Consider the following 60,948-nt stretch of genomic DNA (forward strand, 5'->3'; position numbering starts at 1 on the left):
TTAAACTTTGTTCCATCATTACCATTCTTCTTGTCGCAACCACTAGTGAGTATCTCTTTTCTTTATCTACATGTATATATGTACACATTTTTTTCTATGCTTGGCATTGGATATGTGTTTTTAATGTTATATCAGATATAATTTTATTTTGATAATTATAATGATGAATGATTCAGTTAATGTATCGTGGTTCTCGAAGATACAAGTCATAGCTGCTCTAGATGTCATGATTTCTCAGGACTCGAAAGGAGACTACTTTCACAACTCCCAACTTGTTGGAGAAGTTGTACTTCCCACGGTGATTGTAGTGAATGTTTGGCTTGCTGTACTTGTTTTATGAAAGATGCACCTTTTAAAAATACTTGTGTAATTGGATCATAAAAAAAGTGGATGTCTTTGTGTTCAGTTGCAACAAAATCCATAACTTCCTATTATGCATATTTGATTCCTTGTATAATTTCAGTATTTTCGTTGTATTATCTCGTTTTCTTGTCTTTCAGACTTTCATATTTTATACGAATAATGATAAAATTCAGGTGAATGGCTTATTAATTCAGAAATAAAAACGGATTCCATTCCGAAGACCACAACTTTAATGTAATTGCTAAATAATCAGTCAATGCTAGATGTAAAAAGTGACATTATCTAGACTTTAGTTCTGTTTGTTCCTAAAATCTCTGGGAAATGAAATAATTAAATTTTCTTGAGTCAAACTTCTTCTAGCTAGTGTACCGGAAAGATTCGAATCCCTTCGGTCTTGATTAGAGATCTCGAGTTCCAGCTCTCGAAATATAGAAATTCTTGAAGAGAGTCCGTACCTCCGCATAGTAGGTTTACCCGATGCAAATGCGAACTAATCGAATAGTGGGCTTCAGATATCGGAGGATTTAAAAAAGCAAAAGAAATTCTACAACTACACAATAGACATATTGGGCTGATCCTGCATAATTAATCTGTTCATTTTTTATCAGGACTTTGAAAAATAGCACGGAATTTCAAATTCTACAGGTGAAATGCCATAATAATATTTTGTAGTTTCATTTGTGAAATTAATACTCCTAACTATTTTTTAATTACAAGAACTGAAAAGTGGTTATTTGTGAACTGATATGAAGTACTTCTCCTTTAATCTATATATAATATAAATCTAGGCATAAACAATCCTATGTGGCACCTCTCTATGTCCTCCATTGGCATTTATCTTTTTTCTCCTTTTTTTTTTGACATTTTCCTATTTTCTTATTTATCTTCTTTGTAAAAACACCCATTTAACTCTCTTAATTATGTTAAATGTGCTCAAGTTTTTTTCTTTCAAAGTCAATTTTAATGTTGCAACAATTAATGAAAATAATAATGGACAATTGAAAGCCTTCTTGAATTGTTCGTGGCTAATGAAAAGTTCACAAGGATCTACACTAATAATTGTGGAAAATCGTGCATAATTCTCCATTTATTTGATATTAAGATTTTAAGAGTCCATATTAATGAAACAACTGTTTCTTCCATTATGAAGCACCCAACTCAGACTACCGTTTTCTTCCCAAAGGCTCACCAATTTTTATAGTGAGCTAGAATTCTAAAGTTTTTATGTAAAAGAAATCCAAAGGTCAACTGTTAAAGAAATGCTCCTTCCTTGAGAAAGTATAAATAATGAAAGAAACGGGGAAAGTGAATGAATTTTCTTTGGACTAGAAAGCTCTTATTTTTTAGTAGAATACTTTTTTTTACATGAAATTTCACTTGATGAATGTCGGATCTCGCACGAGGTAGGTTGATTTAATTTAATATACTTCATTTTCTTTTCTAATTTCAATTTATACCGTGAAAATATTGAAGTAGATGTTGCAAAAGTACATTTGATGGATGGCAAAGGGCTTCGAAGATTTCGGACTTCAGTTAATTTGTTTAAGTCAAACGGGATTCCAATAAGGTATTTGACATTTAAACTACAGTCCATTTTATTATCCGAGATGGTTCAACTTGAAGTTATAGGTTCGTGTGCCTATTTAATTTCTCAGATATCAAATCATATGGAGATTTTATAGTATAAATTTTGCTATTAAATACACACCATTTAGAGATATGAAAATTGTTTGTAGTAGATGAACTACCTATAATTTAAGACTTAAAAGTTGCTTCGGTTGAATACTAAGACTCAAAGTTGCTTCTACAAATGTGTCTTTTGTTGAAAAAATGGTGATACAACATAGTTGTTCAGCAAAATAATTTTTTGGTGATACAGGACTGTAGTTCTCCTTCGTTAGAGAAAAGTATAAAAATATTTTTGTTATATATTGTGCTCAAAGAACATAATAAGTAACAAATGAGCACTTATAAAAGAATGATAAAGGTTTTATGCCATTAAAATCCAAAAATGATTCTTTTAATATCTAATAAGAACTAATAGCTATAGTGGAAGAGGAAAAGCTCAATAGTTATATTTAGATTCTTGGGTTTTTTAAAATAAGGTAGATACAAAAAATATATTGTCCATAAATAATAGAAATATTTATAATTATTAACGGTAAATAATATATCTATATAATAAATAACTATAGTGGAAGAGAAAAAGTTAAGTAGGTATATATATTACAACGGAAAGGAAAAGTTAAATAGATGCATTTAGCGTAATTATTATAGTGAAAGATGATGTGACACATCTCTTTAGCCCAGAATCCTATTTATCTTTTTTTTTCTTCTTTAATTTTTGACTTTTTCCCTACTATTTTTAGTTTTTTTATTGTTCAAGAATAAATGTATCAATTGTTACTCATCCATTTATTCCTATTCTTTATTGTAAAAACTTGAATGTTTCAGAATTTACTACTCCACTTATTCTTATTTTCTATTGTAAATAAACTGAAAAGTCTCAATATTTACTACTCCAACCTTTCATTTCCTCCATGCAGAATTAAAATGGAGTAGTCCTTTAAATATCATTTCAAGTAGCATTTGGGGGGGTTCAAGCAAAGAGTTTTTGGTACAAACACGCAACTCAAAAAGTTAAACTTGCTTCCTAAAAGTATTACAAAGATCGTTGGATTATCTTGTCCCTATAATTGCAGCAATTTCAATATGTGAGTTTTACATATTCTTAGATTATTTATCTCTGTGTATGCACACCACTGCTAATTCCATTCAATTTTATGCTCAATTTCATGATTATTTTGTTTATTGTTTACCTAATTTTCATTCACAAATATGTGCTTTCATAAATATGCATATATAATGTCATGCTCTCTTTCTTCTTCTTCGTCCATCTTTTTTTGATTTTGAGTTTGAATCTTACCCTCTAATAATTAGCACAACTGAAAAGTGGAGAGAAAATCACATAACTGCTTTAATTTTAAAAAAATATCTTATGCAATTTTCCTTTTTTTTCCTTTTTATTATTTGGACAATTATCTTGATCTTGTGGATAACGTGAAGTTGTTCTCTTCTTTGTTCTGCGCCTTTAAAGAGTGTTTTTCTCAAATACAAATAGTTATGGGCTTATGGCAATGTTTATCATACAGAAAATCAACAACATAACACGTTGCAAGGAGAAATTTTTGTTCACTAACATCATATAAGAAATTTTCTGTGCAAAACTTTATGAGTATGTTGATTTTAATTAATGTTTTAATTTGTGTTTTAACAATTCATACAGTACTCTCTTCTAATAACGTGTATCAAAGAGAGTTTGGAGCCACGAAAAATCTAAGGATTTTTTTTTGCAAATGGCATGACATAGGACTAGCAATAAAAGATTTACTGTTTTTGATTTCCATCTTTAAATCATTTTTCACCGTTATGTATGCTAAAAGGTCTGTTTTTCTTCCTCATATATGGTTTACCTTATTTTAAAATATTTTTTAATAATAATTAATATAGTTAATAACATTTAATAGGAATAGAAGGTTAAAGGTCTTATGTTAGACCAAAGGTCTGTAATTATGAATAAGAACTATACCTCTAAATGCAATTACTTATAATTTATTATTTTTAATAATTAATATATTTATTAACACCTTTTAATTAGAAAGGATATACGAGACTTACATTTCCATGCATTTTTTAAAGTTAATTTCTTTTTCCGAATTGAGAGAATGTCTCGAGAACTCTTCATTGTAGACCTCTTTTTTTTTCATTATACAACTTAAAAACTGTAGGTTCTGTTTCTATTTAGATTTGATTTTCTATTGTATTTTTTTCATGTCTTTTTCCTTCTACATTGATTTTAATTTTCTTTTATTTTTGATATTATAAGAATATTTTTTTTTCTTCACATCAACCAAATCTTTTAAGAAAAAATATACTTAACTGCGCGAAGCGCGGACAAGTTGACTAGTAATGTTATAAGGTTATGTTGTACAGATTCTGTTTAAATCGAACAAATACGTACCAACTATCGAATAGTACAGACCAAAATTAATAAAGTTAACATCAACAATACTCCAATCAGAGCAATGTTGTAATCAGAGGATAAGTTTTGATTACTCTTAACTACTGTCATTTTTTTTTTCCTTAAACAGCATATTGGGATCTATTTTGGTTATTATTGGCTTGTATATTCTTCTATGGGGTAAAAGTAAATAAGCAGAAATTTACAAGGATCCTCCAGCGACATAGAAGAATGGACTTACGGCCAGTCCACTGAAGGGCACAAATAAATTCCTATATGAAGCACATGAATCTCTGGGGAATGAATGAAATAATTGAATTTTCTTTAGTCAATCATATTCATTGTACCAACTGCCAAGTGGCCCAATGGACGGTTGAAAGTTGGTACTTCTTCACGCCCCAATTTCATTACAATTGTAAATTGATGAAGATTATTAATAACCGCAATTAGCTATGCACCTCCGTATCCTCGTCTGACTACTACAATTACAAGCCAGCATAAAGCACAAGGGACGGCTTTAATTATCAACATTACTAATTGTATTTCTACTAACACTTTTTGTAATATGGCACCACCCGTTAATGCCACTACGTATAAATAGACAATTTAATGTAGGGCCGGTAAAGCGCAATACTCCTTCGTAGTGTTTATTTTGAAGTAACGGAATGCATAATCTTTCATGACAATAAAAAAAGCTATGGACCTCCATAGTTAAACAAAAAAGTAATAAACCATGGTGTGCTTACGAGTGAAAAAGAGGAAAGAACAATTGATGAATCAGCCATTCAACTTGAACTGTATGAGCATTTTCGAGCTAAACCGAACGAAAATGAAAAAGAAAAAAATCGACTATCAAAATTAAAAGTATAATTAAGTTACTCCATATTCATTAACTTTACTTTTGATATAGAACTTTTTATATGCTCCAATGTATATTCGATATAAAGCATTAAATACTTCCCCAAGACATAAGCAATTTGTTACCAGACGACCAAAGATATCCCAAGCAACATATAGAACCAAGCATGATGTTTCATGTATGATCCCTTGTGATTGAAGAAAATTTGATTCTTGTATTCCCTTGCCTAATAAACTGCACTAGCAGAAAAAGGAAAAGACTTAGAAACTTGACCACTACTGGAATAATTTCCTTCTGGTAAATTAACTACATTGATTTGTGATAGACTAGGATTCCTAAAAACAGTAGGTTCGAGGACATAGAGACCCTCTCTTACTTCACCAAAAGCTTGTACCTTCCTCATTAAATGGTCCTGCATGACACAGTGAGTGATATCAAATTTGAGAGAACAAAGAAATTGTCTACAGAATCTATTGACAGATAAAAGGTTATGTCTGAAAGAAGGAACAAAAAGCACGTTTTGTAAAATAATTTTAGGGAGAACTTGAACACTTCCTATATGTGTGACTTGAATCTTATAAGAGTTGGGTAGATTGATATTTAAAGGAGCAGGAAGGGGAGTGAGATTAAGAAAAGAGTTAGAGCTAAAACACATATGCTCGGATGCCCCTGAGTCAACTATCCATGACTTAGTGTTGTAAACTGAGAAACAAGAACCAGAGTATCTAGTAATAGTACCAGCAACAGTGTTGGCATTAATTTCTGTTGTGTTGCTGCTTGAGGCACCATTCTGACTTTGCTTGAAGATCTGTATGATTTGTGAAACTTGATCCTTTCTTAGTTGACTCAGTCCAGTTATATCATTGTCATCATTTCTCATGCTCATATTTCCAAACTCCTCATCTGTGATTGCTGCATTTCCTTTGACATTGACCTGCTCTTTGTTGTTTGTGAATTGAAAATCATCTGGATATCCTATGAGCCTATAGCAATCATCCATGACATGTCCAGTTTTCAAACAGTTAGTACAGGTTACATTTGGATTGTACTTCTTCTTCCTCCCTTTTCCTCCCTTTTGGTTTGGATTAAACCTCTGATTTCTATTTTGAAACCTTTGTGTTTGAAACTGGTTTCCATACCTTTGTTGTGATTGTGTTTGATTTCCAAATTTTTGTTGTCCTTTGGTCTGATTTCCTGTCATGAAAGATGATCCATTAGATGGATAATGAGGATTCATGTAAACCTCCCTCTGATTCTCATCCTGAAGCAAAAGGGAGTATGCATAGTTGATGCTTGGTAAGGGGTTTATCATGAGAATGTTCCCCCTTGCTTCAGCATACCCATCATTGAGCCCTATCAGGAATTAAATCAACCTTTGGTCTTCCACAGACTTGATCATTTTGTGTTTTCCATCACAGATACACACACAGTTGCACACAATATATGTGTTAATAGAATCCAACTCATCCCATAATCTTTTCAGCTTTGTAAAGTAGCTTGCAACATCATTAGACCCTTGAGCTGATCCTGTTATTTCTTTTTGCAGATGATATAACTTTGCACCATTTGATTGTCCAAACCTTTGTTCCAAATCTTTCCATAGATCCTTTGCTGTTCTTGAATATATCACAGAATGAGCTATATCTTTGGACAAAGAGTTAAGGAGCCAAGATGTAACCATATCATTACATCTGCTCCACTGAGAGAAGTCTTTGGCTGTTGCCTCGGGTTCATCACATTTTCCATTGATAAACCCCAGCTTATTTTTAGCTGAGAGTGCAATGAGCACAGATCTCCTCCAGCCTTGGTATCCTCTTCCATCAAAAGAGTTGATAACCAAGGTCATTCCTGGAGCATCAGAAGCATGAAGAAAAAGAGGACTGTTGGAGTCAAAACCGGTTCCATTCCCAGCTTGAACAACATCAGCTTGTTGAATGACTGTTTCCTGAGTGTCTCCCATAGTTCACAATGAGTGTGATTGAAAAGAAGTGAATGAAGAGCAATTTGTATGATCTATTGCTCTGATACCATGAAGAAATGTAAAAAAAATGTGGAGAAATTTCTATCTCTTCATTAAATCAAAACCTGATTCTTATAATAGTTACATAGGCAAAGAAATGCAATAAACTAAACTTTGTAACTATCTATGAGCTGTACAATTGTACAATTCTGATATTTGTATTTTGTACACCTATACATTTTCTAGAATGGTCTAAGATAGAATCCTATACTATGTTGTATACGTGTCCCAGCTGTATATTGTGTATGTACAAATGTATATCTTCAGCTTTATTGAGGATGGATAGATTCTGGCCCAAAACACACTTGGAACTCAAATTTGGTTAAGCCCAAGTCTGGCTAAATGAGGCCCAAGTGTGGTTTAAGTCCAAAACTTCCAAAACTTGTTTTCCTCCTTCTTTGACTTCAAAACTTTACTCTCCTCTTCTTTACTCTTTCTCAGGATTTCACCTTTCTTCTTCACTTTACTTTTCTCAATCAAACCAGTGATTCCTCCATTAGAGACCATCATTGAAAAGCTGATTTTCATTCTCAACAGGACATTAATCATAAGTTTCGGGTTCGACAAATTAACCATGGGTAAACGGATAAATTATGAAGCTAAAAAATAAAATTCATCACTAATTCGATTTAGTTCACATTAGAGACAGATTGTTAAAAAAATCTATTTCTTTTTGTAATGGGAAATGTTACACCTCGTACCTCCGTACCTCGGAGAAGCACTGGTTAAATTTGGATGTAAATATGTCGAGTTACGACTAGGTAAAACAACTTTGGAGTATGAGGAATGAGGCATTATTAAGTATATTGTTTAAATAAAGGATGATTACTATCTCGTAAGCCGTAATCGGGAAAGAGTATTTTGAAACACGAGAACATGGTCATTATTAGTATAATAAGTGATAAATATCATGTATGGAGAGTTTCGGAATATTTCGAGATCGAGCGAATTGAAGAAAATAAGTTCGACGAAAATTTGAGAAATGCTGGAAAGATTTTTAGTCAACTTTGGAGGGGTATATCTCCATGTATATTTGGAGTTTTAAGGCGTTTCAAAAGCTTAAAATGAAGTTCATCGAGTTTAGTTTGTAATGCAACAAACCGCTAGATGATAGGACCTCGGAGTAGAGAATTATAGACGTTACAAACTGAACTGTCGCGCAGAAACAGCACTGCTACAGTACAACTACAGTACTGTAGCTACAGTATGCCGACTTTTGCCAATTATAAAAAGGGTTAAAACCCCCATTTTTCAGCATAAAAATGGTCCAAAATGTTCCAAAACCTTCCAGAAAAATCAGCCATCAAAAAGGGCTTAAATCCCACATAAAAGTGAGGATTTTGAGTGAAATTTCAAGCTACGGAAAATCAATCGAGGTCCGGGCAACGCGTAGACGCGATTATGATTTCATTTTGGAGTTGGAGGAGCTTGGGAGCAAGTGAAATGTTGAAGATTTGGCTACCTTCATAAAAATAAGGTATGAATCATTAAATCTCTTTCTTTATCAAGTTTGATTAAGGAATATTTGCAAGAAATAAAAGTTTTAGTTGTTGTGTTGATGTTTTTGATTTATGGATTGAGGGTTGAAGAGGAATTTTGATGGAAATACCTATATTTATCTTGTAGGATGTTGGGGATGTTGTTATTGATGTTCTTAGTATTAATTTAAACTTCCTTACGAAAGTAAAGATTATTGAATAGTCGTATCAGAAGTGGGTTAGTTGAGAAATTTAGGAAACATCGTGTGGGATGTTTATATTGATATGGAAATGATTGTATTAATGTTAGTATTGTCATTGTTGTGTTGGTTGTTGAATTGAGAATTTCAGGCTAGGCATATAAACAGGGGAGATGCTGTCCGAATTTCGATAGAATAAAAAAGGATTTTAATTAAAGTTTCAAGACGAGCGTATGATGATTGTTGACACCCAATTTTGTCACGCATCTCCTCCGAAATACCTATTTATACTTCTGGTATTTCGAGAAATTAAAAAATATGCATTTAAGTTTTACTATAATTATTAGTCTTTTATTAACGCCCACGTTTTATTTATTCTTCTGCAGTTTATTATCATCATTATTATTGTTATTGTTATTATTATTATTATTATTATTCTTAAATTATCATTTTTATTATTAATTGTCATTAATTATTATTTCTTGTTATTTCCATTATCATTATCATTATCATTATTATTATTAATTACTAATCATTATTATCAGCGTTATTTGTTATCAATTATTAATCATCATTATCATCGTTATTTTTATTATTAATTATTATCATTATTTTATCAATAATTGTTATTTATTATTATTATTATTATCATAATTATTATTTCTTATTATTATTATCATTATTATTTTATTATTACCCCATTATTGTTATTATTATTAATTTATTATCATTTTTTAATTATCAATGTTTGTTATTTACCATTATTATTATATTTATTATCACCATTATCATCAACATTATCATTATTACCATTATCATTGTTATTTAGCAGTATTACTACCGCTATTTATTTGCTACTATTATTTAGTATTATTGAAACTTGCATTTCTCGACATTTCTACTAACTTCCTCACACACATCGCATTTATTTAGCACATTTAAATGATAGCGTTTGTTATTAAATATTATTGCACGGTCATTTGCAACATCATATAATTTTTTACCCGGGTATTTTTATAATTACATATTTCTGTATTAGGTGATATTCTGGCACCCTTAATACATCGTTAATCAAAATGTGTCTCTTATTCAAATTTAGAAGCCAAACTATTTCTTGCACTCAGTCCGTATTTTGACTTACTGGACCCCAAATCAAAGTCCGATTAATTCCTAATATTTTTGGAATAGACCATATTTTTTATCTCAATTTTTAGATCAGTCCATATTTAGTTTACCAATCCATTCTTTTAAATACCCAGTCTAAAATTTGACCCGGTCCACAAATGGACCGGGTCCAATTCATTTTTTTCAGCAAAATGAGGAAGGGTTTCCCCTTCATCTCCTCATTCTTTCCGCCTCTTTCTCTTCTTTTCCTCTTTCCCTTTCCCTCTTTCCCTCATCGCCGCCGCTCCTCCTCGCCGCCGCTCCCACTCACCCCCCTTTCCCTCCTTCTTCTCCGCTCCCCACTCACCCTTGTCCCCCACTTTTCTCTCCCTTTTCTCCGCCTCATCTCCCTCGTCTCACTCACCCCACCACCGCCGCTCATCCTCCCTTTTTCCGACCACGCCGTGCCCTTTCCCCGATTCACTTCCTTCATCATTCCTTACCTCACACCGCTCCTCTCTCTCCCCATTCTATAAAAAAACAGGGGAGTTGAATCGTTTAAGAGGGGGATCGGCAAGAAACCCGAATCAACAAAGTTTTGGAACCTGAAAATCCCCCTACAAAAACACAAGTTCTAATCGCCTCAAATTTGGCAGAAATCTTTAGGTTTTACGACTTTCACTCGTTCGATTATCGGTCTAACTTTAAGATCGTTAAACATTCAATCTGTCTCGGTCAACTTTAACCACGACAGGGATTTTCGGATCTTAGTGGGGTCGAGTCCTAATCTATTCATAACGAGAGAGTAGATTCGACGCCGTCGACACCCACTTCACTGCGACCACAAGAGGTAAATTTCCTATCTGTTTATTGTTTTATTGGATTTCTAGTTATGCTTTGTTAAGTTCAGTATCAGTTTAAGCTTAATGTGTTTAATTATATTTATCAAGTTGATTTGATTGGGTTTGAGCTGAGTAATTAGTTAAGTGGTAATTTTGTTTAGTCGACGATGTTTGTTAAGTTATTTGCTGGCTATGTTAGTTAAATGATGTTTATGTGTTGATGTTCTGATTTATGGTAGTCAAGGGTTGTGTTCATTGGGTCTGAATATTGTTGTTATACTGCCAGCTTTAAACCTCTTGTGTATGACTTGATCTCGGTTGTTTATCTCATATGACTTTGTATGTTGACACCATGAGTAACATATAAATTGACGTGTATTCCCTGAAACATTGTCTGTGTTTGTCTAATGCATAATTTTGGTAATCTGTCTAGGTATCTTGATCCCTTTGGGTTTAGTTCTGGGTTTCTCAGATATGTGTGTGGTCTGATACATATTCATACTTAGAACAATTGGTGATTACTTTTCTCTATGTTTGTCCATGTCTACATAGTGGTTAGTTAAATCTGTTGTTTGGTTGCCCATGGATGTGTTGTGAATGTTCTATCAACATATCAATCACAGTTTACAACACAAGCATGTTTTAAGATTAGTGTTAAGATCACATATGTTCTAAAGGGTTGTGAGATGAAAGTAGCTTGGATCAACATGATGTCCTATAAGAGACCTATTGTATGGCTACTAGATTGATAAAGTCCAACCAATCGCATAGATGTGAAAGTATTGTAAACCTTCATATAGGGATCAGATTTGAATATTTGCCTATTTGTCTTTTCAAACAAATGAATGACAGAACTTGACTTGGGGGCATGTCTTTTGCTTGTGTGGTATTATGAACTGTATCTCGGACTGCTATTCTGTTTGCCTTTCTGCTATTCTGTTTGATCCAGCCCTTTCAACAATTGATGGTTGGTTCAGACTACGTATGCTTGTCATTTGCAAACATCTTAACAAAAAAACTAAATTTTGCACTCATTCGTTGATATACTTAAGATCTAATTTGCTGCAGAGTCATTATAGTACCATAGGTCATTCTTTTGGTGTTGTCTTCTTAAATCTTGCTATGACCTATCATTCATTCACCTCCTGACCATTCTGATGAGTTGTGGCTGAATCAGTCACAATTATACTTGCCTTGTTTGGCCCTTATCTCTAAGTATATTTTCCTATACCCTTAGTTGTTCCCTCTATGTCTCTAGTGCATGGAAACACTCCACCTAGCTCTACATCAATATTCTGAATTGATTTGCCTTTGTTGGTCCTCAGCAACCTGCTCTCTGTCCTTTTTTTAATTTGAGTCATTATTGTTGAATGAATCAATCCGATATTAGCCTGGCATTTATGGTCTTATAAACTGCTGAAACCTTCTTTAAATTCATCTTTCGAGATTTAAAAGACTGAGTATCATCCTGTCCACTTTTCCTCGAATCATTTTCCTGATGTATGTTTTCCTATACAGCTACATATGTTAATTGTGATAAGTACCATTGGCTGAAAACACTGCCCTTTTAGTTTAACTTGACTGCTGCAAATTTGCAGCAAATGTTTGCTATATTTGGCTGGATTGATTCTCTATTTTGGTGCCTATTTGGAGGAGATATTACTGTTATTGCTTACTCTACTGTTTTACTATGACATTGGGCTGCTGTGTTCTATATGTGATTCAATGCTTGTTTTCTTTTTATACGTTCATGATAAATGAGAAACTGATTGTAAAAATAGAACTAAGAGGTGTTGATATTTTAATTCTGGCCTTGTAAGCCACTGGTAGTGATGATATTTTTCTATAGATCTTAGTGTTATGCCTTGTCAATATGAAGAACATGAACTGAAAATCGACCTGAGTACTATGATATCCCTCTTGAACTTAATAGGTGTCCTGTATGTCTCAAATCTGCCATGTTTAGACTCGGGTGTGTATTATGTTTGACATTTGAAGAACATGTTACGTCCAAGTCATTCTTGATAATCAGTTTTCCCCTTTAGCACACTGAGATTCATTATTTATTTTTTCATAAAAAATGCTTAGTTTGGACTTCCAGCATGTTTGTTTTGCCTTTCCAGTGTTTTGTTATCTAGCTTTTGCTAATTTTCCCGAATGAATACTAATTCTTTTCGTTCGTTTTAATGCATGACTATCGAGTGCGAGTCCAAGGGACTCGTCATCTTCCGCATCCGGTGTTGGGCTAAAGGCCCAACGTAACATTCCTCGAGTCAGCCCCCCATATAGTAGCAGCCAATTCGCAGCCAAACAAGGGAATAAAAATCTGGGCCGAAGCCCAATAGGCGTGACAACAGCAGCAACAAATAAAAATTGTTACTGGGCCGAAGCCCAGCTGCAAACGGATCACAGCAATCCAAATGGGCCAAGCCCATTTACATTATATCTATCCCTCCATTTTTATTTCTGTGTGCATTTAACATGTTTGTATGACTAACATTTATCCTTGTTAATTAAGATAAACTTTAGTAACATTAAGGTTTTTTTAGTTTAGTAATGGATAGTTAAATCCACAAATTACATTCACTTCTATTTTCTAAACCATTTATAGTACCTATAACATTTATTCGAGTAATTGATTTTCAAATAATATGATTATATATATTTTTTGTTAAATGAATCATCTTTTTTATTCTTACTATCTCATGAATTTCAAAACATCGTTAAATAGGAATTCAATCATATTTTATAAACATTTTCAAGATTTGTCTAATTATACATATTTTTAGCCGAAATTGTTTTAAATAAAGAGTGATAAAAAATAGAAAGAAACTTATGGACTTTTCATCATATTTAAGAACATAAGTCTAGGCATTTCTATACCACCATATTCATATAACATCATTTTTATCTAAAGATAACATTTGACAATTCATCTTTTAAAAGGCTATTATTCATAGGTAAATTACCCTATTTTCTACAAAATCTTATTTTTCGAATAACATTACTATATTTTCATTTAAGGTCTTAGCAATATTTTGAGTCTCATTTAACATTTAGAATCTTCTTTTACGCAAATTATTACATTTTCTATAAGTATTATTTTAAACAACACTATTACACTTTCGTTTTAAAACCTTGACGACATTTATAAGCCGTGTTTACAAAAAATAACATTAGAAATATTCTTTTATACAAATTATTATTTTTTATACAAGTTCTATTTTAAATAGCATTCTCACATGGTTATCTACAACTTTGCAAAGCTATTTCCTCTCCTATAATAATATATTTACACTTAGCCTAACTAATCATAAGTCCGGTCGGTTAACCATTGTTAATGGGTCTTAAAGGGTGCCTAATACCTTCCCTTTAGACTAATTGAACCCTTACCTAGAATCTTAAGTTTCGCAGACCTTAAACAGAGCTAACTTTAGAAAATAACTTTAATAAACTTTAGGTGTCCTAATTCACCATAAATAATTAGGTGGCGACTCCTTAAAACAAATAAACAAAAACAGGAATCTCCAATACGTCATACTTCTAACTTTAACTCTAACCTCCGGGTTAAAATGGGGTGTGACAATGATGATTCTAATGATATTATGAATGGTTATATATGTAGATTACGAGGCTACGAATAATTCTTAAAAGAGGTGCAAGACGGGAAGTAAGTTAGAAGTCGAGAACTTTCTTCCAGGTATGTTAAGGCTAGTCCCCTTCTTTCTAAAGGCATGATCCATTCGTTATAAATCTTTGTGTCGTACTCATAATATCATTGGTTCCGCAAATGCTAGAAGTCCACGAATTTCGTGATTCTTATAATCTTATTGGTCTTCTAAAGGCATGATTCCGATACTATGACTTCATAAATGTTTCCATACCTTCCTCGTTTTCAAAAGTTAAATGTTTACGACTCCAAGGCATAATTCCCTTCCTAATAATTCATAGTTGTTTTCCCAGAATGCTGTATTTTCCAAACCAGAGAATTATGATTTTGTGAGCTCTTACGATAACAGCAATGAGCATGTTTTTTTGATGATAATGATGATGTAAAAAATGAGGATATTTTTATGATGATTATGGTGATGATGATTTTATGGCTAAAAGTCTCAAGTTATGAGATCAATGCTTTTATGAGATGATTTTATTCATAGAGATTTCCATGTACATGAACTTTACATTATTATGATGACTATGATGAGAACGATTTTATGTTCAAAGGTTCCAAGTTTATGATTTCAATGACGATATGATAATAATGAGCTATCGTTTGACCTTTCTTAATTTTATTCATTGTTGTTGGTCTCACCTTATAATAATTTTTCCTTCAAGGTGAGACAAAGCGACGATGATTATTCCATAGTATATAATCGGAGGTTCCCGACCTTACGTCACTCCGATGTACTCATAGCTTTTATTTAGCTCTCATGCATGCTTTATATATATATATATATATATATATATATATATATGTATGTATTTTCTCACACCGCGCCGCGCTATAGTCGGTCGGGCAGACACGTAGATGTGCACACCACTGCAGTGGGCATGTTATGATATTGCCCCGGACGCGGGAGGCCTGGACGCAGGCTAATGATGATAACACTGAGCCTTGATGGCCGGGCATGATATTATATACGACACCGCGCCTTAACGGCCGGGCATGTTACTGTATATATGTACATAAATGTTTTTTTAAAAAGGTTAAGCATGCATGACATCCGCCCTACGAGGCACTCAGATGTACATGTTACCTCTCTTATTCCTTGTTACTTTCATGTTTATGTTATGTTGTTATTCATGCCTTATATACTCAGTACATTATTCGTACTGACGCCCCTTCTTGTGGGCGCTGCGTTTCATGCCACGCAGGTGCATACAGATGAGTAGAAGACATTGTTAGAAGATGTTCCAGTGGAATTGGCGAGCTCCATTTCTTTCCGGAGTGTTGCCGAGTCAGAGTATCCATGTCATGGTATAATGATTTATGTTAGAGACTTTGCAGACAGAGTCACGTATTTAGCCTGCCAGTCTTGTATGCGGCTATATAAGCCGATGTATTCATTATGCATCACTTTACAGATTTATATGATTACAAATTTTATTTGATTCGAGAAAGGTAAAAAGAATGTTTTTGTTAAGAGCTTTCCCTATGCATTTCAGTTCATGACTTAAGGATTATGAGTACAATGAGATCCAGCGGGTTCGCTCGGCTCTAAGTAAGGGTCGGGTGCCCGTCACGCCCTATCAGGATTGGGGTGTGACAGGAAATTTCTTGATAAGGAGCGATTTATGTATCTCATAATAGGCCTATCTTGAAAATTCAAATTAATCAAACCAGTAAATTTCAGATATTAAATGATTTTTAAACAAAAAGATTCCAAGATACCAAATGATTAAAAAACAAAAAAGACTCCACAACTGCATAATTGACGTATTGTCCTGATCCTAAATAACCAAAATTAATTCCTTGGTTAAAGAGTTGTAGAGTATGACAACTACCATTGCTCATGGTAAATCTTAATTAAGGAAGTGTCCTTGCAATGACATCACCTCTATTCCTTTTGAATATATTTATTTTAGTAAATTTCAAAGCACTAATACTAATTAAGTTCTCCCTCTTCCATAATCAGATTTTATAATTTTACTTTTAATGATATAATTTTATAGTCACTGACATTCTTTCTTTCTTAAATCTCGAGTACTTAATCAAAACCTGTTACATTAATTGAGATGAACGGAGTAACTACTATCAATACATCTGATAAGGAAGACTAGCGAGGAGATGAAAGTTTTTGTATATACTCTGCATGTGGGTTCCAATCATAAAGTTTTTGTATGACCGTTTTCGATGATCTTAATTTATATACTTTGATTGGTGTTGACGGTTGACCAACGGAAAGCAAACAATGTTTAGTGCACAACAAACTATTCCCTATTCCTTTTTTTTTTTTTTTTGGTACACAAATTAATCCCTATTATGCTTTAAGTGCAAATTCCATCTAGGTTTGCTTTTAAGTACTTGTATCATTCATTACTTATTTTAACCCTTCCAACTCTCTTATAAGGCACTTCCTCCGCCTCCACCTTTGTCGCCACTTCCACCGCCCTTACCGCCGCCACCTCCTCCGCCCTTACCGCCACCACCACCTCCTCCTTTACCACCTGGTATATATGTTAACGTTCACTATAGTCTATAGAGTAACTCTTACAAATTATAGTAAACACTTTATCAATGCAGACTATTATATAGAGAAATATATGTTATATATTTTTTTTGGATAAGGTCGAATTAAATTACCCATTTTCAGTTCATGCTTATCAGAATTTCTTGAGAATCAAAAGGTGACCCTCATTTTGCATGGCATGCATGCGTGTGAATGCTCAGGGAAATCACGTGGATAGATGTGGATATAAATTCATGTTGATCAAAACTTCTTGAAAACCAAAAATAACACTCATTTTGCATGCACATAAGCCAACGATTTGGTTTCCAATGTAACAGCTAACAACACGACTAGAGACCGATTCAGTATTTAAATTTTATGTATTTAACGTGAGGTTACTGAACTTTTTGACTGTTGATTTATTGAATTTGAAGTTTAATATTTATATATATGTAGTAATTAATTTTCTTAACACACACTTCTTTATCCTAATTTACGTGACATTTTTCGTTTATTAAAATTAAAATTTTAAATTTTGACCTTAAATTTGAACATAAATTCTTTAAATTTTTTGCATCTATGAAAACTATGTCAAAAAAGTACTGAATATCAAATGATTAAACACAAAATTCCTAGTAGGAGGCGCTTCCCCTTTAATGGGGTATACGCTGCACGAATTCAGATTGGTACTGAATATCGAATGATTAAGCTAAAAATGAGAATGAGTAAAGCTAACAGCCTTTCCTGTACTCGAATCAAAGTAGTTTTATACTCGGAGTGGTTAGTATTTTTCATCCTTGACTAGTGCTTTCATGTCTGAGCTCTGGGTTGCTTAAACTTTGTTCGATCATTGCCATTCTTCTCGTGGCAACCTCTAGTGAGTATCTATTTTTTCTATGCTTGGCATTGAAATGTGTGTTTTAATGTTATATCAGATACAATTTGATTTTATTAATTATAATGGTGAAATGATTCAGTTAATGTATTGTGATACTCAAAGACACAAGTCATAGCTGCCCTGGATGTTGATCATGATTTTTCAAGACTCGAGCGGAGACTACTTCCACAACTTTCAACTTGTTGGAGAAGTTGTACTTCCAACAGTGATTGTAGTGATTGTTGGGTTTGCTGTAGTTGTCTTCTCAAAGATGCACCTTTTAAAAACAATTGAGTAATCGGATCACAAAAAAGGTGGAGGTCTTTGTGTTCAGTTGCCACAAAATCCATAAATTCCTATTATGCATATTTGATTCCCTGTAAATTCAATAATGTCGTTGTATTATCTCGTTTTCTTGTCTTTCATATTTTTATACGAATAATAATGAAATACATGTGAAATGACTTTTTTTTTTAATCGATTACCCAGATAAGCACTGAGTTGTGTTGTATTAGCAAAAAGGAGCAGAGGTTGGGGGGGGGGGGGGGATAGACCTGACCTCAATACAATACACAACCACAGGTGATACTATCACCACACAGGGCTTACAAATTATTACAGTGCCTTCTGGTATATCCAAACAGTAAATCATACTAGCTAACAAAAAAGTTGGCCTTATCTTATTTTCACCTAAGGCTAGGCATTTGCCATTTGTCTAACTGAATATGGCCTCTAGCCTGTCTAGGTAGATGGAGAAGTGACCGAGTAAGAAGATTTTGAGTGGAAGAAGTTGCTAATTTGGATAAGCAGTCTGCAGCTTGATCTTCTCTAAAGCAATGGCTCACTTGAATCCCAAGTGAGCCATTGCTTTAGAGAAGGGAATCAAGCTGCAGACTGCTTAGCCAAATTAGCATCTTCTTCCACTCAAAATCTTCTTACTCGGTGAAATGGCTGTCTATTCAGAAATACAATTGGATTCCAGCCCCAAAACCACATGTTTAATAATTGTTGAATAATTAATCAATGTTATAATGCAAGAAGTGATATTGTCTAAACGCTCAATCCTGTTCTGAAATCGCCGGGAAATGAAATAATTGAATTTCATCGAGTCAAACATTTTCTAGCTAGTGTACCGAAAGGATTCTATTATTGGGATCCCTTCGGCTTTAATTAGAGATCTCGAGTTTGAGTTCTCGGAACACAGAAATTCTTAAAGATAGTCTTTACCTCCCCGTAGTAGGTTTATCCGATGCAAATCCGAACTACTCGACTAGTGGGCTTTAGGTATCGGATAGTTTAAAAAAGAAAAAGAATTTCTACAACTGCACAATATATAGACGTACTAGGCTAATCCTACATTACCTAAATTAATTCATTTGTTCATTTTTCAATCTTGCAAAAGCCTTTGGGCTGATGGTGGCCAATTCGAGTTTTCCGAAGAAGGAGGAGCACTTGGTAACCTTTCGTAGTTTGGTGGCTAAGTCGCAGATAGACTTTTTACTCCTTAGGAAGGACGATAAAGGTCTTTGTAAAGACTGCAAGGTGATCCCGAGTGAGAATCTAACGACCCAGCATAAGCTCTTGGTGATGGATTTAAAAATCAAGATGAGGAAGAGAAAGAGGGTCATGGACGACAGGCCTAGGATAAAATGGGGGAGTTTGACCATGACGGGTGCCCTGGAGATGGGGGAGAAACTGAGATCTATGGGATCCTGGGAGAGTAGTGGGGAGGCGACCAATACGTGGGATAGGACGGCCAGTTGCATTAGGGAAGTAGCTAGAGAGGTGCTGAGGGTCTCGAAGGGTAGCCGTGGTCGGCACTGAGGGGACTGGTGGTAGAATGGAGGAGTTCAAGAGAAGGTGGAAGCAAAAAAGGTGGCATATGCAAAGTTGGTAGACAGTAAGGATGACGAAGAGAGGCGAACGAATAGGGAATTGTACAAGATGGCGAGGAAGGAGGCAAAGCTAGCGGTTACGGCGGCAAAGACAGCAGCTTTTGAACGCCTGTATGCAGAACTAGAGGACAAAGACGGGGATAAGAAGTTGTACAGACTAGCCAAGGTGAGGGAGAGGAAGCGCGTGACTTGGATCAGGTGAAGTGCATCAAAGACGAGGATGGTAGGGTACTAGTGGAGGACGCTCTCATTAGACGGAGATGGCAGTCGTACTTCCACAAACTCTTGAACGATGGAGGGGACAGAGATATTGTGTTGGGAGATTTGGAGTACTCCGAGAGGTGTCGTGGTTTTGGATATTGTAGGAATATAAAGGTTGAAGAAGTTAAGGGTGTTGTTCATAAGATGAGTAGGGGAAGAGCGACCGGGCCCGATGAGATTCCGGGGGAATTTTGGAAGACTGCAGGCAGGGCAGGTTTAGAATGGTTGACTCGACTCTTTAATGTCATCTTTAAGACGACTAAGATGCCCGAAGAATGGCGATGCAGTACAATGATTCCATTGTACAAGAGCAAGGGCGACATTCAAAGTTGCAACAACTACAGAGGGATCAAGCTGCTAAGCCACACTATGAAAGTGTGGGAAAGGGTGGTGGAGATGAGGGTGAGGAGAGGCGTGTCTATCTCAGAGAACCAGTTCGGATTCATGCCGGGGCGCTCAACTATAGAAGCTATTCATCTTGTACGGAGACTGGTGGAGCAATACAGGGAGAGGAAGAGGGACTTGCACATGGTATTCATTGACCTAGAAAAAGCATACGACAAAGTGCCGAGAGAGGTTCTATGGAGATGCTTGGAGGCTAGAGGTGTACCTGTGGCGTCCATTAGGGTGATCAAGGACATGTATGATGGGGCCAAGACCAGGGTAAGGACTTTGGGAGAAGACTCAGAGCACTTCCCAGTGGTGATGGGGCTGCATCAGGGATCAGCTCTTAGCCCATTTTTATTCTCCTTGGTGATCGATGGATTGACGCGGCAAATTCAAGGTGAGGTGCTATGGTGTATGTTATTTGCAGATGACATAGTCCTGATTGACGAGTCTCGCAGCGGGGTTAACGCTAAGCTGGAGGTTTAGAGACAAACTCTGGAGTCTAAAGGGTTCAAGTTGAGTAGGACCAAGACAGAGTACTTGGAGTGCAAGTTCAGTGATATAGTACATGGGGCTGATGTGGAAGTGAAGCTTGGCACCCAGGTCATACAGAAGAAAGATAGTTTCAAGTATCTTGGGTCTATTATACAAGGAAATGGGGAGATTGATGATGACGTCACACATCGTATTGGTGCAGAATGGATGAAATGGAGGCTTGCCTCCGGAGTGTTGTGTGACAAGAAGGTGCCACCGAAACTTAAAGGCAAGTTCTACAAAGTGGTGGTTAGACCAGCTATGTTGTATGGGGCGGAGTGTTGGCCAGTCAAGAAATCTCATGTTCAGAAGATGAAAGTGGCGGAAATGAGAATGCTGCGATGGATGTGTGGGCACACTAGGAGTGATAGGATTAGGAATGAAGTCATCCGAGACAAGGTTGGAATAGCCTCAGTGGAAGACAAGATGCGGGAAGTGAGGCTGAGATGGTTTGGGCATGTGATGCGGAGAGATGAAAATGCCCCAGTGCGGAGGTGCGAGAGGTTGGCCAGTGACGGCTTCAGAAGAGGTAGAGGTAGGCCGAAGAAGTATTGGGGGGAAGTGATTAGACAGGACATGGCGCATTTCCTTCTTACGGAGGACATGACCTTAGATAGGAGGGTATGGAAGACTCATATTAGGGTAGAAGGATAGTAGGTAGTTGCGTTTATCCTCCCTTGAGAGTAGTTATGTTGTTGTATAGTTTCCTGTCTCTTGATTTCTGCGAGTTTCTGCGAGTATCTGTTGGTTTATAATGACTTATTTACCTTCATTGTTTTCATTTTCATAGTTATTTATTGCAGTTAATTCTCCTTTTACCATGACTTTCTTGCTTTGTTATTCCTTTCTTTCATATTGTTTTCGATACGCTTGATCATATCAAACCTTTTGTCTTGTCTTGTCTTTCTTTCTCTCCTCTCTTGAGCCGAGGGTCTTTCGGAAACAGCCGCCCTACCTTTCAAGGTGGGGGTTAGGTCTGCGTACACTCTACCCTCCCCAGACCCCACATAGTGGGATTATACTGTTGTTGTTGTTGTTGTTGGTGTTGTTGTTGTTCATTTTTCAATCAGGTCTTTGAAAAATAGTAACGTTCCTGAAATTTCAAATCCTACTGGTGAAGTTCCATGATAATGTGGTTTCATTTGTGAAATTAGAACTCCTTCTTATATTCCAATTGTAAGGATTGAAAAGTGGCTATTATTTGGAATACTCTTTTTTTTTAATATACGTTGTGTTGTGCAAATTTAAATTAATCGAACAAATAATAACCTTTCAGTCCTTGCATAAACCTCTATCACAATTCTTAAGAAGCAGGTAATCTATTTGGGTCCTAACCAGCGCACTACGGTAGGTGACCAAGTGCTCCTCCCTCTTCTGGAAGCTCGAGTTAACTATGATCAACTCAAAAGCTTTCACGAAGTCTAAAAGCAAAAATCCTCTTTCATTTCTCTCCCCAAAGCCGAAACCACCATGTACATCATAATATCCTCTTCAAGTGGTCCCTATGTGACCATTAAAGCCATTTCCCACAAATGTCTTCTGCGTATGCGGGATACCTCTCACAACCTTGTTCAACTCCTCCAGAAACGCCTTTTGTCATCTTCATCCAAACCTGCTTGCAACGCATATGCAATAATTATGTTAAAAGTTAGCCCTCCCAAAACTAGCTTAATGATCATCATCCTATCATTCTGCTTCGTCGCCTGACCACTTACTCCCTGAGCTCTGCGTTCTTTATTTTCTTTTACTTTATTTTCTTCATAATAGAAGAAGCTATCTGTTTAAGACTTTAATTTGCAAGTACAGTGATCTGTCGCCTTCTTAAAATAAAAAACTTCTTGATTCTACCACCTTTACAGGGGCAAAGGCCCAAAAGCCATCATTTAGTTTAAATTTTGGGAAAAGGACATAAATGGCCATCCAGAAACGATTGACAACCAGATGGCTCAAGAAGCGTAAAAGAGATTTTTTAGCCTTTGTAAAAAAATTATATTTCTTAGCCTTTTTTCAACTAATTTCAGCATATGTATACAAACTATATCACTGTTGTATAGAAAATGGATCGTACGTACATAGAAGCTGTATCATTGTCGTATAGAATATGTATCTAGAAAATATATCATTGTTGTATAATTTATGTTTAATAAATGTATAATCAACGTATACTTACTAATTATGCATATATTATACATGTTTTGAGATATTTTTGAAGGTTCAATCAATGTGTACTTTCTAATTATACACATATTATATATGTTTCAGGATATTTTTTGGTAGGCTCAATATGAATTTTTTTCGTCGATCTTTAGTGGCGACTTTTTGATCCTTTGAGGCGACTTTTTGTCGCCACAAAAAAGTCTAATCTTTTTGTAGTGAATGGGCCGCTGGGCTAGCAATTAGCAATAGGTTGGGCCGTACGGCAAACTCGCGGCATTAAGGCCAAACAAATTTCTGATGGCCATGTAGTGTCCTTTGTCCTTTTAAAAGTAGTTTGTACATATGTCGGAGTCCCACATGGATGGCCACAAGCCATTGTGTTGGCTATATAAAGTTAAGCCAATTAATAGCCTGTTTGGCCAAGCTTATTTTTTCCTCAAAGGTACTTATTTTTTCAATAAGTGCTTATTTTTTTAAAAAGTGAGGTGTTTGGCCGAGCTTTTGGGAGAAAATAAGTGCTTTTGGGGAGTAGCAGAAGCAGTTTTTCAGAAGCTAAAAAAATAGCTTTGCTCAAAAGCACTTTTTTGAAAAGTACTTTTGAGAAAAATACATATAGAAGCACTTTTTAAAAATTTGGTCAAATACTAATTGCTGCTCAAAAGTACTTTTTAAATTAATTAGCCAACCACAAACTGCTTTTAGCCAAAAGTATTTTTTTTGAAAAGTACTATTGAAAAAAGTATTTTTTAAAATAAGTTGTTTTTAGAAACTTGGCCAAACAGGCTATAAGTCTAATAAAATGAACAATGACATATTTATTAGATATGTGCATTTATATATATATTTAATTATATATCTAAATGCCTTGCACTTGGACTTGGGCGCGAGCTGGGTCGGATATTTAAATAAAGGTCTCCGAATTTATTTTGAACAGTTTTTTATTTATTTAAAATTTTAATTTTAATTAAAATAGAACATTGCGTCTGTTCAGAAAAGGAGCGTTTCTTCAGAAACAGTCTCCTTCTAAACTTCTATAAATATGGATTCATCCTTGAAGAAGCAATACAATTTGCACGTATGATTGCTTTATTGCATCTTGATAGAAAATTGCATGTAATCCCCAAGCAATATACAAGTAATAGCTCTTGAAAGATAGTGATCTTTCAAGCCTGAAAGCCTTAATTTCTTGTTATTCTTCGCTTATTTCTAACATCCTTTTTCCTTAAATTTTCTGGTCAGCACCTCTATTGGTTCATTTATTGAGATACGCCTTAACCATGCGCTAAATTATTTATTAACTGTAGTAGTACAGAAGTACTTGAGAAGCTGCCTAAAAAACATGACAGGAAAGACACTTTTATCTTTAGCCTAGTCCTTTTCCAAACAATGGTAATCGACTTACATCTATCAGCAAAAGGAGACATTAGAAGTAAAGAGAATAAGTTACAACTGAAAAATCTAAAACCAAAGAACTAAACCTTTGAAAGACCCAAGATCAAGCAATTTTTTGTTTCGAACTCAGAATACACTATACAGAGAACTAAATAAGTTACAACGAAAAATTATAGAGCCAAAAAAACAAACAGAGCAACCTTTAAAAGGCCCAAGATCAAGCAAATTTTCTTTGTGAACTCTGAAAACACTGAATGAAAATATTATGCAAACATGACTGAACAATATCGACCAAGAAATTTACTTTTACACGAGTAAGACAAAATATACTTACCCTGATGTCATCCATAAGACTTGAAGGACTTGCTCATCTGAACCACATAATGATGTTGAAAATATAATTAACGCAGGAAGTCCATTCTATTTGACATAGTACAACTAAAAAACTTAATTTGTCGTAGAAAAAAGTGGAAAGGAAGGATATGGGAACGAGGAAGAGACAAGATGGTGAGACTGACGAGTTAATTCTGGCGTTTAATCACTGAGCTTAAAAGAAATTAATCTGCACAGGAATGCCCTGTCGTATTATTTCCCTGCAATTCATAGTTTCCCAACCAAATGTGAAGAATTTCTACTTGCTAACTAGAGAACCAAATGTATTTGAGATTAGAACCAAATGTATTTGAAATAGAAAACCTGAAGATATAGAAGAATTCATGAGTTGACAAGGTAGTCTTATCTCTCAATAAGTTCATCGGCACTGAAAATTAATTGAAGATAGGAAAAAGCATATTCGGGAAAATGATAGGGTTAAGATCAACTATATTGTATGACAGTGGATTATAGGCCTTTAAAGTCCACATATCCACAAGATTAGTGTAGCAGAAATGCGTATGTTTAGATAAATGAGTCGTCATACAAGATTAGACAAGATTAAAAATAACAACACTCGGTAGGAGGCGAAAGTAGCACACAGAGGATAAAATGAGAGAAGGTCGTTTGATATGTTTTGGTAATTTTATGCATAAATTTATCTACTATTGTCTCCATGTAATACAGAATTTCTCCAATAAATATACTCATTGGCTCTTTGCTATATATACTTGAGGGTACTTCTGAATAAATGTGATTTACTTTTTAAAACTTTACATTTATCCTTTTTTGTCCACCACATAAGATAAAGTAACAAAAACTTTTAAGATGAAGAATAGTTCTTTGATGTGGTCTGTAAAGTTTTTTTTTAGCATTTTAATATTACAATGCCCACAAAATTTGACCATACATTTCACATGGTAGCAGCCAATGTTTTTCACGTTGGTAGCAGCCACAAAACAACAAATTTGGTAAATCCTTTGACCATACATTTCACATGGTAGCAGCCAATGTTTTTCACATTGGTAGCAGCTACAAAACAACAAATTTGGTAAATGTTTCTCACGGTTTTGAGGTAAAAAAAAAAGTGACTACTATACCTTTTCATCCACTATAAAAGGATGAATTATTATTCTCCACAACACACATTCAAATACATAGAAAAAATCATTAACTTGTGAGAGTAGAGAGGAAAATATATATCCTTTGGAGAATTCATAAAAAGTGAGGAAAGTAAAAATAAAAGAGTTTATTAGTTGAAGGAAGGTGTTCTTCTTTGGTGGAGCTTTGGACTCAACATCTTGTCCAAAGTTTGTTGAGTTATACGACGTATTCAGGTTGTTGTATCCTGGAGGGGACAAGTCAGAAAGACTTACTGCTGGACCGGTAAATTTGCTGCAGTGGGCTTGAATCTCCTTAAAATTGTTGGTGATATTGCAATGAAATTACAATTACAATTGAAAAATAAAAATGAAGAAATAAAATTTCTTCAGCTGAGGCGCATGAATCTTCATCGTACTGTTCAGTTTTTTCTTGAAGAGAAATAAGTTCTTCATCATTCATGGAAGTGTTGTCTATTTTACTTAATTGTCTATCAGATAATTTTTATGATTATTATGATAGAACTTACTCTACTGCAAAGAAAATTTGGAAAGCGTTGCAGAGTAAATATGATACCGAGGAAGCTGGAGCGAAAAAAATATGCTGCTAGTAGATTTTTTCGTTTCCAAATGGTGGACAACAAATCAGTGGTAGACCAAGCCCAAGATTTTATAATGATCGTTGGAGAGCTCAGGTCCGAGGAAATAAAAATTGGAGATAACCTTATTGTTTGTGGCATAATAGATAAACTTCCACCTTCATGGAAGGAATTTCAAAAAACTATGCGCCACAAACAAAAGGAAACCTCTCTTGAGACGTTGATTATGCGAATCCGCATGGAGGAAGAAGCAAGGGGCCAAGATGCACTTTTGCAAATGGAAGAGAGCAACTTACAACCCGTCACAAATAAGATAAATTTAATTACTTCAAATAATGCTGCTCCTAATGCTAACAAAAATACCTCAATGAAGCCTAAGAAGAAAATATTTAAGAAAAATAATGGTAGATCTCCCAAGAAAAATAATTGTGGTAACAACCAAGCACAACATCAACAAGCACAAAATAGAGGACCATGCTTTGTCTGTGGCAAGAGTGGGCATATTGCTCGATTTTGCAAGTTTCGGAAACGTGGTCCTACACCTCAGGCGAACGTTACCGAAGAGCCACTTGTGGCGGTGATAACAGACATAAATATGGTTGAATATGTTGATGGATGGTGGGCTGATTCTGGTGCAAACCGTCATGTCTGCTATGACAAAGATTGGTTCAAAGTGTATACTCCATTTGAGGAGCCCAAAACCATCATGCTTGGTGATTCTCACACTACTCAAGTGCTTGGAAAGGGAGATGTCGAGTTGAGCTTTACCTCAGGAAGGGTGTTATCTCTAAAAGATGTACTTTTTACTCCTTCCATGAGAAAAAATTTGATGTCTAGTTTTCTTCTTAACAAAGCAGGCTTCAAACAAATTATTGAATCTGATCAATATGTAATAGTGAAAAAAGGTATTTTTGTGGGAAAGGGGTATGCTTGTGATGGGATGTTCAAGTTGAATGTTGAGATGAATAAAGTTACTAATTACATGCTTTCTTCCACTAATTTTTGGCATGCTTGTTTGTGTCATATTAATAATCGTTATGTGGGAATCATGAGTAGTTTAGGATTAATCCCAATGATTAAAAAGGATTTTGAAAAATGTGAGGCTTGTAGTAAAGCCAAAATCACAAAAAGGCCTCATTTCCAAGTTGAAAGAAAAACTTAATTATTAGAGTTAATTCATACTGATATTTGTGAACTTGGAGGAATTTTAATTCGTGGAGGAAATAGATATTTTATTACTTTTATTGATGATTTTTCCAAGTATACATATGTTTTCTTGATGAAAAATAAAAGTGATGTTTTTGAAAATCTTAAAATTTATCTCCATGAAGTTGAAAACCAGTTTGGTAGAAAAATAAAAAGAATTAGAAGTGATAGAGGCCGTGAATATGAGTCTAACGAGTTTAATTCTTTTGTTAGATCGTTGGGAATAATTCATGAAACTACTCCACCTTACTCTCCTGCATCTAATGGTGTAGCAGAGAGAAAAAATAGAACTTTGGTTGAGTTGACAAATGCCATGCTTATTGAGTCTAGTGCACCTTTAAATTTTTGGGGTGAAGCTATTTTAACTGCTTGTTATGTGTTGAATCGTGTGCCTCATAAAAAGACTAAATTAACACCATTTGAGTTGTGGAAAGGTCACAAGCCAAATTTGGGATATCTAAGAGTTTGGGGTTGTCTAGCTTATGTAAGGCTAATGGATCCCAAAATAAGTAAATTGGGTAAAAAAGTTACTACTTGTGTTTTTCTTGGTTATGCTTCAAATAGTACAGCCTATAGATTTTTTAGTCTTGAAGATAATATAATAATAGAATCAGGAGATGCTATTTTTCATGAAAATAAATTTCCATTTGATTCTAAAAATAGTGGGGGTCATAGGACTAACGAAAATATTTTGTCACTACCTAGCTCTTCTACTCCTGTTTTGAAAAATAAAGAAAGTGATGATTTTGAGTTAAGAAGAAGTAAAAGAGCTAGAGTAGAAAAAGATTTTGGTCCTGATTTTTATGTTTTTAATGTTGGAGATGACCCTCTCAATTTACAAGAAGTTTTATCTTCACATGATGCTATTTTTTGGAAAGAGGCTGTAAATGATGAAATGGAGTCACTTATTTCCAATAAAACTTGGAAGTTAGTTGATTTACCACCGGGTTGTAAAACAATTGGGTGTAAATGGGTCCTTATAAAAAAGTTAAAACTGGATGGCTCTGTTGATAAATATAAGGCTAGACTAGTTGCTAAAGGTTTTAAACAACTAGAAGGCCTAGAATTTTTTGATACTTTTTCTCCGGTAACTAGAATTACATCCATAAGACTTTTAATTGCTATTGCTGCAATTTTTGATTTGCACATTCACCAAATGGATGTAAAAACTGTTTTTTTAAATGGGGACCTAAATGAGGAAATTTATATGGAACAACCCGAAGGTTTTATTGAAGCAGGCCAAGAGAGCAAAGTGTGTAAACTTACTAAATCCCTATGTGGCTTGAAACAGGCACCAAAGCAATGGCATGAGAAATTTGATTCCTGCATGATTGAAAATGGTTTTAAAACAAACGAATGTGATAAGTGCATCTATCATAAGTCTTGGAATAATTCACATGTTATTGTTTGCCTCTATGTTGATGATTTATTGATCTTTGGCTCTAACATGAATGTTATTGATGAAACTAAAAAATATTCTTAGAAGCCATTTTGACATGAAAGATCTTGGTGAGGCAAATTTAATTCTTGGAATAAAAATTACTAAAACATGTGATGGAATATTCCTTGACCAGTCACATTATGTTGAGAAAATATTGAAAAAATATAACTTTCTTGATTGCAAGCATGTTATAACTCCTTTTGATTCAAGTGTTCACTTGTTTCCCGTTCAAAGTGACAATGATGTGATAAATCAAAAGGAATATGCTAGCTTAATTGGAAGTTTGAGATATGTGACTGATTGCACTAGGCCTGATATTGCGTATGCAGTTGGAGTACTTAGCAGGTTTACAAGCAAGCCAGGTAGTGAACATTGGCATGCCATAACGAGAGTTATGAAATATTTAGTTGGTACAAAAACCTATGGCTTGTTTTATAAAAAATATCCTGCTGTACTTGAAGGCTTTACTGATGCAGATTGGAACACTTTATCTGGTGATTCCTGTTCTACCACTGGTTATATCTTTACGTTGGCAGGTGGTGCTATTTGTTGGAAATCAAAAAAGCAAACTATTATTGCTAACTCTACCAGAGCTGAACTAATTGCTTTAGCTTCAGCTACTGAAGAAGCGAATTGGTTAAGAGATTTATTATTTCAAATTCCTTATTTTGAAAAACCAATTCCTCCTATTTTAATTCATTATGATAGCACCGCTGCAATTGGTAGAGTTCAAAACCGTTATTATAACGGTAAATCCAGATCTATAAGGAGAAAACACAGTACTGTGAGATCATATTTGACAAGTGGTACCATTAACGTTGATTATGTTAAATCTTGTGATAATCTTGCAGATCCACTAACCAAGGCCTTGGCAAGAGAAAAGGTCTGGAGCACATCGAGGGGGATGGGATTGAAGCCCATAAATTCATGAGTCATATATGAGGAAACCCAACCTGGGGACTAGAGATCCTATAACCAGGTTCAATGGGAAAAACGAATCATATGATGACTTGTTGAGAAAAATGCACTATTTTATTTATTCCCTCCTTATGATGTAAGTGCATTATTCTATAACAATTTGTGGAGGTTGAGTTTATAAACTCTTAATGAAACTCTGTAGCTCGTATGAGTGGGGTGTTAAGTTACAGAAGCACTCTTGACAGATTTCACCTATGTGAGTGTGGAAGTAGGCCGCTTTCTGTGAGAATTGGGCTCGTTCTCAAAAGCACTCATGAAAACCGGGATAGCACAAGACCGTAATGTGCTGGCTATTAAAGCTCATGTCAACACCTTGATTATTATGTGTAAGCGGTAATTCTTTATTTCCCTAAAGCAGTCATAGTTCAAGTCTGAGACCACTACGGCTCTGGAGTAAAGATTATTGTTTTACTAAGTGGAGGTTCAATGCAGAGCACACCTTCATTATGCATATTAATCTACCTTCAACTGATAAACTCTCTTATGTTAATATTAAAATGAGTGGGGGATTGTAAGGTTTTTTTTTAGCATTTTAATATTACAATGCCCACAAAATTTGACCATACATTTCACATGGTAGCAGCCAATGTTTTTCACATTGGTAGCAGCCACAAAACAACAAATTTGGTAAATCCTTTGACCATACATTTCACATGGTAGCAGCCAATGTTTTTCACATTGGTAGCAGCCACAAAACAACAAATTTGGTAAATGTTTCTCACGGTTTTGAGGTAAAAAAAAAGTGACTACTATACCTTTTCATCCACTATAAAAGGATGAATTATTATTCTCCACAACACACATTCAAATACATAGAAAAATTCATTAACTTGTGAGAGTAGAGAGGAAAATATATATCCTTTGGAGAATTCATAAAAAGTGAGGAAAGTAAAAATAAAAGAGTTTATTAGTTGAAGGAAGGTGTTCTTCTTTGGTGGAGCTTTGGACTCAACATCTTGTCCAGAGTTTGTTGAGTTATACGACGTGTTTGGGCTGTTGTATCCTGGAGGGGACAAGTCAGAAAGACTTACTGCTGGACCGGTAAATTTGCTGCAGTGGGCTTGAATCTCCTTAAAGAGAGCGAGATATCCGCGCCTCAGCCGAAGAAATTTTATTTCTTCATTTTTATTTTTCAATTGTAATTGTAATTTCATTGCAATATCACCAACATGGTCTACAGAGGTCCATATCAATGAAAACCTGCTAACATGAGATGGAAAGACGTGGTCTATACATGGATTTTCATGTAAATAGTAGTAAAGGAAACAAAAGTGACCAAATTTCTTGAATGCTCATCAAACTTCCCACCAGTCAAGCAATATGCATACGGCAGCTGTGTTCTTTCATCTTCATCTTTAATAGCTTCATGCGATACTGAATGCTTGTCAAGTTTCTTTAGCTCGTTATGCTGACATGAGATGAGATCATCTCTGTTACTATTCGCATCATATTATTAGTGCATTTCTTTGTTTTCAAGGTTGAGATATTTAAGGCTTTATTCTTAGAATTTGATTGTATGCAGATTTTATTGTATTTCTTTTAAGATTCTTTGTTGTAAAGAAGGAAACTGTAAATTTGGAGCAACATTATTGAATCTTGAGCTAAATGATAGGGTCAATATAGTGCGTATATACTCTTATATACAGATTCTGTGAGATCATCAATGAAAAAAGAACCTTCTTTCTTCTTATTTAACTTTATTCTTCTCCGGCGATTAGAAGGTAGCTAATATCAAAATTTTGTATAGCATGCAATTTGGACAAAAAGAAAGGAGTAGGAATTAGGAGAAATAAATATTACTATCAACTATTACCCAAAGAGAACTAATACATGTAAATCCAACAAAAAGAAAGCTAGGAAATAAAGACAAATTAACAAGTAGCTCCTAAAGGCAACACACTTATTAGCAAAGTACTTATTCTGGAACTCCTAAAATCAAAACTAAACAGAGAAAGGAGTGTTGAAGATCCATACAGGTGGACTGAATCTGTGGTAGGATTCCCCGGTATAGTGAGGCTCAATGGTATCCTCAAACAAGTTGTATATGCCCATGTCCTTGCCACCTCCTTTTTCACTAGAATAGTAGGCCTCAGAACAATCATCAGTAAAATATATATGGTTCGCTTTGCATCCATATTGTTCGACAACCAAAGAGGCACTAAACCCGAGGAAGAGTGCCCTGTTCTCCAAATCATCAACCTCCTCATAACTCTCATTATCCACATCAACCTTGCTAACAATAAATTCTTCAACACCATATGAATTTGTTTCGGGGTGGTTACAAACTCCATCTCGAGTGATCACAAATAGGTCACCTAAAGAATGCACAATGTAGAGCCGCATTCCACAAATAAACTCAGAAGGCACTCCTTTAACTACCCTTCCAATGGTTGGTTCTAACCCTCCTCTAAAGTCCAAGATTACAACGTTTCCCCCATAATCAACTCCATAAAACTGGCCATCATGCCATGTTACATCAGAATAGGCCCGTTCGGGCAGTCCTGGTGTAATAAACCCCTTCTTTCCAGGTTTCCAGTAAGCTAATGAACGAGGTACTCCTTGAATAATCATCAAAATATAGTCGTCGGTTGTATGAGGATCCGAAGAGAGCAGTGCTTTTTCAACATAATACTCGCAGTAACCGCGTACATGATCTGCATCAAAACCCTTGAGTGTGTCCATGTGAGGCAATTCTATAAGAGAACGAGAATTGAGATGGAACAAATTCATATTCCCTTTGCCATCTGCTGTGAAAATCCATCCTGGAATTCCAACACCCAAACAGCGTTTTCCCACAAGTTCTGGGAAACTCATAGTGTAGGTGACACCCTTTATTAAGTCAAAAAACTCACGTTTTTCTTCATTCCCTTCCTTCTCGGCCAGCATCAACATTGGAACTGGAACTGCAACTTCAGCAACCATCTTGTTTGTGATATTCTTTCTTTCTTTCTAATGAGGAGTACCAAACTTTCTTCTTTTTTTTTTTTTTTGGATGAATAAACGAAACCGAGCAGCCTCCTTTTTTTATAAGAGCAATCCAATCCCAATTTGGTGTTAATTAGGTTTTACTTCTTCCGTCTCAAATTATTTGTTACTAAAAATAGTTGTCTCAAATTATTTATCGTGATTACTAAAAATAATTAAATTTATTTGTCGTTTTAGAAATTCTAAGGCATAATTAATTATGTTTTTCTATTTTACCTTAGTAGAATTTTATCATTAATATAATAAACATTTAATGATAAGAGACTATAACTTAAACATAAATTAGAGTAAAATTAGTCAAATATCATTCCTAATTAATGTTTCACAAGAGGCGCATAAAACAAAAAATAACAAATAATTTGAGACCGAGAAAGTACAAGGTTGTCGGCCGACCCGAATCCCAATTTGATGTTACCTACTTTGGCTTTCCTTCCTTTTTCCGATTCAAGGGAAATTAGCTGTTGAAGTCCTTGGGTTATTTGCATTATTCCAATTTTGGTCCTTGTCTTATTCGGTGAAAGCACATTTTGACGTTAAATTAAAAGAAGAGCGCAATTCTAATCCTTGATGTTAACTTTATTGCTCTCAATTAAGGTTTGTCTTATACTATGTACTGCAATTGAAGAAGCGAGAGTACAAAAGGGTGATCGACATAAAAAGGACATACACATGGGTGGAAAAGTTAACGTCAATTAGTTTAAGGACCAAAATGGCACTTTATTTTTAATTGATGGTTTAATATGCTTTGTGAAATAGTAACATAAAGACTAATAATGGAATAACACGTTAACTGAAGGACCAACGTTGTCATTTTCCCCTGATTCAATCATAGAGTAGTGGAGTATTATTTTACCTTTCCTGTTTTTGCTTGAAATAGAGGTGTATTCCGTTATACTATTGAAAAAGGCTTAAAACTGTCCACAGTTATATTAATAATGTCTAGGTACATGGTTTATATTGGTGGTGATGATATATAGGGATAAAGGTGTCGGTGATTTTGGATTGTGACGGAAGAAAAAAGGTTGATTTGGTGAGTTAGCATGTTATTTCGGCTTAACAGAGAAATGACAAACTTGAGTCACTTTTATAACGTTAATGGCATTATAAAAATTGATAGTATAATGGAGGGTAATATTAATCCCTTTTCAATTGTAAGGGGGGGGGGGGGGGGGGGGGACAAAAGATATTTGTCTAGTAAAAAAACTTGGATTACGCCGTTCCGAAAAGTAAAAAAAAAATTACACATTCCAACTTTCTTGTTTAGAAGGTAATAGTTGATACCACAATCTTGTATAACTAGGTGAGACTGGTCTGTGCCAGTACGGGCCCAATATTTTACAAATTGAACAATAAATATATCTTTATCAAAATAACTTCATAGGCTATTATTGTTCTAAATTCTAAACTCTAAATTTAGATCCAGTAATATAGCAAGCAGTGGGCAAAGATGTTTTTTAACCTTACAGTTGATTACCTCCCGGGAGTACAGGCCCACGCCCACATTTAAAAAGTTGAATTTATTACCTTTTTCATTTTCTATGATATAAATTTTTTAGATTTAAAAAAATCACTATTTATATTTAAAGATAATTTAACTTTAAAGATCTTATTTTATCAAGATCTTGTACATTGAAAACCATTTTTATGGACTCGAAATTGTTAATATGAGACATTTTTTTCCAAGTGAAATTTCTTAGTATATGAAAGAGAGAAATGGTGTATGTCAATATTTAGTCAAATTACATCATACGTTTAAATGAAAGAAGTAAATCTTCTTGTGCTCTTGTTCTTTCTTTTCGTAACATCATTTTATTTATAAGACAATAATTTGATATATTTTAAATTGAAAAACTTCTTGTTGATCCTATAAAAATATTTGAAAGCTGAATAAAATAAATTTTTCTTTTTTTACTATGTCAATATTTAGTCAAATTACATCATAAGTTTAAATGAAAGAAGTAAATCTTCTTGTGCTCTTGTTCTTTCTTTTCGTAAATAAAACAATAATTTTTGTGCTCTTGTTCTTTCTTTTCGTAAATAAAACAATAATTTGATATATTTTAAATTGAAAAACTTCTTATTGATCCTATAAAAATATTTGAAAGCTGAATAAAATAAATTTTTCTTTTTTTTACTTCCAAGAAAAATGCTATAAGTTCTTATCCTTTTTTATGTTAATAAATTTTATTTAGAATATAAACTTTGATAAGCTCATGAAACTCAAAGTTGAGATTTATGTATGTAATATCAACAACTCATAAGAGCATTAGTTAGACTTAATAAAACATTGGGTGGTTTGTTTTGCGTATAAAAGAATAGTGAATTGTTACACGTTATTTAATAGCGAATTATGTTTACCCCCAACAAAGGTAAAAACTTATTCCTATTCAATGTTTACCCTCGGTTTTTTTATTTGGTTATGTTGCCTTGATACTCCCTTAAGAAAATATTTATTAGGTGTTTATTTTACTAAATTAAACTTATTAATTATGCTTTGAAATCTAAATTTGACTATTGATAGTTGTCACACCCCAATTCCACTAGGGTGTGATGGGCACCCGGCCCCATATCCGGAGCCGAGCGAACCCACAGACTTTCGGGACACACAAAATCTTAGTAGACTTTTTAAATCAGATAAAAATAAAATATATAATAAACTCTCAAAATATGCTTGTTCGATGCTTTCCGAATCAAACAGAATCTATAATCATACAGAATTTAACACATAATACAGAATGACATATCGGCTGATGAAGCCGCATACACAACTGACATACTATACCCACGACTCTGTCTGCAAAGCCTCTAACATCAATCCAGAAAAACATACGTATAAACTCTGACTCGGCAGCACTCCAGGAGCAAATGGAACTTGCCAACTCTGCCTGAACATCCTCTATAATAACTTCATGTCATTTGGGTGTACCTGCGCGGCATGAAACGCAGCCCCCGAAGAAAGGGGGTCAGTACGGAATGTGTACTGAGTATGTAAAGCATGAAGTATAATAAACAGAATCATAACCGGAACAGGAAGTACAAAAAATGAGTGCAATAATCAGAATATCAGAAATGCTTACTCATATAACATAGATAGTGCATGTCAAAACATATGCCATATCCGGCCCCATTATGGGACTCGGTGAACAGAACGTGGTCACCACCCCGTCACTGGCGCCACAACACAGCATAACTCCAGAGTAAGGAATATCTCTGTAACATATCATAACATATCAGATGGCCATATCATATCAAACGTCAGAATGTGCACATATCATATCATATCATCGGATGTCAGAACATATGTACATGGCACAGCATAACTCCAGAACCCATGTACGTGTCATACCTGCCCCCTCACATCGAGGCACGGCGAACAATGCAGTGGAATACGCGTGATAACATATCCTGGCCCGGGCTCAGTGGAGGAAGCATTGAGGCATCCACGAATGAAGTAGTGAGAAACTAATGCAGTACAAAGTGTAACACATTTACGGAGACTCAATAGAATAACTCAGATGACAAATCATATAAAAGAAATTGAGCAGTAATCATAATATGCCTTTCGGGTGTCACAATGGTTTATGTCAAAATAAGCTTTCTGAAATCGTTCCCATGTTTCAAAATACATTATGGGACTTAACAAAATAATTCAAACAACTGTCATATAGTAGTTAGAAGGGTAGCCAAGAGTTTCCTTTGGATTCTACTTCAAATAAGTCAAACGGAACAATAAGGAAAAAATCCGGGAATAGTGGGCCCACCTCGGGTCAAATGAGGTGGCGTACACAATTTACGTATGTTACATTTCATGACGTCACTTGTGAGAGTTTTAAGGTAGTCGGGTCCTATTTGTACAAGTTCTAGGTGTTTAGGCAATTTTTCCAACTATTCATAACATATTTAATTCTATTCTACTGAATGAAAAAAGGGCAAATTTAGGCGCGGATTCCTAAGAGTAGAGTCGCCCCCAAGGCTCGTATCCAAGCCTATCACATCTAAGACATGCCAAGAGAAGGAAAGGTAAAACTTTACATACCTTATTTGCCTTTACGCTTATCCAAATTCGAATCTCATTTCCTCCAAAATCTACAATTGGTCACATTTACCAAATATAAATCATAAAACTTTAAGAATTCAATCTTAACCAATACTTGTCTACAAAAATTTGGGCAGCATCTCCCCTATACATACAACATCCCCGAGATTCTAACTCGGCCAAAATATCAACAACCATACCAACAACAATACCAATAGCATCAACAATCGCTACAAAACACATTCTAGCATCAATAGTCTTCTTTCCAACATAGTGCGACAACTTCCAATCTAACTTCGCACTTCCAAACTAATATCAATGTTTTCATATCCATCTACTAATCAAGATTATTCCAATACAATTCGGAAGCATTTCATATCATTCTACAAAATATACAAAAATTCCACCAAAAATCATAATTCATCCGAAACTTCTAATTTTCGACATAAATATTCATAACACATTTTCATCTTCCAATTTCATTAACAATAATCATAATTTGCACCTTAACAATTTCATTTTCATAATTACATAAATCTACCATAAAATCACAAAACTTCCCATAACAACTTAACAACCAACCTTTCATGCTAATATGGACTTACATCCCTCCAAATTCACCAATCAACATAACAATACACATTTAGAACTCCAATTCCTTAATTACATAAAAACTACATTAAAATCACATAAGTTCCTATAACCATTTTCAACAATTTTTCCATACCAACTTGAACTATTTCCCTCCATTTCCATTACAAGGCTTCAACAACGCAATTAACATAATAAATAAAATTCGTTCATCCTTCTACACACATACATACCCACGGCTATATATATTCATCATGCAACTTCCATATTTTCATGAATTCTTTTCCTTTCTACATTCCACAACACAACAACAATCAAAATACTAAATAAAATTAACTCATCATACCCCACCAAAACAGCCCCCTATACGGCTACCACATCAACACCGACAAACGAATTTATATCGCTATTTTTTCCGTCCTAATCCGTTAAATCTTTAAATAAACTTGTTAACAATGAAAAGGAACCTTCATATTACCTTAAGTATGCAGCCACATCACTCTCCTCCTTGGTTGATTTTTAGCTCAAATTGAAGACAACGCAGCGTACAACACTTTTCCCTTCATGAGCTTCGGGATTCGGGGCTCAGATTTCGATCAAAATTGTTGTTTTTCTTCTCCAAACTCTTTTTCTCTCTCTCCCCAGAATTTTCTGGATGTTCCTGGTGTTAATGAGGAGGAAGGCCGAAATTGGCACTTATAAGGACATGGGTAATGGGCCTAACCCGGTTGGGCTCGGATTGGGCCTAGCCCACTGATCTTTCTGCCTTAAAACGTCCATATCTCCTTATTCCGACGTCACATGGGAACCCACGACCTATGGTTGGAAAGCCAATTCAATTATCTACAACTTTTATTTCTTGGTATATTTCCAAATTCCAAACTTATAATACCGTTTTTGCCCCTCAAAGTCAGGTCACCCGAAAACGTTTTCGTAAAAATATTCGTTTGGAGGGCTTCCACTTTGATTTGGCCCAAGGGTCCTTCATGAGTTGTGTTTAACTTTACATATGTGATTCATATAACTTGTCATATGTTCCAAAAAAAAAATCTTGACGTGTGGGCCCCACCTCAGCTTACAAATAATCCGACGTTCAAAAATACGGGATATAACAATAGTATTAGAAGATATTAATAAAATCTCTCTTGATTTGCTAAAATGGACAAGTAAAAATTCTTTAATATCAAGGCTAAATAAAAAGGAATGGAGAATTCAGGACTTGTATTTATACATAAAATTTTAATATTTTAATAAGTAATGATTAAGTAATACTATAAATTATCTGCTCATCAAAATTACTTAGCAATATAATAAACATGGGTATATATAAGTATTTATCCTAACGGAGGAAATTAACATAAAATTTTAGTATTTAATAAGTAATGATTAATTAATACTATAAATTATCTCCTCATCAAAATTACTTAGCAATATAATAAACACGGGTATATATAAGTATTTATCCTAATGGAGGAAATTAGAGCCCGTTTGGATTGGCTTACAGCTTAAAGCTGTTTGCAGCTTATAAGCTGAAAAAAATAAGTTGGGGTAGTCCAACTTATTTTTTTTGGCTTATAAGCTGTTTTCAGCTTATAAGCTGCTTTAGATAAACTAAGTCAAATGGGTCCAATTATTTTTTTGAGCTTATTTTAAGCATAAAATGACTTTAAGCTGGCCAGCCAAACACTCAAAAAAGCTGAAAACAGCTTATAAGCCAACTTATAAGCCAATCCAAACGGGTTCTTAGAGTAGAGTATGACATCATTATTGTTAGATTAAGGGCCACATGTCAATTTGAAAAATCTAATGGCCCCACTTCTTTAAATGACATTTATTTCAAATGAGGGCATGATCTGTAATTACAATCGAAAAGGTGGGCTTTTGCTAGAGTTGTTGATAAGGTCCAACAAACAAATCAGAAAATACAACCTCCCTGAGCAAGCTTTTTGCATTGATGTGTCTTAAAGACTATAATACCCTCAATTTTTTCATTATTGACAAAAAACAGGCATGTTGAAACCACTCTTTATTTCTATTATATGTAAGTGGCTGAGAGGGAGTAACACCGCAATGCCTACTTGTATCCAAAGCTTTACAAATTGTACATGAAATGAATGCTTGTAGTATAAGCTATATAACTTGTACACTTTAACTAACTGCTTTTTTATCCCATGTGGACATATGTCATAGTGCTTAATATTTATTCCATTCTCATATATAGACATATGCACTTAAATTTTAATTCTCCGACACATTTATTTCCTCCATGCACTTTTACTTGTTCACTTTTGACTTTTCACATTCTTGCTGAATATTTATTCTCTTCTCATATGTAGACGTATGCAGTTCAATTTTAATTCTCCTACACAAATTTATTTCCTCCGTGCACTTTTACTTGTTCACTTTTGACTTTTCACGTTCTTTAAGAATTAATAAATCTCACGTAGATATATGTCATAGTACTGAATATTTATTCTCTTCTCATGTATACACGTATGCACTTCAATTTTAATTCTCCAACACATATTTATTTCCTCCGCGCACTTTTACTTGTTCACTTTTGACTTTTTAAGTTCTTGCTGAATATTTATATATGTCATAGTACTTAATATTTATTCTCTTCTCATGTATAGACGTGTGCACTTCAATTTTAATTCTCCGACACGTTTATTTCCTCCGTGCACTTTTACTTGTTCACTTTTGACTTTTCACGTTCTTGCTAAATATTTATTCTTTTCTCATGTATAGACGTATACAGTTCAATTTTAATTCTCCTACACAAATTTATTTCCTCCGTCCCATATTACTTGGCCACATTACTTGACTTTTCACGTTCTTTAAGAATTAATAAATCCCACATGGACATATGTCATAGTACTAAATATTTATTCTTTTCTCATGTATACACGTATGCACTTCAATTTTAATTCTCCGACACATATTTATTTCCTCCGTACACTTTTACTTGTTCCATGTATACACGTATGCACTTCAATTTTAATTCTCCAACACATATTTATTTCCTCCGTGCACTTTTACTTGTTCACTTTTGACTTTTCATGTTCTTGCTGAATATTTATTATCTTCTCATGTATACATGTATGCACTTCAATTTTAATTCTCCGACACATATTTATTTCCTCCGTCCACTTTTACTTGTTCACTTTTGACTTTTCATGTTCTGTAAGAATTAATAAATGAAGTACTCCCTCTGTCCCATATTATTTGGCTACATTACTTGACTTTTCACATTCTTTAAGAATTAATAAATGAAGTACCCCTTCGTCTCATATTACTTGGCCACATTACTATACTTAACTTTTCGCATTCTTTAAGAATTAATAAATCTCACATGGACATATGTCATAGTACTAAATATTTATTCTCCTCTCATGTATATACGTATGCACTTCAATTTTAATTCTCCGACACATATTTATTTCCTCCGTACACTTTTACTTGTTCCATGTATACACGTATGCACTTCAATTTTAATTCTCCAACACATATTTATTTCCTCCGTGCACTTTTACTTGTTCACTTTTGACTTTTCATGTTCTTGCTGAATATTTATTATCTTCTCATGTATACATGTATGCACTTCAATTTTAATTCTCAGACACATATTTATTTCCTCCGTGCACTTTTACTTGTTCACTTTTGACTTTTCATGTTCTGTAAGAATTAATAAATGAAGTACTCCCTCTGTCTCATATTATTTGGCCACATTACTTGACTTTTCACATTCTTTAAGAATTAATAAATGAAGTACTCCCTTAGTCTCATATTACTTGGCCACATTACTATACTTGACTTTTCATGTTCTTTAGGAATTAATAAATGAAGTAGTCCCTTCGTCCCATATTACTTGGTTGTATACTTTAACCAACTACTTTTTTTATCTCACGTAGACATATGTCATAGTAGTGAATATTTATTCTCTTCTAATGCATACACGTATGCACTTCAATTTTAATTCTTCGACACATTTATTTTCTCCATGCACTTTTACTTGTTCACTTTTGACTTTTCAGGTTCTTTAAGAATTAATAAATGAAGTACTCCCTCCGTCTCATATTACTTGGTCACATTACTAAAAATTTCTAACATATATAAGTGTCCAAGAGAGGCGAACACAGCAACAACAAATAAGAGGAAAAGAAAAACAATATGGAGACTCACTATGGAAAATCATAATATCCTTTGCAAAATATACAAACCATAAAAACTAACTAAATTGAGTGACCAAATTAATCGTATTGGGCCCCGTGCATCGCACGGGCATAGTTTGCTGGTAATATATAGAAATGTGCAGTTCGGACAGAATGAAAGGTAGGAGTTAAAGAGAAACAAGTAGCACCAAAAGAGAACTAATGCAAATCCAGCACAAAGTTGGTACAGAGCTTATACCGGCCGGTTCAGAGTCTACTCGGGGATGATGAGATCGAGGACACGGCTGAGGAGGAGCAAGACGAGGAGTTGGAAGAGGATACCCACTCTTTGGCTAAAGGGAAGCGCAGGAGAGCCACGCCAGATGATGAAAACCTTGAGCCCATTCTCCAGAGTCTTGATCCATTTGCTGCTTTGCGCCCACAGAATGAGGAGGAGGAGCGGCAAACTTTGAAGAAGCTCCGACATAAGTCCCGGCTGGGTTCTGACACCACTGGAGCTACTTCTAGCTCAGCCCATCCCACTGAGCCGTCTTACCATACTTCTCCCCCACCCACTGAGACTGGGACTTCTAGAGTCGGCCAGCCTGATACCACCATTGCTCCACCTCATGATACTGCCGCAGATCCAAGCGCCTAGTGCGCTCCAGGGAGGCCCTCCGTTCTTTTGATGGATTATATAGATGCCTTGAGGGCAATGCATGTTTCTAAGTTGGGGGTGTGGGTAATTGCTGTTTTTGTTGGTATTGCTTTGGTCTATTGGATATTGGTTGTTATTGTTTTTGTTTTTGTGGTTATTTTATCCCAAATTGTGAGAGTAAGTATGTGTTTAGGACAATTGTTATTATTGTTGTTTTTGTTGGTATTGTTTTTATTATTAAGTATGTGTTAGGACCCTTTTTAGCTGTTCTTTGCCATGTGTTCTTTTCCCGAGGAATGTTATTTTTATGTTGAACCTGGCATGTTTAGGATGTTTAGTTAAGGGTAAAGTAATGATGACTTAAGTGGTGGTGGTCCGTGTTTCTAGCATATATAAAAGTGGTTTTTACAAGTCAATGATATCCCTCCGAAAAATAATTTGTGATGTACATCAAGAATGAGTTGTTGATATTGACATGTATGGTTCTTTTAATGACATTGCAAATAAAGGGTGTCCATGTATGTGAAATCTTCAAACGGAAGTGAAGTCAGGGTATTTAAACAATCCTTATGCCATTGTGTTGTGAGTTCTTAGTTTCTATTTGTGTATGATGCGTGTAATCTAGAACTTGCCCGGTTGGTCGTGCGTGAATTCTAAGGAGAGTTTGATTGTGAAGTGATCTTAGGCTTTCTTTGTATTGACTCCAAAGCCTGTTTATCTTAAATGAGCCTAGCCCGTACAGAAAATGATCCCTAGTCTCCCATTTTGAGCCTATAGACTTTTTCTTTGATTAGCCGTGAACTAACCTCCTTCCCTTCTGTGAATAAACTCATCTGGCACCAAGTCCCTCCTTGACAGTGAAAGATGCGGAAAATGAGGCTAAAAGCCTAAGTTGGGGGTGACAAGTGAAAGATGCGGAAAATGAGGCTAAAAGCCTAAGTTGGGGGTGGCAAGTGAAAGATGCGGAAAATAAGGCCAAAGGCCTGTTGGGGGTGATCGTGAGTATTGCAGGGCATGATTCAGTGTGGATATATATATATATATATATATGTAAAAAAAATTAAAAAAATAGATATATAGATATATATAAGTTCTAAATAAATCCGCGCTAAAGTTGTAGGGTCAGAAATAAGAGGAAGAAAGGTGAATGAAGTCAAAAAGAAGTGTCAAGGAGGGTGAGTCACCACTATCCAAATATTCATCCTACCCGTCCCTGAGCCAATGTCACAAGCCTAAAAAGTCCTAATGTGATCACAATCAAACTGTTCAAAGTTGAAGGCATGGAAAATAAAGGCAAGCCTATGTTATGTGCACGCATGGTATGCAAATTTCTTTGTGAGTGTGAGTGTCCTTCTGTCTCTTTAGTCTTCTGTCCCATTTATTTTGTAAATGTGTGTTAGGACATTCTTTGGTCTATGTGAGGGCGTAAGGATTGTAGATTGCAAAGTAACTGGCTTTCCGGAAGTTGAAATTCATGTGCATAGAGACTCTCATACTATGATTGTGTCATTAATTGAGGTTGCATAGTGAATTGCAATTTTTTCTGAAATGTGCGTCTTGTGTCACAAATAGGAGATGGATAAGAGCCTAAATATTTTTCTTGGATTGAAGAGTCCGTGCTAGAAACACATGCCAAAACCACCGTAGTCATTCTTATTTTGCTAGATGTCATGTGTTAGTAGTGAGTCTTGTTGTAGTTGCTTGAGGACAAGCAAAAGCTTAAGTTGGGGGTGTTGATTTGCCGTGAATTTCGGCACATTTTATGCCTTTGTAACTAGAAGTGTTGCTTGTTTTTAAGTGTTTTACATCGTTTCTTATGTTATTTTTGTGTTTTATAGGGTTGGTTGAATAAAGATCGGAAATGATAAGAAATGCTGAAAAACGGACAACTTGGAGCTAAACGACGGTCCGTAACTCATGTTACGGGCCGTAACGTGTACCGTAAGCTGAGGAAAATTTCCAGAAAGATACCCAAGTAGTGTCACAGGTTACGCCCCAGAAGGACGGTCCGTAACTTAGGTTACGGGGCGTAACGTCATGGCGTAACACATTGGCCACTGAAGACTGAGGCCATGATCCGCTAGGAGATACGGACCGTAACCTGTGTTACGGTCCGTCGCATGGTGGCCGTGACATCAAGCTGACAAAGGACGAACCGAAGGACGGACCATAACCTGTGTTACGGTCCGTAATGATGCCGCGTAAGGGTGTTTTTGTCCAGAAACTTGGCGCGATTTTTGACCCTATAAATACTTCAAGCAGGGTTTTAATTCAGAATTCTGATTTTTCTTAGAGAGCTTTAACTTTAAGTCTTGAATATTTGAAGTGGTTGGAGCATTTAAAGCAACAACTTCACTTTCATTCCTTATTGTATTAGCATCGTAAGTATAGTATGTTAACTCTTAAGCTTTCTTTGTTAACCAAAATGATGAGTAGCTAATTTTAATACTAAGGGTGTGGATCCCATGATGGGTATTATGTGAATGGGTTTCTACTATTGATATATGCATAATGGTTGTTAGTATTTATTCTATCTTTGTGCGTTAGCGATAGGTAATGATTGCAAGCATTAGCCTAAGCCATGATACTAACTTTTCTTGAAAAAGAGAGTTAGTATTGGTAAGATTGAATAACAATGACTCGAGGCGTTAACCCTCGTTTAATAGACTAACTTAGGGATAAGAACAAGTCTAAATTGGCATTATTGGTCGCTCTTCGATTTCAACTCTTTTATATTTGAAAAAATTATAAAGAGGAAATACGGCCTAACTGTTGGGAAACATTAGGAAGTCCTTAAGAGATCAAGTGCATATTCTTAGAACAACCATTAGAAATATATCACATTGAAACCTGAAGCATAATATCTAATCAAAATGGGGAACACAACCTTGGTCTCTCTCTCGCATTAAGTACAAATCAAATCAAAGTATTCAATTACATTACTCAAAAATTATTTCAAACTGTCCGGAATAGGATTAAAGCCTTTAAAGAATAGTATCGCATACAATTAGTATCCTTTTCTCTCCATATTCCTTGTGGGATTCGACCCCAACCTTGATTGGGTTACTATATTTGACAACGTCCGCTTTACGCCATTAATAGGTGTAATTTGAGCGTATCACTCGGTCACATGCAGTCAGGCACCGAGTGCCGTATTACGCTCAGGCCATGGTTCGGGGCGTGACAAAATGATACCAGGTAGTCACTTTTCAAGGGTGTATACGAATCCATGGTAGAAATTTAAGGAGGTTTCAATATGAGGAATTATTTAATTACCTCTTCAACCTGAAAGTTATATCCATCGAGAACCAATTTTTTTAGAAGTAATTGTGATTTGTATCTTTGTCGGAGTATTAGTCAAAGTATCTATTTTGTTCTAACTAGTTATTTTATCAGCATTAGTTAGTTAGAAGTATAGTTAGTAGTATTAAAATAGATTTAGTCCTTAAGTAAGAAGGAAAAATAGAGATTTTAGTCCATGAATTACTACTTTATTTTGTCCTTTCCTCCTATTTTTAGTCTTAAAGCTAACGGATGTCAGCAAACTTAACAGAAATATAATGTAAGAAATCAGAAAACTAGAGCCATAGAAAAAAAAAATGAGTAGAAAACATCGACAAATCACCTCAAAGACATGCCAATAGGATGAAACTAGTGCCATAACATTGCCTTTACTAAAGTATAACCTTACGTCCTCAATGTCGAGCTAGTCAGAATGTCCATAAATCAAATTATTTTGTGGCTTTGAATTTACTTGAATGTGTACGATTTCACTGCGTGCATGTGCTCGAGGAGAATTTTGTGTAAATTTATTGCCATGCTATTAAGTGTTTTCATTTGAAGTTCTTTTCATTTTAAGATGTTGAATATATAAAATAATTCGATAGAGGCGTAATAGTCATAGTTTTGTAATGCATTATATGCCTCATAAATATCATAAATGCTACTAATTCTTTACCGTACTTCGCTTTGTGTGTTTCGGTGGGGTTTAACAAATTCAGAATGCTATTTGGTCATTTTACACGGGCACCAAAAACAACCTTTGTGAGGCAGTTTAATTATGTAATATTAGAATTTCAGTGAACCTCTTGCAATAAACATTTACGGAGGTTTGGATGGGTTAGTTTATGATCTAAAACAATACAACGTAACTAGACCATTACTTTAGTATAATAGTCCCAAAACAAAAAGGAATAGGGGGTGATTGGATGGGTTAGTTTATGATCTTTACAGGAATAAGGTGATGATTGGCTTTAGAGGATATGCATATTTGTAAATTGCAAGCAAAACACGATATACCTCCTAACAAGCTACCAAATATGATAATTACTTACGTATAATTTAATACATGAATAACTTGTCTCCTAACTATCTGCCAAACGACCCCTAAATCATTGGATATCCCCTTTGCAGTCATTCCTTTCCCACCTCATTCTCCCCTTCACGGCTTTGATTACATTGCAGTGTTATGATCAACACAAATTATTAGAAATTTGAAATAAATATATATGGGCGTAATGTCTATTATGAAAATTTAATAGATGATGATTTTTTAAATAAATAATAAATGGTGTTTGGCTGATGGTTTGCAATTAATAATATCATAATCAACGCCTAATTAATTTTCAAATTCAAATATTTCAAGTTTTAATCAATTATGTTATTCCCTCGATCTCTATTGCTTATATACTTAAATTAAAGGTCTGCGCACACAATCCTTTTGAAAACCAATTACAGTACATTTCAACGATTCACTTTGTATTTGACAAGTTATTAATGTAGAGGGTGTTTAGATTGGTTTTTAAAAAGTAGCTTATAAGCTACTTCCTTCGGCCCATATTATTTGTCAATTAAGAAATCATAAATACAAGTGTACTTTTACAACATTATTCTTATCTCTCTTCAATAAATTGTACTTTAATTAATATTGGTTACTTTAAAAAACAATTAATGTTAAGGTCAAAATAGGAAAACTTTAATTAATTCTATCTTTTTTAAAAAAAAAATTATTACGTAGGGGTAGGGGAAGGGGAAATGGGGTAGGAGACTACAACGTGGTGAAAGTTGAGGTAGTTAATTAACTGAGCTATTACTTGAATTTTGTAAATGGGCAAGTATTTTGGGACGAATATTTTTAGTAATGTGGTCAACTAATATGGGACGGATAGAGTAAATGCTAAAAGTCATGAGTTGAAAATACCCAACTTTTGACTAAAACTTATTTTTGTACTTTTTTTTAACCTAAAAATAAGTACATAAAAATATTTTTTATCTTTTTCAAACACCATAAAAATTAGAAAAGAGCTTAAAAATCAATACACTACTATGTCCAAACAGCTCCTAGAAGGAACTTTTCAAGGTGAAATCTAATTCGCGCCTATAATTTTTTTCCTATAAATAAGCGGGCGTAAATTTTAAACTTCATTTGTTAGAATTTTGAAATGGGAAAAGGAAAGTTGAGAAGAAAACTAGCTAGAAAACAACCAGAACCTTACTGCTACCGCTGCTCTGCTCACTTCCCTTTCACTAACAGCCTAACGTCACACAACCATTCAACACATAAAGGAGAAGATTTTATCTGTTCAGCGTGTGATAACGTCTTCAAAACCTTAGGAGATCTTCAGTCTCATCAAGAGACTGAAAAACACTCTGATTCCTAGTTCCATCTTTCTGTTTTTTTTTTTTCCTCTAGTTCGTGTAGTTTTTTGTGTTTTGATTTCTAGAGTTTTGATGAAAATGATTAGTTATTCGATAATTGTAGTTTTTTGTGTTTTGATTTCTGGAATTCTGATGAAAATGATTGCATTTAGGTAATTACGGTGTTTATTTCTCTTGTAGTTACGATTTTGTTATTTTTCTGATATATTATAATATGTTTTGATTTCAGACATGAAGAACACTTACAGCTCCTTGAACGAGAAGAGATCGAAAATGAAGAACACTTATTAGAAGCTATTAATGATAAACGTAATTAATCGTATACTCGTTTTGAAGTTTTCTTCAAAATTTATCCATAGCATTGTTTAAAATCCTTTACTGCGTGTATTTATTCGTTGATGAAAGTTATGGCTATGCTTCAGAGTACATTAATTTCATTTCTCCTGAAAATTCAACAGCAACTTTGTTTAGCTTCGAAATTCATGTTAGTTTGACCGTAGATATGGCCGAATTTGTTCGCATGCAGTGATAAATTGTGTTTTTCTTCAAAATTCAACCGTAGCATTGTTTAAATTCAAAATTTCAGTATCCTTTAATGCGTGATTTATATTTGTTAGTTACGTTGTTGAGCTTCGAAATTCAACAGCAACTTTGTTTAGCTTCGAAATTCATGTTAGTTTTACCGTATATCGGGCCGAATTTGTTTGTATGTAGTGATACATTATGTTTTTCTTCAAATTTCAACTGTAGCATTGTTTAAATTCAAAATTTCAGTATCCTTTAATGCGTGAATTATACTTGTTAGTTACGTTGTCGAGCTTCGAAATTCAACAGCAACTTTGTTTAGCTTCGAAATTCATGTTAGTTTTACCGTATATCTGGCCGAATTTGTTCGTATTCAGTGATACATTATGTTTTTCTTCAAATTTCAACTGTAGCATTGTTTAAATTCAAAATTTCAGTATCCTTTAATGCGTGAATTATACTTGTTAGTTACGTTGTCGAGCTTCGAAATTCAACAGCAACTTTGTTTAGCTTCGAAATTCATGTTAGTTTTACCGTATATCTGGCCGAATTTGTTCGTATTCAGTGATACATTATGTTTTTCTTCAAATTTCAACTGTAGCATTGTTTAAATTCAAAATTTCAGTATCCTTTACTGAGCGATCTATATTTGTTAGTTACGTTGTTGAGCTTCGAAATTCAACAGCAACTTTGTTTAGCTTTGAAATTCATGTTAGTTTACTTTAGATCTGGCTCTGATTTTGTTAGCTGTGAAATACATTATGTTTTTTCTCTGAAGTAGTTTAGTACAGATCGTTGATGTATATAGTTGTTGTTTGTTCCCGATATCTACTTTTAAGGTATTGTCATGGAGTAGTCTTTAGTAGATGACTATCTGTTCGAACTTAAACAATTGAATGTTTAACAGTACAAAGCAGATCTTAAGCTGGAAAGATAAAGACATTAAGCTATACTCTATGTTTTAGTTTCAAATATAAATTCATGTAGACTTCTGACGAACTTCCCTAAGAATTACAAGTTGAATCAGCGAAGTTTGTTTAACATGATGGATCATTGATGCAGTGATATCTCATGGAATCAATGTTGGGGATGTAAAGAAGCTACAAGACGCGGGTATCTACACCTGCAATGGCTTGATGATGCACTGTGATAAGGTGAAGGAAAAAAAAAAAAAACTACTCGTGTTATTAGCCACAAAGTGCTGCTTATACTTCCGTTCTTCACTCTCTCTTCTAATAAGTATTAAAATTGTCTTGTTTCCAGAAATTGACTCGGATCAAAGGGTTATCTGAGGCAAAAGTTGATAACATCTGTGAAGCAGCTGAGAAGATAGTGGTTAGAGATTTATATTCTGATAGTTATATTCCTGTCGATGATACCATCATCTGTTTCTGCTGCTACTCACTTTCTCTTTTCGTAATCCTTGCAGAACTTCGGCTATATTACTGGGATTGATGTTCTCCTCGAAGTATACATTTTCTTTTCTCTTACCATTTTATGCATGAACTTACTGGTGTTTGTCGGACTGATTCTATTGTACGTTACTAATTCATTGAAGTCACCTCAATAATTAAATAGGATCAGGCTCGTATGAAATAGAATCACTGTTTTTGTTTTCCTTGCCACCCACTTTCATTCTTCTGCTTGTGTGGCATTTTAGAAAGTGCAGAGTTTCTATTTGTGCCTTATTTAATAAGATACCTGAATAGTGAAAACTACATGTTTGTTATAGAGGAAGCAAGTAGTTTTTATCACAACTGGAAGCCAGGCACTGGATGAGCTCTTAGAAGGTAATCTTTTTGGTCCTACGTGATTGAATCCTGAGTGCTTTTTCTTTATACAGAAACCGCTCCTGATTCTGATTGTTTTCTTTTTCTATGTGAACTTTTGAAGGAGGGATAGAAATTTCAGCAATCGCTGAAGCTTTTGGTGAATTCAGGTAAGAATCAACTGTCTATTGTTTTAGCTTTACGATAGAAGCATTAATTAGTAGAATATTAAAATGTAACTCTTTGCTGAATGAACAATTTATTCAGATCTGGAAAGATACAACTTGCTGATACTCTATATGTCTCTACTCAGGTTCACCTCTGATCTAATCAGAAGCAGTGAAATATCTCTTGACCATCTAGATTACTCATTATCCTTTATACTTTACGCTTAACAATTGTATCATCCTGAATTTGACAAAATCCTCAATCCATTTGTCTGATTCATTGCAGCTTCCTACTAGTATGAAGGGTGGGAATGGAAAGGTGGTTTACATTGACACTGAGGGAACATTGTATCCTTGCCAATATTTCCTATACTCATATGGCTTGAAAATTCAAGCAAGCACCTATTAGTCTCTTCATGGTGTAGCAGCTGTAGAAACTCAAGAGAATGCTTCCCTTCTGTTCTATCTTTTTTTCCTCAACTAAGTGTATTGTAGTCGGTCAGATCGTGTTGTGCTCATTGCTGAAAGATTTGGAATGGACGCGGGAGCAGTTCTTGACAACGTAACGCATCGTTTATACCCTCATTTAATGATCTACCGCTCTTTGTTTAGCTTGCTGATTGCTCAGCTGATTTTCTTATCATTCCTTTTTTTTTTTTCCTCTTATCATGTGAATTCACCAGATCATTTATGCTCGTGCATGCTCATATGAGTATCAACACAACCTGCTTCTTGGTCTGACAGCAAAAATGGCTGAAGAGCCTTTCAGACTTCTGGTGAAAGCCACAACTTTGGTTTATCTGGAATAAGACCACCACCGATGGTAGTTGTCTCAGATACTGAAATTTTACTTGCAGATTGTTGACTCTGTGATCGCTTTATTTCAAGTCGATTTCACTGGAAGAGGAGGGCTTGCAGATCGACCGGTATAACTAAATACCAGCATGATATTTGATTTACTTACTTCCTTCTGTTAAAAAGGAGCCTGCGATCACCTGTTCTGGTACACTTTCTTTTGAATGCTTACACCTTCTTGTCATTTCCAGCAAAAGTTGGCTCAGATGCTGTCCCGACTGATAAAGATAGCTGAGGAATTTAATGTCGCTGTTTACATGACCAATCAAGGTAGAGAACCCAACCTTGTGCAAATCTTCAAAATGCTGATATGTTTTAGAGTTAAAGCAGAAGGCATGAGTGCATAGACACAGTGTTACTTCCTAAGTGTTTGATGTAAATGGATTCGACTCTGAAACTTCCTATGTAATACTCTTTGCATGGCACTTTCCAAACAGATAAACAAACTTTGTTTAATTTTTATATTACTGTATATTGATTGCCTTTCACTACGTTGAAACTCTACGCTTGCTAACACAAGTACTTGGATTGGTGAGTGCAGTTATAGCTGATCCAGGCAGTGGTGTGTTCATATCAGATCCAAAGAAACCAGCAGGAGGTCATGTCCTTGCTCACACACCTACCATACGACTAATGTTCAGGAAGGGCGATGGAGAGCAACGAGTCTGCAAGGTGTACGATGCACCAAATCTTCCAACATAGAGGATCAGATGAAGTATTAGGGCTAAAACTGCATGCTAACCGAAACTGCCAACATAAGCATATGTCTATTATGCTATTGCATGTCAACACTTTGTGAATCGTCTGTGAATAATACAAGACAACTAAGACTCTTCAGATTGTCCCATCTTCTAAGAGCAAGAAAGTAAGCGGAACAGTTATAACACAGCACGCAACCACGATAAATGCAAGAAAACATTGTCTTACGAACTTATTTATGCTAAACTGATATATTTATTGCTAACATTAAAAGGTAAACATCAAAATATAAAAGTGGACAGTAAGCATGAGCAGCTCGATCTCTGCAAGTCCTAGCTGATCTTCAGTCCTTAGCATCCTCCTGGTGTTATTTGGAAAATTAAATGTGTTTTCGTCAAGAAATTTAGAATAACTGAACTATCTAGTTTAACTGCACTAATCTCGACTCAGTGGAAAGAAGAGATGCACCAATCTCAGATATATAGAATTTATCTCTGTAAAATATAATCACGCTAAATGGGATAGAAAAAACTGCATAATATAGATATTGCTGATGGACCTCTATCCCTCAAAGTCCTGTAAGCCTCAATAACAATGATCACTTCGTTTGTTGTCTTTTACTAATGAGAAATGGGTTGGTTTTTTCATAACAATTTGTTATTTACAAACAGAAATAACAATGATCACTTCGTTTGTATGACCAATTGAGAAAGAAAGGAAGGCATGATCCACTGACAGTAGTTGCGTATGCATTAGAGATATTGCAAGGTATAAGGTTAAATGAGAAGTCAGCCTACAATTCAAGTGTTACATGTCACTTTTTAGCACAATTTACCAGCATTTCTGTTTCTATGTGTTTCATTCAACTTTCCAACTTTTTTCAGTTTATTATTTTGTAATTTCTTTTTCCATAAATGCAATCATTAAGTTTTCATCTACTATGTGCAATTACTAAGCTGGAGACGAGGAAAAGACGAAATGAGGCACTCTTCCGGGGCATTAATGTGCTTTTAACCTTTCTATGCATCTTATGCCAAGATAATGGAGGACCTTCCGTAGTGTTGTTTCCTCTGTTGGTTCTTGGGATAGTCCGGACTATTAGAATTTCTTTTAGCAAAAAATGTCAGAAACAGGACTCCCTGGGTCCTAATTTATACGACGTCTTTGCCTTTTTAGTCAGTCCCAAAAAGAAATTACACATTTCTATATTTAGTAAAAATTCAATTTTATGAAACGATTTCTAACCACACAAATTTATGTGGTTTGTTTTAGATCACAAATTTCAAAAGTTTTCATTTATTTCTTAAACTTCGTGTCAAGTCAAATAACTTCGTATAAAATGGGATGGAGGGAGTCCAAGATAATGGAGGAGAGTGGTGGTGGATGAAAGGTGATTCATGGTGGAGGGGGTGGGGGTGATGGCTGGTGTAAATGTGAGGAAGAAGAGAGAAATGAGATTTGGGTGTTATTTCATATGGGTTAAATTAGTTTAATGGATGGGGTCAGTTTAAAAGAAGAAAATTAGGTAATTTTAAGTGAAATTGGGGAATTGAGGTTGATTTGAGGGAATCAGTAAAATTGAGGGTTACTTTTGTTAACTTTCATTACGGCATGGGTATAAATAACTCCAACTTGTAAACTAGCTGATAAATGAAAGTAGGGGGCTATTTTTGACCCTTTTCCTTATAAAATATGAACACGCATTCGTTTTATATGCAAGTAAATACAGGTCCCCAACAATTTCTTTCCAACAAATTACAAAAAAAAAATTACATAATGATGGCCAAAAATATTAAATAAACAAAAATGTGCTCTTTTTAATTGTTAGATTAGATGTACGATCACATTCAATACGATACGTATTAGATAGATGAGATATATAATCACAATTTTAATATGACACGTATTAGAGACGGCAGATGCTTTGGTTCACAATATCCCATTTTTCAAAAGAGTCTATCAAGTGAATGTGTACCTAAAAATAGATATGTGTACAATTCCCTTTAACAAAGTGATCATAAATTGTGTATAGTTTAACTCTAATATTAACTTATTTTAGCAGCCATATATTCAAATGACAAAATGTAACGGATCAACTTCACTTTCAAATTAAATGTCACATGCATTTTGCAATCAGGTCAACACATTAATTAGAGAAATTTGAGAGCACCATTTACAAATGATTTAAATGCATCTTTATTTTATAAGAGAGCTGTCAAAATTATATAGACTGAGGTAGTATATTTACAAGTAGCTGCGAGCTCCGCCAACTTGAACACACTCACTCCGTTCACTTTTACTTGTTCACTTTTAACTTTACACACCCCTTAAGAAATAATAAATGAAGTGCATAATTTACCAATGTGTTCATATTAATTGTTGCATACTTTTTATTGGATTTAAAAAATGATTTGAATTGAGTGATTAATACTATGGGTAAAACAGGAAAAAAGAAATTGTATTCTCTTGATATGCTAAAAGTGACAAGTAAAAGTGAAAATCTATTTTTAAAATATGTGTGTGTGTGTCGCTCGCGCTTGTGTGATTGTACATCTATGGATCATTTGCACGATTGCCCTTCAAAGGCACTGGTCTTTAATTTTTGTCCTTCAAAGTAGTGGTCTTTAATTTTTGCCCTTCGCTAAAAATTTCTTCATTTCAGGTTCGAACCCCTGCTCAATCAAAAATTAAAAAAAAAATTGCAAGATAGAATTTGGATTCGCAAGACAAAGTTTTGCATGCAAAACTCTACCTCAGGCAAAGTTTGAAATTCTGCCTGAGGTAGAGTTTTGCCTTCACCAGAAGGCAAAATTCTGCCCTTAAGGCATTTTTTTTTTTAACTTAGTTGGAATTTTACAAATCTGTGCCTTAATGCAAACTTGTGCCTGAATAGGCTTAACTTTGCTACAAACTTCTGTCTTGCGATTTTTTTTTAATATTTAATTGAGCGGGAGTTCGAACCCAAAACTCATGGGTTTTAGACGAAGGACAAAAAATTAAAGATTTCAAATTTAAGGGACAAAAATTAAAGACCAGTGCCTTTGAAGGACATTCCGCACAAAAAAGTGGTTAAGCTAATTAAATGGGCTGGCACTAAAGTATATCAATTGGGCTTGCTTTGGCCTGTACAACTTTTTTTTTTTGCGCGGGTTGGCCTTCATTTGGGCTGGTCTTTAATTTTTGTCCTTCAAATCGGTGGTCTTTAAGTTTTACTCCTCGCCTAACACCCCGAGGTTGTGAGTTTGAACCTCAGCTCAGTAAAAAAAAAGAAAAAAAAAATCACAAGGCAGATTTGCAAAATTCTGCCCGAAGGACAAAATTTAAAGACCACCATTTTGAGGGGTAAATATTAAAGACCACCCCAGCGAAGCCCCTGTACAACAATTAGATCCAAACAGAAAGAAAAGCCCATTATTTTCTTTTTTATCTTTTTTTTTTCTGTTGTTGTAAATTTATGGAAAAAAACGTAACTGTGCAAATTATTAAAATATTTACATTTTCTTAGCAGAGTTACTTTATTTACATTTCTATCTTAAGAATTGATGTACTTTAAGAATTGTGTTAATAATGTTTATAAATCTATAAGCTTGACCCACGGAGTAAATTTCTCAAAATTCTATTAGGAAGCGTTTTTTTTAAATGAGTCTTATGCAGCCCGAGTCTAAAGTAATCAAGGTTACAATACATAAATCGAGTCCTGATTAATCGGGGTCATAATACTGGAAAAGACTAAGTGAAAAATCAATAGAAAAAAAATGGTACGTGCACGTAGTGCTTGTAGTCATCATCTTTTGGATAATGGGTAATTGTGTTATATTATCAATTATTCCATGAAGTTGCCACGATGCTGATACCTTGCCAAATTCTTACTAGAAGCAAGGAGTCATTTTCAACTATAAATTACTCTTTTAAATCCATTTGAGTGTAACTACTTTTCCAAACTGCAATTCTGCATAGTTATGTACTAATAATGTAAATAATATTTATATAATTGAATTATTTTAAAAATAATTGCAATTAACTGGACGTAATAAACATTGTTTAGTAACCTAAAATAAATTATAAAAAACATGCTACAACTTCTTAAATATCATCATTCAACTCCTCCTTCAATACAAATTAATGAGGTGCATGCATATATGAACTAAAGTAGTAATACTTTTTCCTTCTACCATCTAACAACAACAAAAACAAAACATTTTTTTTTCTTTTAAAAAAGAGAGTATGAGCCAATTCAAATAACCATCAACTGGTTGGGATGAATAATATCTATGATTAATACCCCCATTCACTGATCGGGATTTGGAATTAAAGCTTTGAAAATAAAGAAATTCTTAGTAGAGAAAATTTCCTACTTATACATGACGCAAATCTGATTTAATTGAATCAGTACGTTCCGGACCCGAGACGATCATAAGAAAATAAAAGACAACTATAATAAAACTCCTCTACCTTGAACAAACTTGTTCTTCCATAATTGTTTCCAACAAAGGCTTCCTCGATTTGCATGACACCTTCACCCTATACCTAAACTCTTGTCCCACCGGAAACCCTAACAGTCCAACCACGTCATTCTCTGTCGAGTTATCGACCATTTTTTCACTTTCCGGTGCCGGTTTTCCAACGGAAACAATATCTTTTGCAGTGATCATAGAATTCACTCTCTTCATAGGAAACATTATGTAAATATTTCCAAACTCCAGCTCTTCGTCGGCTGATAGAGCAAAAAATCTCCGGCCGACGATCAACGAGCTGGAGTTCACTAAAAAGGAGTTGGGAGATTCTAACATAAGCTCTGCTGCTTTTATTGGCTCATTAAACTTTCGAATTTCTCCGGTTTGAAAAATAACCCTTGTTGCTCTTGAACTCATTACCCTTGGTGAAGTACCGCATGCAATTAAATTCCCCATGAGAAAAAAAAAAAAAGAACAAGAAGAATTATAAAAGGTTGGACTAGTTTTAAATTATGAAATCTTAGTTTGGGACGTTTGTCATAATATGAAGAGTTGGGAACTGAAAAAGGATATATAATATGCAGAGAACCACAACCTATTTATAGCTCAAAATTTTACTCCCTCTATTTCAATTAATAACGAGGGTCAAAACAACTTAAGTTTGACTAAGAATTCTCATATAGATTCTTTAATTTAATTGCTCTTTTCCATATTTTAAAACTACATGAAAAATAGTCTAAGTCAACATAGCTAATGATCCAAAAAAAATTAAAAATATTTGAAAATTATAATCATAAAAAAAAAAATCATTTGACTCCTCAAACATTAACATGTAAAACTTCACATAAAATGAGATGGAAGGGGTACTATTTTAGGAAAACATTTAATCGCATTTCGAAAGAAATAATTTTGAAGAGTAGCAGTTTATATTCGGTTAATAAATTTTAAAAGAAATATTTGTGCTAGGTCAATATTTCAAAAAAATACTTCAGGTAGAAGTTATCTCTTTTAGCTACTAATAAAAAAATAACTTTATGAAAAAGGAAGCTAAGGATGTTTCTTTTATCTTGTTATTTTTCTCTTCTTCAAATTTGTTATTCTCTTTCACCTGTGTTTGATTGAATACAAAATTTAAGAAAAGAAAGAGTTCTCTAAAATTTATAGTCGTCGATATTAACATGGGTGTAAATCATCTCAGCAAGAATAAAATGAATATTTAAAAGAACTTATCTTTTAAAAAAATATATACTATCACTTTTTGTGTAACCGATTGCAAGAAATAATATGACACAAAAATTGAGACAAAAAGAATATAAATTTATTAAACATAACATTTACGATGTAAGGCGCATTAATGTATGTGGGGAATGACCTGTCAAGTCCATGGGAATGTGTTGGCAAAAAATTGAGGTGTGAATATTGGTCAAGTAGTGTGGAAGGTTTATAACTTCTTCTTTTTGCTTCCCTAATTTTTGTTCATTTTTTCAACGCTTTGTTTCATTTTCATGGTGGGGTTGGGGAAAAATCTTGGTCAAATGTGTTTTATTAACAATTTGTCTAGTGTTTGTGAAGTTATATATTCATAGTAATCACCATTAACTCTAGATAAAGAATATACATCAATAATTATATTCCAATTACAAATTTGTTGGGTCAGTTTGGGAACAGAGCTAGCATGAAAAGTAAGAATATATATAATTACGTAATTTTGGTCTAACATATGTATATTAGTGGGAATTTACTGAATATGTACATAAAATAAATCTTAGCCTCCATAAACTTAAAATCTTTAATATACTTTTGGATAAGTTATATGAATCCTCAATATCTTGTTGTATTTGGGTCCATAATATTTCAATACTCTATATTATGTAACACTAGGGTTCTCTAATATATTCTAGTGGTTATATCTTTAATGTATCAAGATTCTTTTAGCAAACACCAACTTTCAAGATGGCAGTATCATCTATACCAATTTTCAACATCCATTATGTTTTATCTTTTGATACTTCTGCTTATACTTATGTATTTTATCGTTCGGCAAAAAATATAACAACTTGATTTAATCACATAAAGTAAATGTCTTTTGTGACAAAATTAAAACGATACAGATAAAATTAGCATACACAAGTCTATCAAGCCTTTTAGCTATTGTTCTTGAAAAATGATCCGGTTTGACCCATTCCTCGAAGGAAGTTGAGATTGATCCAAATATTAAAAAGTCAAAGAAATTGAAGGATTCCTATAGTAGCATTGTTGTTAGTTGATATAGAGACTTGAGGTTTACACTTTTTAATTGTGCAATTGATAGTTAGCTACCTAGTAGGCTACTCAACACTTCACTGATCAATCAAGTCTAGAGAACGACCATAATCTATACACGCAATTACTTCTTCTGAATAATTTCGTGACATTTTGCAATATTTAATTGGAGAAACTAAATGATGATGACAAATTGATAAGATTCTATAGTTTCATGGGATAATGGTTTTGTGTTGAAATGAAAACAGTACAAACCTAATTGATTAGTCTCTTAGCCACTCCAATTGGTTAGATTGGACTTTAAAGATTAGTGATCAAATTCCAGCCAAAACAAAAAGAAGTGATTTCTTCTAATCTATCTAAGCTTGGGTAGTGTGTCGGTAGGAGATAACAAATACTCGATAAAAAAGTTAAGATACACGCAAACTGACTCGAGCGCTATCATTATCAAAATAAATTTTTTTGAAAAAAAAAAGACAAAAGAAAACCAACGGTATGGAACAACTCATTGAAAAATGTTTGTGAAAAATTCGTTTGTCTAAGTTTTTCATCTTCTTTTTTTACCATTTTGTCAAAAAGTTCTTTGAGAGATTTTTCAATAAAGAATTGCAGTGGAACTTTTTCATTGAAAATTTCTTCTTTTTCTCACAAACGCACAAAATATTTTAAAATCCTAGAAATACCTAAACGCGTTATCATTTTATACAAACTTTTTAAGGGTCTGAAATCTAAGAGTTCAATTTACAGAAATTGTGATTTACAATTTAAAGACAGATACATAAATTTGAAATTTGTGAGTTTTTAAAGCAACCTCAAATTTACAAAAACGATTTGGTTTACAGTCGAACTTTTACATACATATACAAGTCTAGGCAAAACTTACTAAGCATGTGAACTCATAAATTACGTACACTATGGATCCGCTTCTGATCCAAAATTACAATCAAAAGGAAATGGCAACAGGAATTGTGCATTCACTTCGCCATGAATCCTGTTGATTAGGATTTAGGGGTCCCTCTAGAGCCTAGAAGGTTACCTATGGGTTTTGGTCGGATTCAATAGTTTTTCTAAATCTTGTATTTATATCAAAAAAATTCACTAAAAATATATTAATGATAATTACAACCCAATTATTAACACCTTAATATCACTATCCTGAAATTTAGAATTCATAAAATTTAAATGTTAACTCCACTATGATGAACTCTAGGAATGAAGAAGGGGGTGGGGAAAGACCGGAAAAGCACGTGACGGCTATGCACCTTTAACATAATATCAAATTAAAATTAAGTTAACAAAGTTAGTGCATTAACCATCCATCAAATAAATTAAATAAAAAGTCAACTAAAATGAGGGGATAAACAGAATATACAGAGATGTCAAATAAACAACATAGAACTATAGACCACAAACTCTAAATAATAGCATATCCAACCTACAACTATGGACCACAAACTCTAAATAAATAGCATATCCATCATAACTTTTTAATCCCACAGCTAATAAGTAGAGGTGGATCTAAAATTTAAATTTTAGAGATTCAATTTTAAGATTTTAAGTATTGAATCCATTATATTTTTAAAGTTATGGGTTCATATCTACTATTTAATAAGATTTTAATAATTTTTTACACGTACATTTACGCTCCGCGTCGAAAGTTTGGGGTTCAATTGAACCCCAATTTACCATGCTAGATAAGCCTCTTCTCACAAACATCTACTTGTCATCACTTACGTTTCTCGGATCCTTCAAAACAGTGTGGCGGCATGTATCTCTTCTTTAATCTTAGATTTTTATTATGTTTGATAGAAAAAAATAGTGCATTTACTATGGTTTACTTCAATTTAATAGGTTTATATGATTGAGAAGTGATCATGAAGAA

The 60,948-nt window shown here is 34.3% G+C and overlaps 3 protein-coding genes and 1 long non-coding RNA gene across 4 annotated transcripts; 1 reads left to right on the forward strand and 3 right to left on the reverse strand.

Annotated features, from left to right (window-relative positions):
- Window positions 1-32,197: 32,197 nt before the first annotated feature.
- On the reverse strand, window positions 32,198-33,178 carry LOC132639845 (uncharacterized). The gene has a single exon (XM_060356241.1). The coding sequence runs from the start codon at window positions 33,176-33,178 to the stop codon at window positions 32,198-32,200; it is 981 nt and encodes a 326-aa protein (XP_060212224.1).
- Window positions 33,179-35,787: 2,609 nt separating this feature from the next.
- Window positions 35,788-38,515, reverse strand: LOC132642762 (uncharacterized). The gene is made up of 4 exons (XR_009583327.1): window positions 38,347-38,515; window positions 37,278-37,327; window positions 36,319-36,451; window positions 35,788-36,167 (listed from the first exon to the last, which is right to left on the reverse strand). It is a non-coding gene; the product is annotated as an uncharacterized LOC132642762 (long non-coding RNA).
- Window positions 38,516-48,550: 10,035 nt separating this feature from the next.
- Window positions 48,551-52,804, forward strand: LOC132642763 (meiotic recombination protein DMC1 homolog; the record flags this gene model as incomplete). Its single annotated transcript, XM_060359806.1, has 13 exons — window positions 48,551-48,644; window positions 49,923-50,014; window positions 50,124-50,195; window positions 50,290-50,328; window positions 50,593-50,650; window positions 50,754-50,799; window positions 50,897-50,942; window positions 51,083-51,144; window positions 51,292-51,358; window positions 51,480-51,572; window positions 51,654-51,722; window positions 51,843-51,921; window positions 52,193-52,804. Coding segments are annotated over 13 exons (978 nt in total), but the record flags the coding sequence as incomplete, so codon positions are not given.
- Window positions 52,805-56,521: 3,717 nt separating this feature from the next.
- On the reverse strand, window positions 56,522-57,549 carry LOC132642764 (uncharacterized). Its single transcript, XM_060359807.1, has one exon. It carries the CDS (start codon window positions 57,258-57,260, stop codon window positions 56,799-56,801), a length of 462 nt encoding a protein of 153 aa, XP_060215790.1. The 5' UTR covers window positions 57,261-57,549; the 3' UTR covers window positions 56,522-56,798.
- Between the last annotated feature and the right edge of the window lie 3,399 nt (window positions 57,550-60,948).

The sequence above is a fragment of the Lycium barbarum genome, chromosome 5, assembly GCF_019175385.1.
Source record: "Lycium barbarum isolate Lr01 chromosome 5, ASM1917538v2, whole genome shotgun sequence".
In the NCBI taxonomy this organism is placed as follows: Eukaryota; Viridiplantae; Streptophyta; class Magnoliopsida; order Solanales; family Solanaceae; genus Lycium; species Lycium barbarum.

Bases quoted from the DNA above. Each gene is read 5' to 3' on its own strand.
- LOC132639845 (XM_060356241.1), bottom strand. From the start codon at position 33,178: ATGGTTGCTGAAGTTGCAGTTCCAGTTCCAATGTTGATGCTGGCCGAG.
- LOC132642764 (XM_060359807.1), bottom strand. From the start codon at position 57,260: ATGGGGAATTTAATTGCATGCGGTACTTCACCAAGGGTAATGAGTTCA.